Source organism: Pinus tabuliformis, chromosome 1_2 (genome assembly GCF_031772625.1).
Source record: "Pinus tabuliformis cultivar Carrire ecotype Pingquan chromosome 1_2, CPIR1, whole genome shotgun sequence".
In the NCBI taxonomy this organism is placed as follows: Eukaryota; Viridiplantae; Streptophyta; class Pinopsida; order Pinales; family Pinaceae; genus Pinus; species Pinus tabuliformis.
Genome location: NC_142298.1, coordinates 1048637737 through 1048709825, shown reverse-complemented (window position 1 = coordinate 1048709825; position 72089 = coordinate 1048637737). Strand labels below are relative to the sequence as shown.

General features: G+C 37.6%; 1 pseudogene; it reads right to left on the bottom strand.

Annotated features, from left to right (window-relative positions):
- Positions 1-46883: 46883 nt before the first annotated feature.
- On the bottom strand, positions 46884-47663 carry LOC149209723 (sorting nexin 2A pseudogene; annotated as a pseudogene).
- Positions 47664-72089: the final 24426 nt, after the last annotated feature.

The following is a 72089-nucleotide window of genomic DNA, read 5'->3' as shown; positions in this document are numbered from 1 at the left end:
GGACCGAGTGGAGTTGAAAAGAAATCTCGAAGCAAGATAAAGCGAGATAAGTTGGACTTTAACAACATGTCTATATTTTTAGATATTTTTTATTCTGATGATGATGATTTTCTCATGTGGGCATTTGGAAGCATTAGCATGGGCAATAGGTTCGAGTCAGAAGAAATTTCAAAAAAATAATGAGGCTCTGTTGATGACCACGAGAATCAAGAGGCACAATCTGTTATGCAAGAGCCTGAGATGGAAGACACATGAGCTGATCTTTAGGAAGAGTGTAAAGAGGAACAAAGTGTTGAAGATCAATAGTATGAGCCACATGAAGCTGATTGCAAAGACGTGGCAGAAGAAGACAAAGCTGGAGAAAATTTAAATTATGATGATCCAATTAATATTTCTGTGTGTGTAGACGTTACATCAATGAATGATGAAGACATCATAGCTAACTTTCAGATGGTTGACACTAGAAATAGTGAGGGGGGAAATTCTCCTATCCGCCCTATCATAATCTTGAGAAGGGCGAGAATAGGAATTCAAGCTTTCCATCACTGGGGAAGAAATGAGGTGAAGATACAACACTACCTCATGGCAAAGAAAGTGAAGATGAAGCCTCATCCACAAATGAACAAGTATGGGCTCTGCTACAAGAAGACAAAAATGAAAGCTCTGTCTTTTACCATTGTAAGCCTAGCTGAGACTGAGACCAACAGGCGTCGTATGTCATTTGAGTTTTTTAGTGAACTCTTTCTCCATTAAGGGGGAGTGTTAGCATTAATGGAGAAAGTTAAGCTTTCCTATGTTTAGGTGTTTGTTGTTTTAGAATAAGATTGAGATCCTATTTGATAGGGAGTGGTTCAAACCACCCGTTAGTATGAAAGCCTATATATTAGAGGCTCATCTCACTCATTGTAATAGAGTGTGTGTGTATTGTGTGAAGTGCTTGGGCACTCTCCAGGTATCTCACCTAGAGAGCCATTTAATGAATAGAACATCAGTTTTTATCAGAAATCGTGTATAATGGGATACTTGCAGGAGCACATGGTAGAGGCAAAATTCCCTGATACTATGTAAGCCATGTTTCGTCATATGCGAAAGAAGTAGCTATTGATGATGGTGGTGGTGGTGAACCTTGTTGATGGCTTCGAAAACTACCTATGTGTTATTCTTGTTGTTGAGCCAACACATGAGCTCTTCAACATTGATGCGAGGTGATGGTAAATTCCTCATCTCCTTTTGTAGGTTGGACATTCGGAAGGCAGTTCAAAAAGTATTTTTGGAAAACAGATATGAGTTCGTAGAGCTTGTAAGCAAACATGGGGAAAATTGTCACAACCTACAATTGCAACATGTGGTAATAGGTGATGCTCATGGAAAATTCATTATGATTGCATCTAGCAATGTATATCAGCAAGCGAATTTGGTCTTAGATTCCATTACCTGAATGGAAAATCATTTATGTTGACTATTTTAAGCTTCTATGTGACCAAACTTCTATGCAACAAAACGATCGTGCGGAACATGGTAGTGTCCAACGATGTAACATTTATTACGAGTAGATATAGAAATTTGGTTGTTTGTACATGAAATTTTCTATGATGAAAAGTAGTTTGTAATTAAGATTATCGTACATATTGAGATTAGCCACCTCAATATGAAGTTATTTTGTTAGAATTTTGGCTACTCTAACAAATGATAGTGAAGTATGGAAATTTAAGATTAAAATCAATAATGAGGAGATGAGATTCATGATACAGTGAAGAGGTTTTTGGAATTTTATTTAAGGATGGCAACTAATAAAGGTTGCAGCAGAGATAAGGTTTTTGGAAGCATTATGTAAGTAAAGTTTATTGGGGGAGATGTTGAATAAGGATAAACAACAAAACTAAAATTGTGCGTAGAATAATAATCGACTGATTAACATATTATTATGTGAGTCACACTTATTGTACCAAGTCTATGTGTTATGTGTTAAATTGATCTATTGATCTTAGATAGTGTGTCTTATATCTAGGTCACTTGTGAGCCTAATGAGGCACACACCCCATATAGTTTGTGGCTATCTTAAAATCACTTTGTAGTGTAGGTTTGTTGTAAGCTAGAAACCACTTGTGAGAGTGAAGTGGATAGGGATTCATGTAGCATGGTTGTGTTGGGTTGTGTTATATTCTTTCCACGACTAGTCCATATAGTTACTCGGGGGGTTAGCGACGATTGTGTAGCGTGTGGGGGGATCACAGGGGGTTTGAGGCATACTCGTAACCCCACTTTATGGGGTTCGGGGCAGCGCCCCAGAAAATTTTGGTTTTGGACCTTATGTTAGGTTGGGCGGACCCACTTATGGTTTTGTGCATGATTTTCATACATGTTTTGGTTTTCGGTCCACGGTATTGGATGCTTCGACACGTACAAATATGTATTATAACATTGAAAGGAGCAAAATTAAAAAATCAAGCTGGTAGTTTCGGTTTTGGGATCCAGGGGAAAATCTCTATGTATATGTGTTTTATGTGTTATGCTCTCGCATTTTTTATTTTATGTGTTTTAGAATTCGTATGCAGGTAATTTCTGTATGGGCTTAAAACCTACATTTGGTATCAGAGCTGTTTTGGCTTCAAGGGGACACCTTTGTTGCTGAGGGGTTTCGCTCGGGCCTGTAGTAGACCCTGTTTAGTGGGAGATCTGCGAGATTGATTTTGGTGGTGAAAGAAGATGGTGAGCAGTGGAAAGATAGAGATCGAGAAATTTAATGGTCAAAGTTTTGAGTTGTGGAAACTCAAGATGGAGGATCTTGTTAGGATATTTCGACACATAGGAAATAGTTAAGTTCAACTTGGTCTAGTATAGAGTTAGGTATAGAGTTAGGTAAAGTGTGTTTCTTTACCGTTGTACATTTTGTAACTTACAATCCGACGGTTCATTCTCTCCTCGGTATTACCGACACTTGATCCGTGGCTTGACACCCGATTGGTCCATGAGTTCTATTTAAAGCGCATGGAGGGTCATTGTTCGGGTAATCCGTGCATGAGAGAAGCTTATGTAAATTTTCATTCTTTGATTAATAAATTGCCTGTAGTACCCACGTTGGGACAGGCCGTGGACTGTTTCCCTCTTTGAGGGTTTTAACCACGTCAAAAATACTGGTGTATTGATCTGTGATCTGGTTGTGAGCGGTGTCCTTTTGGTATTCTTTCTGAGGAACTTACCCTGTAAATTCCTACATGGTATCAGAGCTATTTGAGGGCCGCGTCCGTTGGTGATCCAAATCTGAAGCCGGTAGAACTGCATGCGGTTGTCGTTTCCTAGATCTGCTGTTTCTGACTGCTTTCGGGCCGAGAGGACTGCTCTGTTGCGTTCGGAGCATCTGTTCCAGTGAGGAACCCCTTTCGTTTCACGCGAAAAGGTTTCCGGTAGCCCTAGCTGCGTCATTTTTCAGATCGGGAGGTATACAGTGTTTTTTGCAGTTTACTGTTATTTTCTCTCTGCTTATTTCGGTTTCGGTTTATTTAGCCTTTTTTTTTTCCGGATCTATACCTTTCATTTCTGCGTATGCTCTTTGCCCTGCGACTCTGTGCGATCTGGGCAAATCAGAAACAGAAAGGAAGGATTTTTCTCATGCGTATGCTCTTTTCCCTGCACCTTAGTGTGATCTCGGAAAATCAGAAACATTGAGAAAAATATTTAGTTTTTCGGCTAAAGCTAACTTTGAGATTTTTTTTTTTTAAATTTCTAGTTTTTTGGCTAAAGCTAACTTCGAGCCGCAAGGTTCGTTTTTCTTTGCATATTCGTGTTGGGTTTTGTGTTTTGTGTTTTGTAGGGAAAAAGAGCTTTCTCAAGGCAAGCACGCAAACCAAGGCCCCCCCCCCCCCTCTCTCTCTCTCTCTCAAATTTTTTGTATAGATCAATTGGTTCAAAGCTATTTTAAGAGAGTAGAGGTCTTGGGTTCAAGTCTCCATTTTGTGGGGGCGGATTTTTTCATTCCCGCACATTCGCGCACTTTGCCGGCAACGTCAACAATTTTTTTTAAAAAGCCATAACTTCTTCATCCGGAAGCCTTTTTCAGAGCCGTTTTTTTTTAAACCGCCTATTTTTTCGAGATCTATCCATTGGAACACTTACTTTCAGCATCTTCAGCTTCAGTTTTTAAAAAAATGGAAAGTCCATGCCAAGTCATTCTTGACAGCACTAACTACTTCCAATGGGTAGCCTACATGGAAGATTTACTTAGAAGTAAAGGTCTCTTCAGAATAGCCACAGACCAAGAGAAGAAACCAAAAGATGAAGACAAGGCTGCAAAATGGGAAAATAGACAAGATCAAGCACGTGGTTTGATAGGGATGTCTATTTCTCCTGATCTTAGATTCCACATTGCAGAACTTGAGACTCCTCATGAAGCATTAGAAAAACTCGCTAAAGTTTTTGGGATTAAAAATGAAATTAGAGCCCATCAACTTGAAAATGAGTTGCTTACTTTGGATCCTAATAATTTTTCTTGCATTGAAGATTTCTTGTCCAAATTCAAGACCCTTAGATATCTCTTGGAAGGTGTTAAAGTTAAGAAAGAAGATGGTAACCTTATTTATTCCATCCTTACTAAGTTGGGACCAGCCTACTCTGTATTTGTTTCCACTTTCCATTCTACAAGGGAAGCTTTCATTTGTCAAGGAAAAGACTACAAGGCCCCTTCCTTTGACTCCTTTTGTGATTCCTTAATAAGAGAACAAGAAAAACTCTTACACCTTGGTCTTCTTAATCTTGGAAACTCTTCCACGAAAGCGTTAGCCGCCCAGCAGCAACCAAATTCAAAGAATCCTAAGAAGTCATATCCTCAAAAGAATGGTCCTAAACCAACTCAGCCTCAAAATGAAAGATCATTTCAGCAAAATGATAAGACCAATAAAAACAAATGGAAGAAGACTGATAGACATTGTAACTTTTGTAATCGAGATGGCCACTTAGAATCTAAATGCTTTAAGAAGATGGAAGCCTTGGAAGCCGCAATGAAGAAACATAACATCCATGTGGAGCCTACTTCAACTTCAACTTCCGGAATGGCACTTTCTGCATGTCGTTGTCAATCATCTCAGTCTGGTTATGCATTAAATGTATCTTCTTCTTCTTCTCATTCTCATGAGTGGCTCATTGATTCTGGAGCCTCTTATCACATGGCCAAAAACCAAGCCATGTTTTCTTCTTTAAATGATTGTAACACCAAAAATATATATGTTGGTGATGATAGATCTCTTAATGTTGTAGGGACTGGAACTGTTCATCTAGACAATGGTCAGTTTAATGATGTATTATGTGTTCCAACCTTATCCTGCAACCTTCTATCTGTCTATCAGATAACTCATTCAGGTGAAGGTAAAATTGTTGAATTTTCACCTCATGATGTTGTAATCAAGGATCTAAAAGATCCTAAACAGATTCTAGCTACTGGTCTTGCTGATGATTCCACAAGGTTGTATAAGTTTCACAACTTTGGGTCATCAAATCTTCCCTCAGTATTTGTTGCTCATAATGATGAAGTGAGCAAACTTTGGCATGAGCGATTTGGTCACTTAAACTATCGCTCCCTTCAGCATCTATGTAAAGAAAATATGGTGACAGGTCTTCCTATGGTATCTTGCAGAGATGGTGTTTGTTCCGGATGTGTACTCGGAAAACATCATCGGGACAGTTTTGACAAACGTGCCTCTTGGCACGCCTCAGCCCCTTTACAGCTTGTGCACAGTGATTTATGTGGTCCTCTTCCTGTTGCTTCATTCTCTGGCTGCAAGTACTTCTTAACTTTCATTGATGATTTCTCCAGACGCACTTGGGTATACTTCTTAAAACTCAAGAGCGAAGTATTTAACACATTTTTGGCCTTCAAAGCCTTTGTTGAAAAACAATCTGGACATCAAATTCTTAAGCTAAGAACTGATAATGGTGGAGAATATGTTAAAAACACATTCATCAACTTTTGCACCGAAAATGGAATTCAAATGCAACATACTGTTCCATACACTCCACAACAAAATGGTGTAGCTGAAAGGAAAAATCGCACCTTAAAGGAAATGGCTAATTGTATGCTGCAATCTAAAGGACTCAGTCTTAGTTTTTGGGCCGAAGCAATTAATTGTGCAAATTATATAATCAATCGCACTCCTACTAAGGTTCTAGAGAATATCACTCCAGAAGAAGCTTGGAGTTCCATTAAACCAGATGTAAGTCACTTTCGTGTGTTTGGAAGTGAAGCATGGGCCCATATTCCAGATGAAAAGCATAAAGCTTTAGAACCTAAGAGTGAGAAATGTACTTTTGTTGGATATTCTGAAGATGTAAAAGGTTATAGACTTATTCCATTTAAGTCCAAAAATGTTATCATTAGAAGAGATGTAAAATTTGATGAAAATAAATCGGCCTGCGAGCCTAGTCCGGCGGATGTGCCACCTCTTCCTATCTCTTCTACTTTTGAAAACATTTCTTCTTCAGATGATGAAAGCGAGGATGATAATCCTCCCCCACCTTCTCAGGATCCTCAACTTCCAAGATGGGTCCGTGCTACTCGGGATGCAGCAGGTGATCTTGCCGGTGATCCTACAGATCAGCGACGTACACGTTCTCAGTTTGAAAGAGCCTCTTCTTTACTGGCTCAAGCTCCAGTAAATCATGATCCTGACACTTTTGCAGAAGCTTCAGGCCATCCACATTGGGAAGCAGCTATGAATGAAGAATATCATTCATTGATGACAAATGATACATGGGATCTTGTTCCTCTACCAAAGGGACGCAAACTTGTTAGATGTAAATGGGTTTACAGAACCAAGTATGGACCAGATGGGAAAGTTGATAAACATAAAGCTCGTCTTGTTGCTAAGGGCTTTTCACAGGTTGAAGGCATTGACTACACTGAAACCTTCTCCCCTGTTGCCAAAATGAACTCTATCCGCCTTGTTCTTTCCCTTGCTGCCTCTTTAAAATGGGAAGTCCATCAGATGGATGTTAAATCTGCCTTCTTGCATGGGGACTTGCAGGAAGAAATCTATATGGAACAACCCATTGGCTTCATACAAACAGACTCCAGCCTTGTTTGTCGACTTAAGAAATCCCTTTATGGCCTCAAGCAAGCTCCTCGGGCTTGGTATGCCAAAATGGATAGCTTTCTTTTAGAATCTGGCTTTTCTAGGTGTCATTCTGACAATACTGTCTACACCAAGAAAGTGGGCAACTCTCTTATCATCCTTGTTCTTTATGTTGATGATCTTATTCTTACTGGTAGTGATCCCAACCTTATAAACCATGTGAAGTCCAGCCTTAAAAAGAAATTTGAAATGACAGACTTAGGACACTTACACTATTTTCTCGGTCTTCAAGTCTTGCAATCCAAGGAGGGTATTTTCCTTTCCCAGTCCAAGTATGCTTGTGATATTCTTCGTCATTTTCACATGGAAGACTGTAAGCCAGCCCCTTCTCCCTTTCAGTCTGGAGTCAAACTTTCAGTCTCTTGTACTTCTCCTGAAGTTGATGCTACCTTATACCGTCAACTTGTAGGAAAACTCTTGTATTTAACCCATACTCGTCCTGATCTTTCCTTTGCTGTTGGCCTTGTTGCTCGTTTTATGCAAAACCCCCGTGAAAGTCATTGGAAAGCAGCTAAAAGAATACTTCGTTATGTTCGAGGTACAGTACAGTTTGGGATTCATTACAGTGCCAAAGCAGCTCCTCTGTTAGTTGGTTTCACTGATTCTGATTGGGCTGGTGACCCTGATGATCGGAAGTCTACTGCCGGTTATGTCTTCACTCTTGGTTCAGGACCTATTACATGGGCTTGTAAGAAACAGGCTGCCATTTCTCTTTCGTCAGCAGAAGCAGAGTATCGTGGTGCCGTGGAAGCTAGTAAGGAAGCCTTGTGGCTTCGTCAGATCCTATCAGAGTTTGGCTTTGAGCAGCAGCATCCAACCACACTTTGGTGTGATAATCAAAGTGCCATTCAGCTATGCAAAGATCCAGTCCAGCATCAGCGCAGCAAACACATTGAACTACACATGCACTTCATCAGAAAGCTCATTCATGACCATGTTCTTGAAGTGCAATATTGTTCAACAGATGATCAGGTTGCAGACATCTTCACAAAGGCTCTCACAGAGGCGAAGTTCACTAAACTTCGATATATGCTTGGAGTTCAGGAAGTTGTCACTAAGGGGGGATAGGCTCTAGTGCCTCCTTCCTTCTCCTATTGTGTCATATTTGTAAATCCTTCAATCCTATCCCAAGTTGTTCTTAAGGGGGGATGTTAGGATATTCCGACACATAGGAAATAGTTAAGTTCAACTTGGTCTAGTATAGAGTTAGGTAAAGTGTGTTTCTTTACCGTTGTACATTTTGTAACTTACAATCCGACGGTCACGATATGTAGTGATCCGACGGTTCATTCTCTCCTCGGTATTACCGACACTTGATCCGTGGCTTGACACCCGATTGGTCCATGAGTTCTATTTAAAGCGCATGGAGGGTCATTGTTTGGGTAATCCGTGCATGAGAGAAGCTTATGTAAATTTTCATTCTTTGATTAATAAATTGCCTGTAGTACCCACGTTGGGACAGGCCGTGGACTGTTTCCCTCTTTGAGGGTTTTAACCACGTCAAAAATACTGGTGTATTGATCTGTGATCTGGTTGTGAGCGGTGTCCTTTTGGTATTCTTTCTGAGGAACTTACCTTGTAAATTCCTACAGATCTGTTGGTGGATAAAGATCAGTGGATCGCAGTAGATCCAGGTACTAAACCAACTGGAGTGTCCGATGAAGAATGGAAGAAGTTGGATCGGAAGGCAAAGAGCACAATATGATTATGTGTCTCAGATTCATTCTTGCTGAATGTATCAGGGGAAGCTACGACGAAGGCTTTGTGGGACAAGTTAGGGACTTTGTACCAATCTAAGTCTCTAGTGAGTAAACTGTTCCTGCGAAAAAAGCTGTATAACCTGAGGATGAAAGATGGAGACTCGGTGACAGAGCATCTGAACGCATTTAATACTGTGGTAAGTCAGTTAACATCTCATGATATTAAAATTTCAGATGAAGATAAGTGCATTAGTTTGTTGTGTTCTCTACCAGATTCATGGGATAGTCTGGTTATTGCAATAGGTAGCAATGCAACTGCCTTGCAGTTTGATGAAATAGTCTCATCCTTGCTGACGGAGGAGATGAGACGAAGACATATGGAGAGTCAGGATGGTGATGCCTTATCTGTACGAGAACGGTCCCAGAACAGAAACAAAAATAAGTCATCGAGTGGGAGATCTAAATCTAGAGGGAGATCTAAATCTCCAGGAAAACCTGTAAAAAAGGTGTTGCTGGTAAAGGTGGAAACTTTGAAGAATACTGTAGATGCATTGACAAAATATGTGAGCTCTGAGAAGTTCTCTTAGTGTAGAGAGACAATGGGTGTTTTAGGGCTGGAAAAATGACTAAGCTCTCTTGTGGCCTGTTGTGGAAAGAAAACAATAAGTGGGAGAATGTTGGGTTGTGTTATATTCTTTCCACGACTAACCCATGTAGTTAACCGGGGATTAAAGGTGGGGTGGAGCCCCCCCTTCGTTGCGCCAATTGTGTAGCGGGGGGGGTGGGTCACAGGGGGTTTGAGGCATACCCGTAGCCCCCCTTTATGGGGTCTGGGGCAGCGCCCCAAATTTTTTTGGTTTTGGACCCTATGTTAGGTTGGGCGGACCCACCTATGGTTTTGTGCATGATTTTCGCACGTGTTTTGGTTTTTGGTCCATGATATTGGACACGATGGTTTTCGGTCCATGGTATTGGATGCTTCGGCATGTATAAATATGTATTATAACATTGAAAGGAACATAATGAAAGATCAAGCTGGTAATTGCAGTTTTGGGATCCAAGGGAAAATCTATGTGTATATGTGTTATGCTCTCGCATTTTTTATTTTATCTGTTTTAGAATTCGTATGCAGGTAATTTCTGTACAGGGTTAAAAGCTACAGGTTGAGGGTCAGGTGACAAAACCCTAAGCATGGTTTAGGGTAAGCCTATAAAACCTAGAGCATGGTTATAGGTAATTCGAGAATACTCAGGTTGATGATGATGGTGGGGGGCTTGCAGGTATAGGTACATGTATGAAAATATAATGGATGATTAAACCATGTACACAAAGGCCATCCTTGTAGAATGGAAGTTGCATTGATTGGGTACCCATGCACTCTGGTGGATGGTTGTTCCTTTATATGGACGTCGACATATTTTTTCATCATGCTTGTAAACACTTGGTTGGACCACTGTTAAACTTTGTTGATTGAGATGGAGACAAGTATTCATTAAGGGGGAGACTTAGAAAATAAAATTCCTACTTAGCTTAGTGTGATGCTTTTTAAGTAAAGGAGTTTGTTCATCTTCTTTAGGAGTTGTTTAGATCTAGATGCTTCTTAGATTGGTGTGTGATTGGTATATTCTCTCAACCAAGTGATTGTGTGTCCAAGATAACCTATTTATCTTGAAGCAACACTTCATGTATATATGTAACATTATTTGATCAATGAAAGTGTGTGCTCATGTAATTTTCTTTGTTTGACTATCTACATCATCTCACAATAGCTTAACTTTTTTTCCTTTTCAAAGTTTCTCTTTTAAAAATGTCAAACATGTAAAAGCATAACATCATTGTGCACAATAGTTGGATCGTAAAAAAAACTATACTAAAGTTATTTTTTGTTAGAACTGAGTGAAATTTGAGTGTCATTTTTCTATATAATAAGTTTACCCTCCATTTTGATTGCTTTGTTTTAATTTTAGTCTCTTTTAATTATTATTTTTGTTATAAGATCTTGACTTTGAGTGTCATTTTTCTATATAATAAGTTTAATCTTAATAATTATAGTATTCTTAAACTAATTGTTATAAAAATATTATTTGATTTTAATAATCATTATTAAAATATTAGTTTTCATAAACTAATCATTGTATGATCTTTTGGTCTCTACATCGTCCTCTATTTAAGCTTGTGCCATGATCTGCATCTTCACCACACTAACTGCTTCGAAACACATCAACAAATTTTATTATTTTTCGAAATTAAATTTAACCGACCACTAATAAACTCAATCACTAACTAAAACTAAAAATAACTATTTTCTAATAAAAAAAATTCTATCTTAATAAATTATTAAGTTATTTTAATTCCAATAATTTTGGATCATAATCCATTAAAAAAATTAAATAATTAAAGTGCGCATAATCCAACTTTAAAGAAATCGTAAGAATGCAAAACACAAACAATCCAACTTCAAAGAAATCCTATAAATATTTTTGGAGAAATTCCAACCGAAAAAAAGTTTATCACTTTATTACCAACTCCCTCACCGACATAAATTTCAACATTAAGTCACCTCAAAAAAAAAAAACAAAGTTTATCACTTTATTAGCCACTCCCAGAAGGACATTTCAACATCAAGTCACCTCGGTGTGGAGATATCGAAGATACTAATTTTACACCATGCAAACATTAAATTCCATGCATATCACCTTATTCACACAGGTGTTGGCAGGATTTCTTTCCACGTAGCGCATTTGGATTACGCTTAGACATATGGCCGGATTCTATCTCCAGGGTAAGAAAGGGTGACTGCTATTTAAGAACTGGATTTGGATGTGGGATATTCTATTTTGTTGGCTTCACCCTTGTGGGAGGGTTTCACAGTTACGCTGTTGCCGCTAGTCATTTTTCTCTGGTTTCATTTTTTTCTCTGGTTATGGCTATGACTGGACGTGGTAATAGCGGGCAAAGCTATCATGGGATGTGTCGCCTAAGTGAGTATAATGTCTTTTCATGTAATGGAGTCTCGGGCTCTCAAACCCACCAGGCCGTGTACTCACTCTCTGTGTTTTCCGGGCGATTATGAGAGAATTTCAGGAGGCGTGATCAAGGACGTTCCCGATGACGTTGGCCGGGTTCGAATTGCGACTACATTCCATGTTTTGAGAATGCCAAATCCCAAGACAATTTGCTTCTTGGCATTTCATAGCTGGAAGCAGTGAAAGGCATCATAAAATTTGATCAGGATGGGAGGCTTGTCGTGAATATATGTTACCAACTCTTTAAATGACATTACTACAATAACTTGTATAATCATTTTCATTTCTTTTGCTTCATTTTAAATCTCCTTTGTTCCTTTACTGGAGTTTAAACTTTAATGTTTCTAACACTTTGAATGACATTACGACAATAATGTTGCTCCTCTATCATTTTCTTTTGGATTCACTTTTAAATTTTATGGACATTTTTTAAAAATCCACTTAGACTTCTCCCGTTTTGTAACCCTTCCGTCGATTGCAGACCCGGTTACGCCAACCCTTCTCTCCATTTCAGACATCCGCTCAGTACCATCTCTCGGTCTCCGGACATATATCGGTTGCAGATTCTCTGGTGGGTCGGGGCCCACCTGTCCATCTCTGTTAGCATCCTCTCCATCTCTGTTAGCGTACCTCCCTGGGTCCGCTTCTCCCTCCGCTTGGGCCCAGCTCTCCATCTCTGTTAACATACCTCCCTTCACATACTTCCCTGGGTCCACTTCTCCCTCCGCTCGGGCCCATCTCTCCGTCTCCGCACAGATCATTGCAGATTCTCGGGTGTGCCCACCTCTCCATCTCTGTTAGATATCTCCCTGGGTCCACTTCTCCTTCCGCCCGGACCCATCTCTCGGTCTCCGTACATATCTCGATTGCAGATTCTAGGGCGGGCCCACCTCTCCATCTCCGTTGCCTCACATCTCTCTGGCTCCACTTTTCCTTATCTGTTTACATTGACGGACGTTCTCTCCGTCTCAGTAAACCGTCCGACGATTGAAGATTTGAAGATTTTTCTGTTTCCGTTTTACATAATCGATTCCCCGAACCCGATTATGTGGACTCACCTCTCCATATCCGTTTACATAGATGGACGTTCTCTCCCGATTACGTGGACCCACCTCTCCGTATCCATTTACATATACGGACGTTCTCTTCGCCTCCTTTCACATAGACGGACGATCGCAGATTTTCGGAACCCACTCTGCGTGGTCCGCTCCGGCCTAACTCTCCGTCTCCGTTTGTGGAAATTGTCTCCATTTATGAACGTTTTCTCCGTTTCCGTTTACATAGATGGATGTTGGCAGCGTTCAAAATTGAACACGTCATTTTGAACACGTCAGAGCCCTTCAAAGGGCCTCTGGCACGTCACAAAAGTAAGGAGAATTTTTTACATGTCAAAAGAAATTTAAAATATGATTTTTGTCATTTAAAAAAAAATTTGGAATAATATCTTAAAATTTTGTAAAAAAGGCTGTTAAATTTTCAACATTTTTTTAAATTTCATTTTTTTTGAAATTAAAATTTTAAAAATGTTGAATTTGTGAATTTCCTTTATTGTTAAAACTTAAATTCCATTTGAGAAACTCCCATTTCAAAAACAACAATTTCTTTTTGGGTTGTTTTTTCTATTTGTGCATATGATGCAAGTTCTTATTACTTATTATGTCAAAATTACCTTTTTATACCATTACATTTGGCAGTTTTTAAGTTGCTCTCATTTAAAAAACAACATTTTCTTTTTGAGTTGTTTTTTCTAATTGTGCATATGATCCAAGTTTCTATTAATTATTATTTCACAATTACCCTTTGATACCATTTCATTTGGTAGTTTCAATTGAGAGCCACTAGATGTCAATATGGGTCATTTATTGGGTCTGTAATTTTATTGGGTTGTGCCTGAAGGCTGCCCAAAGCGCGTTTTGACAACGATTTAAGCTTGAGAGAAGCATAGATTCATGATTCAGCAAACACCTATCAAGCAAGGTTTAAGCACAATTTATGCTTGGAGAGGAGCGCATTCCACAGGCTTCCTAACGTACTGGATTTTATTTGTTTGCGGATTCCCAATTCCTGGTATGTTTTCATATTCCCAATTTCTGAATGAGTTACTTGTATCAGTGTTAATAAATGTGCTAGTGACTTGGAGGCAAGATACTAGTAATCAGAGAACAAATTTATCTTTGTTCATAATAATTCTAGATGCCACCCCAAATCTGGAAAGTATGTTACAGAATGCTTGTAGTTTGCTTAACTTATTTTTCTAGAAAACAACAAGTCATCCACAAACATGAGATGTGAAATACCAGTGGTTTTTATTACCCCGCATCTAGCAATTAGTCCATTTTCTCTAGGCAACATCATATAGTCATCAAAATTAGCCTTAGATCTCAACAACATTATACACAACACCTTGTTAGATTAAGCTAATGATCTGAACCCTCAAATACCCATAAGAAATATTTGAGTGTGGTGTTATGGCCTATAGCCTAACACATAGTTTTCCTATAGCAGCATAAACATTACTCTTGATCTTCCAATGATATCCCAACAGGTTGATCCACTGCTTCTTTTAACTCGGCATCCTTACAAGAAGGAACCATCCTCACACAGTTGCAAGAGGGAGGCTCAAACTGTCCCTTAACTTATTCCAGTTTCATTCTGTATGATGGCTACTTTGCTGCGGCTAGATGACAACAAATAGAAGCCCTTCTAAACTGCATATTTAGGGTCCTTATTACAGTGTATGGGTTCACTACTGATCAACTCTCCTTCGTTGCGAATAGGGCTTCATCATAACTGCGGATTAGGGCATCATCAAACAATAGATTAGTAGGCTTCGTTAGGGCTCCTTTGATAGCGTGTAAGTGTCACCCTTAATTGCGGATTACATCAACCTTGAGGACTGCGGCTAGGGCAGCTTATATAGACTCCTCTTTGACTGTGTCTAGGGCTGGTTAAGGCCTCCTCTTCCCAGCGTATAATGATCCTCTTCTTGCTACGTAGACAGGTCTCCTTTTGCTGCATGTAGAAGGGAGAATAATGAGGAGTATCAATTTTGCAGCCAAGTATAGGGACTGTAGTTCCAATAATTTGAGATGTGCAAATATTGGAAGTCTCAGCTTTCCAAAAGAGTTTTAATAGACAATAGAATAGTGAGTTGGTCAAATTTGAAGTTTATAAGCTAGAATTACACTGATACTTCCTCTATAAGCTAGAATTTATTTTTAATTTTATAAATGAGACCTTCCATATACTTTTAATATAAGTATTTTTGTTTCCCGGATGCGGGTGCATAAGGGACGCAAGCAGGGCACGAGCCATCACGTGGCCGGGTATCACGATCATAATGTCTGGCGGTACCACGCGTTAGGCGGATTTAATATGGTTGAAGGCGATGAAGGGAAGGCATTAATGCCTGTCTTCTCGGCTCGAGGGAGGCAGTTGGGAAACAGGGTGATGAGGGAGGTTAAACTGTGGAGGATGGCATGTCCGCGGGAGTATGGTGAGCCTGGTAAGGAGACCCTCCTTCGCGTTTGCAGCAATGCGAATGCAGCGCTGAGGGGTGTAAGCTCCAGGAGTTGGGTATGCGAGAAAGCTGCTTGTGAAACTGATGCTTGTGAGAATGCTGTTTGTGAGCACGCTGTTTGTGAGATTGCTGTTCATCGCTGGAGTGTGAGCCGGTGCTTTATGCTGGACTTCTTGTTGCTGATTCTTGTTGCTCGAGAAGTGAATTTGCTGAGTCTTTTGGCTCGAGGGGCGGATTCTGGTTGTAGGAGCTGGTTCTTGGAGTTGGTCCGTGTTGTAAGGATTGGTTCTTGGAGCTGGTTCGCATTGCGGCAGTGGATTCTTGAGGCCGGAGTCAGAGCCTGGTGGTGGAGTTCGTTCTTGACATTGGGGGTTGCTTTTGCCCTGGTTGAAGCACAGAGTATTGGAATTGGAGGGAGATTAAGGATGCCGAGGGATAGGCCAAGAATGGGCAGCCAGAGGGGTGGTATTCAGGGCCGAGCGCCGCCGAGAGATGACCATTACTCCCCTACTTCCTCCATAGAGGTTACCTCACAGCCTCGATGGTTTCAGGACAGCAACGATGAAGTTGGAGGGCAAAAGGAAAGCAGCCCAATTGATGAAGATAGCCAGAGGGAGCTTCCCATGCTCAGGTATCGTCTCCCCTGTCCGCATGTCAATTCTTCTTTGATTGTATCCATTACTGTTGAACCTGGTATCGAGCCTCAGTCGGATAGGCAATGTTCCAGTAGAGAAGACTCCCCTGTCGCTTGCCTTCCGGTTGGAGCAGAAATTGGTTGGGCTCAGCCTGAGAGTATTCCGGGGCCGGGTTGGTCGGAACCTCGTCATGCGTGTGGGCTGCGACTGGAGCGCCCTGCCCCTAATTTGGATCCTGATGTCGGCCCCTCGGTGCGTGCGGCTACTACTCTGCCTGGTCCGAGCAAGCCCGCCCAAAAAGACAGTCCTCATAAGATCATTCAGCTCTCGGATTCGGAGAAAACGCTCCACTTCGGATGCCAAATTGCAGAGGCGCTCCAGTCTACTGATGAAGAATGAAATTGTCCTGGTAACTTTTGTTTTGGTTGGGATTTTCAGGTGCAATTCGGCTATATTGTCAATGTGTCGGCTTTATTGTTCAAGTGTCACATGTAATTGTCCAAGTGTCAAGTGTCTTTGTCCAGTTGTCTGTGTCTTTGTCCGGGTCATCATACGGCCCTGGTGTGTTTGTGTTCATCAAATGTTCAGTCCAGCTATGTTCAGTCTATCAATGTTATGTAACAGTGTCAGCAGTGATACAGCAACATACCCAATTTTGAATCTCTTCAATTTGGGTGCTGGAAAATGGGCAAGGCCAGGGCGCATAAGAAAATCTTCTTAAGCCTTGCCCTTTGTACACTTTTTTGTATATTTGCTTTGTAAGATAATAGAATTAGTCAAATTCAGAAAAAAAATATAAGTATTTTTGTTTCTTCGTATTTTTATTTTTATTTCGATTTCATTAAGATATAATTATCCCTATATGTTTCTTTTTTGTATTCATATGCAGTTTCCCAACTATGATTTTGTCCCTATAGTTGGTTCAATTGTCGCTGAGTTCAAAGCCTGCGCAATATGATCTTATGTGGTTACATTTCTCAATCACATGTGTAAGAGTAATTCATTTACTCATGCAACCTTTGACGTAGTGGTGTCTTTTTGTTTGTGAAAAAATAAAAAGAAATTTGAAAATAATTTACTATTGTCAATTGAATTGCTTTTTTTTTTTTTATACTTTTCATTATAGAAGTGCGACCTAGATGTGTGACATTCTAAATGAAATTAAAACCTGCCTTTCAAATTTGATCACTAGTTGACATTCATTATTATAATTCTTTGTGGTCCCGAAATTCGCAGCCGGAAACTGATCTCGTAGACGGACATTGGCGGCAATTATCGAAATTGTTTGTGGCCGGAAAATTTTCTCCCAGCCCGATTACATGGGCCCACCTCACCATATCCGTTTACATAGACGGACGTTCTCTCCGTCTCCGTTCACATAGACGGACGATTGCTACCTCGTTCTTTGTCTCCGTTACTTTATGCACGTTTTCTCCGTTTCCGTTTACATAGACGGACATTGTCGTTCATTATTATGATTCTTTGTGGTCCGGAAATTCTCAGCGGAAAACTAATTCTTTGTGGTCCGGAAATTCTGGGCCGAAAACTGTTCTCATAGACACGTTGGCGTTAATTATCAGAATTGTTTGTGGCCGGAAAAAAAAAATCAGCGAAAATTCTCGGCCGAACACTAATTCTTTGTGGTCCGGAAATTCGCAGCAGGAAACTGATCTCGTAGACACATTGGCGTTAATTATCAGAATTGTTTGTGGCCGAAAAGTTTTGTCAGCGGAAATTCTCAGCGGAAAACAAATTTTTTGTGGTCCGGAAATTATCACCCGAAAACTGATCTCGTAGACACATTGGCGTTATTTATCAGAATTATTTGTGGCCGGAAATTTTTTTCGGCAGCTGGCCTCATAGACGGACGTTGGCGTTCAATATGAGAACTGTTTGTGTTCGGAAAAATCCATCTCGTAAACTGTAAAATTGACATTCGAGGACTTCGAGCCAATGGAGACTATGAGAGCGTTGGTGGGATATGATGGAGGGAAGTGTGGTTTTATGGCATAGTCGCCTCTGGAGAAGGAAATGTTTTGCAGTAAGTGGAAGATGGATGTTCTATTTCTCCGGAAGCATGGGGCGTTCAGGCGCCGCCTCTAGAGAAGGAAACTGCTAAGCATGCATTCAGTTTCACAGTCTTATCTCCAGAAACAGTTGAGGCATTCAGGGATGCATTTAGAGATATTATTAGGATGGATTTTATTGAAATGGGATCAAATCACTCGAGTACTTCAAATTGTTGTATTTTTGAAATTTTTATTTTATTTTTGAAATTCCAGGATATGCGGAAATTTTTCAACTCTTGGACTGCTTGACTTGAAATAAATTCAAATATTTCTGTATTAATTTTTATTATTTAAAGCCGTCTGCTTGGCTAAGAGCTCGGCTTCCTCGGACGTAAGGACACAGGTTAACGGCCCAAGACCCAGAGGCATCTGGCAGGAGTGAGAGCCTGCTCCCGATTACGGACCACCAGCAGGGTTATGTCAGGTGGCGTGGTTTTCCTATTTAACAGTGATGAGTCAAACCCAGCATTCGCGGATAGCAGCCAGAGATGGCTGTCCTCACTGTTGGTTTGACACCTGAGTTGATAGGTTTTACCACCTTCGGAAAAAAAAGAAAAAAAAAACATTAGAATGATTGTCGTATATATTTTTGTATTAATTTTTCACCCTTTAATAACATTAGAATGATTCTAGTATATAACAAATTTTATTAATTTTATATATTTCTGTATTATTTCTCACCTTTTAATTGTGAAAGATCACACTATTAAAGATCACACTACACATTACACTACACATTACATTACACATTAAGAAGAAGAGACTCAATTTTTGTCAATGTTTTTCGAACAAGTTAGTCTGGTTCATCATTTCACTAGATGAAGATGTAGATGAGCTTAAATAGAGGGCTATGTAGAGACCAAAAGAGCCAATGCTTTTCGAACAAGCTAGTGTGGGTTCAAATAGAGGGCAATGACCAAAAGAGCCAACGCAAACCAACTAGTGTGGTTCATCATTAGGACTAAATGAAAATGCAGATTATGGCACATGCACATGTTTAAATAGAAGGCGGCATAGAGACCAAAAGAGGCAATGTGTTTTGAACTAGCTAGTTTGGTTCATCATTTGGACCAGTAACTAGTTTGGTTCATCATTCGGACCAGATGAAGATGGAGAGTATGTAGCTTAAATAGAAAATGGTGTAAAAACCAAAAAAATCATATAATAATGACTTATAAAAAATAATATTTAAATAATAATAATATTCTTATAACTACTATTATAACAATTAAATAATAATATTAAAATTTATAATAATATTTTATAATAATTATTAAGAGCAATATGACTACCTTTAATTTGTAGCAAGATCTGCAAATCCTTTACTCCAATCATTTATAACCTAGGTGTTCTTAAAAATAGTCATTTTATTAAGGGAATGATTGCCTACCAACCTCTTCCATTTTATAATCATCATGAAACTCAAATATGTTTTAGTAATGTACAATATAGCATAAGACATAGCAAGTGATTCGTGCTACTATATCCTTGCTAATGGTTGAGGGTAATGTCCTTTATAATTACTACTACGAAAAGAGCACATTCTATTACTCTCTTCACTTATTCTTTTGTGTTTTTAGAATTTCGAGGGAAACTTGATCATCAAAATGTTATCGTAATAAATATAAATTTAGTAATTTATCTTTAGTTGTTCTTTTAAATGGTTTACAAAATTACTTCTTATTTTATTTTATTTTATTTATTTATTTATTTTTTTCATATTTTAATGATTCAAATCTATAAATATTTTTTATTTACACTAATAATAAAATAAAATAATTAACAACCAACCTACATAATAATATTAATAAATTAAAATTTCAATATTTTTAAATAAAAAAATATTTATATTATAAAACCACTTAATGCATTAATACTTTTCCCTTTGCTAATTCTTTTTAACAAAACAAAACTTCCTTCCAATGCCTTTCTAACACATCCTTCTTATTATGTGATCAATCCAAGGAGTAACATTGAAAAGAGAAAGGAAATATAAAGAAGACCATGTTGCTCTAAACAAATTTGAGAATCCTCTAAACGAGGCTTTTGGTCTCTTATTTTTCATTTCTAAATATACCTTTATTAAAATGAAAAACAATTGAAATGATAGTTGGTTTTACAATTACTTCTAAACCTAAAATGCTCCAATTGGAAAGTGGCACTTCCCTGACATGGATGATGTCCAGATTAGAAAATGGCTTGGAGCTCGATGGCGCCCTCTCATTGGATACACTCCTACCATTGTCCGTCTGATGAGAGACTGGTACAACTTCCATTTCTTGAAAGTTAAAGACCTTAATATCATTTGGGGCCTCCCGTGGGTGCACGAGCGGAGTTTCTTGGCTCTCCATAAATGGTATATAGGTTTCGACCCTCTTAGGAACACCCCTCAGAACAATTTTATATGGGTCAAATTACCTGCTCTGCCTATTGAACTGTGGACGAAGGAATCTCTTTCCTTCATTGGAAATGCTATCGGAAAATTTGTTTACGTCGACCCTAGATGTCTAGGTGCTAAAGACAAAAGGGTTGCCTGGATATTGATTGAGAAAGATTATAGAGGTGGTTTTCCTGACCACATTGATCTGCTCTTGGGTGATTTATTTGCATGTCAAAGGCTTGACTACTGGGGCGTCCCTTTTAGGTGCTCCATTTGTCACAAAATGGGACACCTAAAAGACAAATGTCCTCGAATTCCGCAAGGAAAGGCATGGAAAAAAGTATATAAGGTGAATTAGAATTCTCAGGTCATGGCTTCGCCACCCCATAGCGAGGACAACGAAAATTGCAACTTCAATTATGTATCTCCTTCAACGAAAATTTTCTCTTTGACCTATTATCACAATGTTCCCTATACCCGAAAGCAATCGGGGGATCTGGTCCACTGGCCTTTCCTCTCGCCCAGGCATAAAAAATCTTCCTCCTTAACTTTAATGAGGTCGAATTCCATGGACGATCTAAACGTTGTGAGAGATCGTGTCTTTTCTCCCCAACCTCCTCCTCCCGAACCATCTCAAGGTATACCTGTCATTTCACCTTCTCCGGTGCCCAAAGCATGCTGCCCATCCCTACAGGAAAATGACATTCATATTATCCCCTCATCCTCCTCGTCGCCTGTTAGATATGGACACTCCCCTATAAAAGTTTCTCCAACATCCTCCATTCATTATACGCCAAATCGCTCTGCTTCCAAGGGTAAAGCCCCCATGACCACCGCTTCCCCCCTGCCCCACCTTTCCCATCTCCCTCTAACTCTATTGGCAGTGATCTCGACATGCTTCTATAGAGGGATTCTCTTTGTTTGCTTCCCCTGACTATCCATAAACCCAGAGAATCTTCTTCTCTTGTCACCAGTCCTAATTCGGTGAAGAATATCACTGTTCGCCGAAAACAAAACAGGGGCAGTAGACACTTTAGGGGGCGAAAAGGCATTCATAGTCTGAATTATCAGGAATCCTCCCTTGTTGATATTCCCATTTCTAATTATACTGAATCCGGGCCTCTTAGAGCAGATTTGCCTGAGAAGAGTCTCAAATGATGAACATACTTTCTATCAACATAAGGGGTCTTGGAGCTGACCCTAAGTTTCTAGCTCTAAAAGATTTATTTTTTTCTTCTCCATACAGGATGATTTTAATACAGGAAACCATGCATGACAGACAGGACACTATCTCGTTCTTCAGGGATATGCTTCCATCCTAGTATATTGCGGCAACGAAGGCGGTTGGTCTCTCCGGAGGATTAGCAGTGCTCTGGGATCCGAGATGGATCTCTGCAAAAACATTCCGATGCCTTGGGGGAATCTTGATTATTGCTAAATACAGAGGATGTGCTAACCGATTCCACATACTAAATGTTTATGCTCCCTACAAAGACAAAGCTTCCTATTGGAACCTTTTTCTTGCCTCCAGTATTATGGAGATTGAAACGCTTCTCATCGCTGGAGATCTAAATTGCACTTTGGGACCGGACGAAGTTTGGGGGAAAGGGAAAAAAGCTGACTCAATCGGGGAGAAAATCAGAGAAGCATTGCTACAATACCACTTTGTAGACATTTGCCCAAAGTCTTTGTCACCCACGTGGGACAATGGAAGGTCGGGGGAGGCCTATATTGCTAAAAGACTGGACAGGTTCATCATGCATGAAAATTTATTGGAGAAATTTGGCATCCCGAGCTCTCATACCCTCCCTGTTTTCATTTCTGACCATCGACCGATAACACTGCAATGGGTGGATCATAATTCGCTGAAAAGCTATCCTTTTAAGTTCAACAAGATTTGGCTAGAAGATGAGTCATTCAACAACATTATCTGTGATGCTTGGCTAGCTAGCAATCCTACAACTGGAGCTTCTCCATCGGAAAATTTGATTGGCAAAATGAGGAATCTTCGATCAAAAGTAAAAGAATGGCAGATCCTGAAAAAACAATCAAACTGTATAGAACTTCAAAAGATTAAAAAAGAATTAAAAATCATAGCCAGTGGTATGACTACCCAATCCATTCCATGGAGTATTCGATCTCGGATTTTGGAACTTGAAAAAAAGAAACAGAAGTTACTATCAATTGAAGAAATAACATGACGGCTTAAAAGCTTTGCCACTTGGCTAAAGGAGGGAGATAAAAACACTAAGTTCTTTCATTGTTTTGCAAGCAAAAGACGAGCTTCCAATTCTATATGGAAAATCAAGAATGAAGAGGGAGATATTCTGCACTCTCAAGAAGATATCTCCAAAGAAGCTGTCAATCATTTTCAGAAGGCATATAAATGGGACGCAAACAGAGAGATAAATGATATTATGTGGGGCATCGAACCTTTCCCATGTATGTTCGATGAAGAGGAAAATGACAGACTTTTTGCTGCTGTATCGGAGGAAGAACTACTTGCTGTAATGAAATCTTTTAAAAAAGACAAATGCCCTGGCCCTGATGGCTGGACCATCGACATTTTCATCCATTTCTTTGACATTATGAAAAGCGATATTTTGGGGATGGTGGAAGAAACCAGAATGCAAGGTAAAATTGATCACAACATTTCTTCTACCTATATTGCATTGATCCCAAAAAAAGGGACTCCCTAACTTTTACAGACTACAAGCCTATCTCTTTATGCAATAACATCTATAAAATCATCTCAAAAATTATAGCTGAAAGAATCCGTGGCAATCTCTCAACTCATATCTAGAAAGAACAGCATGGTTTTCTATGTGGCAGAAACATATTAGAAGCAGTGGCTATTGCTCAGGAAGCTTTACATTCAATGCAAATAAAAAATATAGGAGCTGCCATTCTTAAAATTGATCTAAAAAAAGCCTACGACTGTCTAGACTAGAGCTATCTGAGATGTCTACTTATTAAGATCGGGCTAAATGATCAGTGTACTAAGTGGATCATGGCATGTGTGGAAGGAGTCAACTTTGCCATACTCATAAATGGGCATTCCACTTCATTCTTCTCGGCTGAAAGAGGTCTTCGTCAAGGCTGCTCCCTGTCTCCCCTATTATTCATACTTGTTATGGATACCCTCAGTCTTCATCTGAAAAGAGCTGTAGCTGCGGGGAATATCTATCCACTTTCCATATCCAGAGGTAACTCTTTTACGCATAACCTTTTCGTGGACGATGTTCTACTGTTTGCTATGCTTTATAGACAAACTTGGCATATAATGCATGAGATATTAATATCATTTCAAAGGGCAACAGGCTTATATATAAACGAAGGAAAATCAACTTTTCACTTTGGAAAGGTTAATATGGATGATATGGAATATATCTCTCAACTATATAAGATTCAGGCAGTAACTATCAAAGAAGGTATGAAATACTTGGGTTACCAACTAAAACCCATGGGCTACACCATATCTGACTGGTCATGGATCATCAATAGATTTTACAAAAGAATATCAGGATGGGAATTTAAATGCTTATCTTTAGCTGGCAAAATGATTCTTTCACAATCGGTACTTGCACAAATTTCTGTTTATTGGGCTCATCTGTACTACATTCCTTCAGCTATCATTAAAAAATTAAACAGCTTAATGCCCATCTTTATCTGGGGAGGGTGCAAGGAAAAGAGGAAATTCCATCTTACTAAACTGATTAACATCTCCTTCCCAAAAAAATTGGGAGGATGGGGCATCATGAATCTTCGTCTCTTTGGCTTGGCACTATTATGCAAATCTCTATGGCGAGCGGTTTTTGGAAACAATTTATGGAGCCAAGCTATTAGAATGAAATATCTTGGGAATGAAGATGTCTATTATTGGTACAGGAACAGATTTATGGGTCCCTCTCAAGGATCGGCTATTTGGAGGAGCTTTCAAAAGGTTCTTCCTTTCTTCTACAGGAATCTAATATGGAAATTTCAAACAGGAAACAACATTCTTATTGGCATTGATGCAATCATGGGTGTTGAGGTGGAATCCCCAATCGCCCCACAACTTCTTACGCTCCTACATCAAAAAGGTCTATTCTACTGGGCACAAGTAATTCAAGGATGGCAGGGTGCTATTCCTCGATGGAAATCGGCTAGAGAGCTGGGCCTTGATGGAACATTGGCTACCCAATGGAACAAGATTATTTGGGCAATGAAAAATGCTGGGATTTTCAAAACAGAGGACAGAGATAGCATTGTATGGCAGGTGAAGAAAGGCAGGTCAAATGTTTTAGTGAGAGATATATATCTCTTCTTGATAGAAGAGCGAATGGAGGCCTCTCGGAAATTATTTCCCAACACTCTATGGAAAGCTGGCTGTCCTCTAAAAATTATTCTTTTTTCGTGGCTAGTCTTTCATAATAAAAATCTTACATGGACAAATCTACAGAAAAGGAACTGGCACGGACCAGCCATATGCATAATCTGCCTAACCAATACAGAAGATAACATGCACATTTTTCTAAAATGTCACCTAACTCAGAATCTATGGAAGCAGCTGGCTTCTCATTTTGGTTTTCCTGTAATATCACATTCCTCCATTACAGATGCATATGAATGGTGGGGTTCACAGAAAATAACTTGGCGACCCATTCCACTTATTGTCTTCTGGTTCATATGGAAGTGGAGGAACAAAAGGATATTTCAAAACTGCAAGGAGGAATTTGGGCATATTTTTGACAAGGTTATTCCCTTTTAGTTATCGATCCTCCCATACATTCCACAACAATTGAAGCATCAAACTAGAGTTTCAGCCCCACTACAGCATATCATCCCACGGGCACATTTTGACGGTGCAACAAAAGATGGCAAATGTGCATGTGGCGTTTACATTTGTATTTCAAATGACCTTCAATACTCCATTTTTTGGAATGGTGGCATTGGAACCAATAACAAAGCTGAGGCCATGGCTCTACATGGTCTGCTCTTATTCTGCACATTTATGGATATCGGCCCAATCAATATCTATGGTGACTCCAAAATCATCATAGAGCACGTGAATGGAAAACAATCTATAAAAAACGACAGCCTTTCTGGATGGCTGGGCAGGATTTCAACTCTATGGAAGCCTACACTATTCCCTATCACACATATAAAACATTTGCAAAATGAGCTTGTGGATGAACTATCAAAGAAAGGTCTGCAGTCTCCATGTGGTAAGTGGCATCTGAGCATCTCTGTAGAATCCTGCACATACTTCATTCAGCCCTTCTCCATGCTGGGTATATAGTGTCGACTTTAATCTGGTATGTTTCATGATCCTGTTCATATATACAATGTCTTATGGCCAGGTAGTACTTTATTTTTGGCGCTCTTTATTATGATATGATCTTTGCGACAGTCCTCATACTTGATCTAACAAAGAAAGACGTATATTCTAAAAAAATACCTACAGTTTTTGGATGCCATGACGGGAAAAAATTCCTCTCCATAATGTATATACTTGTTTTTATTATAATATAAATACTATACAACTTTTTCTTCGAAAAAAACAATGAATTGTTAATTATTTTAACTCATTTTTAAAAATGTACATATTTTTTTTTTCCGAAGGTGGCAAAACCTATCAAACTCAGGTGTCAAACCAACAGTGAGGACAACCATCTCTGGCTGCTATCCGCGAATGTCGATTTGACTCATCACCGTTATCAAGGAAAACCACGCCACCTGTAATAACCCGCTGGTGGTCCGTAAGGGAGCAGGCTTTCACTCCTGCCAGATGCCTCTGGGTCTTGGGCCGTTAACCTGTTTCCTTACGTCCGAGGAAGACGAGCTCTTAGCCAAGCAGAAACAGTTTTACGGCATACTCCAGGCCGTTTAAAAATGTACATATTACTATCAATAACTAAAATAAATAACTGAATTTTTATCTTTAAAATTAATTTAAACAAAGGTAAATATTAATAAATTCTAATATTTCTTTAAAAATACCCATTCGCATTCACATAAAACAAACAATAATTTCGAGGACTTCTAATGGTTATGTCATGTAAAAAACGAACACATTGGAGTAAAACGAATTAGTCTCTTAAAAAATTAAGTGTATTATAGGCCACATTAAAGTACCGCAAGAGTGGAGAGCTTGGGTGCAACATTTCTCAAAGCCCCTTGATTAGTTTTTGAGTGACATATAAGTGCTTGGTTTTGCTTTTTCGATGGTTGGCATGTAATATGAATTTGTGGTTTGCATGTAAGTGATTGGTTTGGTTTTGTAATTTGCGGTAAATTTTAAAAATTAATTTTGTATAGATTTTTTTAATGCATACTTTTTATGGAAATTATTATAAATTAATTTAATAAAAAATTAAATATATAAATTATATTATAATGAAAAAATATTATGAATTATTTAAGTATTGAGGGGTTTTCACACTGTATTATATTAGATATCATTTTTTGAGATTCAAGTGCGTTAAAGTAAGTCATTTATTGATGATCATTTCCATGAGAGGTAGTCATAATTGAGTAATTTCTCAGGATTTTTGAATAGTCTATTTAGCACTCATTATTTTTGTAAGCTTAGTAGTACTTTTTCTATTCATATTATCCAACCATAATCAAGTTTTTCCAATAGTATCAGGTGGCCTCAAACTGCTCGTAGGAAACCAGGTTTGCCATCTGTCAGCGTTAAAAGATGTCCAAAATTTAAATAAGTCTTTTTCTACCATCCATGCAACATTTGCTATTCTATCTACAATAAACATCAACTTAGGAAAGTAAAGGCTATTCGTCATAAAAAACAAAATTTTGTCTTGCACCCCGTTTTACTCTTCATCTGAGGACTCCACTGGGGCTGGGGCTTTAGCGCTGGACCCCGACATCTCGCTTCTCCTCATATCTTGCAGACTTTGCTCTATCCTACTCAGAGCTAGGTTGTTTCGGTAGACTTGAATCTGAACAGCTGCTATCTCCCTGTGGAGATCTGCCCTGCTAGGCTCCTTCGTTTTGGTTTCCTCATGTCCCTTGTTTAGTTCCTGTTCCTTGTTGAGAGTCATGGCTTGGGCCACTATGTTCTTCATAATCCAGTATTGTTGGATTGTTTGTCGGAATAGAGTATGGTGGCTGCGGGTGTTCCCTGGATCTTGCACCATGGATTCCCACTCTTCTGTCTCGATATCCTGGTTGGTGATGTTGTCATTGAGTTCCCTCTCCCATCCAGCTATTTGTGCTCTTACCTCTGGTGTATTTCCAGCCATGTACGCATTGATAAGAGTCTGCATGTGCTCCTTTCCAGTCTTCCTGCCTCGCTTGCCTTGGCCTCTGCTGGAGGTTGCATCCCCCCAGTGGTCTGTTTCCCTACCTTACCTGTTCCTCTGCTGCCTCGTTTAGCCACCTCTTTTCCATCTCTAGCCATACTTTCTCTGTCCCGACTGCGATTTTCTTCACCCATTTCTTTCTCCTCTGTAGGAATGCTCGCTACAGCGCGTTGCATGATCCGGGTCTCCAAACTGTGCTGCACTCAGATTATTATTAAACCTATAACAGTAACATAAAAATTATCAGTAATCTGTGTGAATACTCCCCAAATTGTCATATTTTTATATGCTCTGGGTTTGTCTTCTCGCCCAAGTCCTGGCAGCTTGGGTTTGCCCCCCTTTTCCCTCTGATTCCCCCCTGACTGCTCTTGGGTTAACATTCCTCGGCCTCTCAAATTTTCTCCTCTCTGATTCATCTCTCCCCAGCTACCCGCAACTTGATGGTCAACCTTTAGAGTCCTACAGGAGTCTCTACAATGGGTAACCTTATCCCTGTTCTGAGTTTCAAAAGGGTTTCCCTTCCCAGCCTTTCTCCCCTCGGGTATCTCCACTCGAATTGCGACCCTGGAAAGCCCCTGGGTCTTATTCTGGACAATCTGGTTTGGTTTCACAGTAAGCCAGGCTATCCATAGCCTTGCTTCATAGGCCTCCGGGAAACCCTCACCTCTGTCTCGACTACTTGTTTTATCTCTTCCGTGCCTCAGGTACCACCTGGTCGGGGCTATTATCTTTCTGGGCTCTCCCTTAACGGGAGTCTCATTGCCTCCCCGACCGCCCTCATTCCCTCTCTGTTCCTCTTCCCAAGTCAACCCTTTAACTTTACTGTTTCTCTCCACTTCAGTATCATTCCAGACCAGGTAAGAGTTCCAGGAACCTCTGGTCTCAACTCGTTTTGAGTCCTGGTTTTCCCGAGCCCCCTTCCCCAATGCTTCTGAATTAAACATTACTATAATTCTAATGTTTGGGGCATTGAGGATTACATACCATTAGTTTGTGTTGACCCATCTACATCCACCGACCTGTGTCCGCTTCCTGCGTCCACCACCTTTCTCTTCTCGTTCCCTCACCTTCATTCTCTGCATGCAATTTTCCTCTTTCTCTATTGCCTTCGCCTCTTTTTGTTTTTTCTTGTTGTCACTACTATCTTCCGTCCCACCTCCCACATGTCTTCCTAATTCTCCCACTGCCCATTCTTTCATTCCTTCTCCTCAGAATGATGAACCTCTGACGCTTCCATCTCTGTCCTTCATTAACTCCCTCGTGCCTCCGGCTGCTCCTGCCGTGGGTACCTCTCTATACTCTTGCCACTTGCTATCTCAGTTCTTCCCACCCTCTCGCTTGCCCCTAAGCCTTCCTCTCTCCCTACCCTTCTCACCCACATATGTCCTCATTCTGAACCTTCCTCCTCCCTGCCCTGTCCTTCTTGCTGCCCTCCCTGCTGTCGCAGTCTCCCACTTCTCGATGTCCCCTCTGTCCTTGGGCCCAAGTGGGTGGTACCTGTCACCTCCACCTCCCATCCCTTCTGGCCCACCTCACCTTCATGATACACCTCGAGGGGGTAGTCCACTTAGCACTCATTACATCGGGTGTAACTGACTAATTTTTCATGATTTTTGAACATTCCACTGAGCACTCATTACATTGGGTGATGCTCACAGGGGTGAAGAAGTGGGATTGAAACTAGTGAAATGAATCACATAACATCAATCCGCCCCAGAAGTGATGATTGATTCTATGTGATTCATTTCACTAGTTTCAATCCCACTTCTTCACCCCTGTGAGCATCACCTGATGTACTGAGTGCTAAGTAGGCTATTAAAAAATTATGAGAAATTAGTCAATTACGGCTACCTCTCATGGAAATAGTTATCCATGAATGATCTAATTTAATGTAGTTGAATCCAAAAAAAATAAAATCTAATTATTAATTATTTTAAATAAAATTTGATTAAAAATAATTTTGAATAATAAAAAAAAATTAATTTAAAAATTATTAATAAGAAAAATATTTATCAATTCATTTAATTATTAAAAAAAAATTCAAATCCCAACATTATACTTCAACATATCTTTGGTAAGCTCATCAAGAAACATCAAAGATATGCTAATGTAATTGTCCACTTCCAAATCTATTGTTGTTACCTTTTCTTAATAACATAGATATTCAGAAAGATAGAAACTAGTATGTTATAAGTTTTATAAAAGTAAGTTTGTTTGTTTGTTTGTTTGTTTTTCTTTTTTGTCTTTTTTTAAAGCAATAATATAAAGAAATTTGTAGAATTATTAACAATTATTTTAATTATCAAAGTTTTGGTTAAGTGGGTGTAGTTTGGGTGGTAGTGAGGATTTGTTATTATTTTCCTCATCTGGATTTTCGATTCTCGTCCTATTGATATTGACATGCTCGTTCTTTGGGAGCCATTTCTACATAAATGATAACAGACTTACCTAGCTACGGGTGAATTTTTCATGGATGTAGCTAGTATCGATCTTTGGTATATATCTATATATATATATATATATATCTATATATATATATATATATATATATATATATATATATATATATATATATACACACACTATAGCCTTAACCCAATTCTCTTAGTTCTCATCATTATATCACTTTTGATATTCAGAGGTCATTGGTTCAATTCTCTTAGTTCTCATCATTAAATCACCTTTGCTATTAAGAGGTCATAGGTTCAATTCTCTCAACACTCTCAGAATCAGACTTCATAGTTGAACCTGTAAAAAATGATTCTTTTAAATAGATCTGACATAACAATCACTGATCTCCAAAAATTATGAACCACATAAAAAACATATTAATATTAATTATTTATTACCTATAAAAAAAAAACCAGAAATTGTGAACCACGTAAAAAAACATATCAATATTAATTAATTATTACCTATAAAGAAAGAGGATGGTAATACTTCTTCCAAATCTTATTAATGGTTACCTATTAAAAAAAGATGATGGTAATATTTCTTTCCAATCTTATTATTCATATAAAAGTTATGGAAATTATCTACATCACACTAGTCTCCAGAATAACTTAATTTAATTTTCATATATATTTTTTTTAAGAAATCTTAACTATTTAAGAGTGCTATTGTGCACAATGTATGGATCATAAAGAAAACATGAAGGAGTAATTTTTGGTAAAACTAAATGGAATTTGGGTGTGATTTAAGGATGATTTTTTTAGTGAATATTATTTTCTAAAATTAAGCTTAATTTAATTGTAGATTTAGGTCATTTGTAAACTTAGTGACAAAGACTGTTATTGAATTTTGTCATTAATTGTTTTTATAACTATCTATATTACCTAATAATAATTTTTTTTTTTTTTTTTTAATTTCTCTTTTAAAATATTGAATATTTAAAAGTAAAGTACCATTATGCACAATATCAAATCATATAACTATCTACATCACCCTATAATAATCTAATTTTTTTTTTTTCAATTTCTTTTTTAAAATGTTGAATACCTAAAAGTAGAGCACCATAACTATCTACATTACCTAATAATAATCTAATTTTTTTTCTTTTAGTTTCTCTTTTAAAATGTTTAATATCTAAAAGTAGAGCACCATTATGCACAATTCTCAGATCATATAACTATCTACATCACCCCATAATAATCTAAATTTTTTTCTTTTAATTTCTTTTTTAAAATGTTGAATACCTAAAAGTGGAGCACCATTATGCACAATCATCAGATCATATAAGAACTATGCTGAAATTATTTTTTAGTATAACTAAATGCAGTTTGAGTGTCATTTATCTATTTAATGCGTTAATAAGTGGAAAAACTCAATCTTTTTAGTTAAGATATATTTTTCCAAAATCAAGTTTAACACAATTTAAATTCAGGTTACTTGTAAGCTTAATGACAAATTAAGTCATTAAATTTTGTCATTAAACGTTTTTAGGACTTAGAAAATATAACTCCTACTTGTCTTAGGTTTAATGCTTTCTAAGTAAAGGAGTATGTTCATGTTCTTTAGGAGTTGTTTAGATCTAGATGCTTACTAGATTGGTGTGTGGTTGAAATATTCTCTCAACCAAGTGATTGTGTGTCCAAGATAGTTTATCTATCTTGATACAACACTTCATATATATAGGTAACGTTATTTGATTAATGAAAGTGTTGGAAATTAAATAATAGATCAATTTAACACATAAAATATTGTGGAAATAGAAACATAGAAAAGCATAAAACAAAAGAGACACATATATACGTGGTTCACCGAATTTGCTCTACATCCACAGAGAAATAGCCAGTACTTCATTCTATATTATCCAACAAACTTAAGGGATACAACCAACAACACATCCATTGTAATTTCATCTTCGCTCTTACATAGCCTTCTATGTTTTTATCTCATAGAATAATACATAGTCGCAATACAATTCCCTCATATAAACTGAGAGTTACCTTCTTAATCAGAAGACCCTAAATTAACATAAATTGTACTATTAGATCTCCTGCCTAATGAATGATCCATATTCACTACAAAATTACAATACTTTACAAGAAAATTTTTCTCTTTTATTTTTCTTTTGGGGGTGCTTCCCTTGAACCCCCACCAAAGGGGCCTAAAAACATGTTTTCGCCCCCCTGGATCCCCTGGTAGAAATACTAATGTGGCAAGCCCCCCCACACCTCCCCCCCACTAGGGACTGTGCTCTAAACGTAACTGAAGCAAGACCTCTAAATTAGGAAAATAATCAAGCTCCCTACCCACTAGAAATTGTGCGCGTATGTGATTTTATTTATTGGTATCTAAGCTATCCCTGGGCTTAAATCTCTAGTGGGAGCTTCTAGGGTCACAAGGATCTTGACGAGAATAATTTAGTGTGTTTTAATTTGAATTTTTCTTTCCACAAGATAAACCTATGATGTGGACAACTCGAGTTGCTGACAATTATAAGGACAATTGTGATTAGCTGTAAGGGCTACATTTTGAGGTGAACCAGATGTGAAGAGTTGGCCTTGAGACTCCAAGTTGGATTAGTCTTCGCTTTCTTGTGGGTTTCTTGATTTTTGAAATTTGCGAATCTTGTGGGATTTGAATGAGTTAATAAGTTTGTCGCACAAATCCTCCTCATTCACATATGTGGGAAGAATGACTTATAGCTTCCCACCTTTACCAATAACACGAACCCGTGGGAACCTACGACGAGGGTAATGGAATGTCCTCACACGACTTGTGAAGCGGTCATAGCCACTACCAAGCCGTGTATGTAAAGAAAAAAAAGAAAACCATTCAAGATATATTGGGATTTATCTCTTCATAATCCTCTGCAATTAATGACACAAGGAGCGATTTCCCTCTGCTTCACACACTTGATCGGGCTCTTCCTGCCCATGCTTCACAATAGATTCTTGTCTCTGAAGATCAACATGGAACTCAACCAAGACCTAAGAAAGTTGCCTTGGTTTCTTCTATTGTTGTGCATTTTGAAAACATCATTCCAGAGGGAATTTGGCCATAATTTGATGTCAGAATCATGTATAGTGGGATACTTGCATGAGCCCATGGTAGAGGTAGAATTCCTTGTTGTTATGCAAGCCAAGTTTTGTAATCTGCATAAGCAGCAACTGTAGATGATGGCAATGGAATTAGAGAAATTTTGACGTTTAAAATGGGCCTCCTAAGGAATATTATAAAATAATAGTGGAAGTAATAAAATAATATTAGATTACATCATCAAATTTTAGAGGGAAAAAAACTACCTTTCTAACTCGCATTATCAACTTATCTCCCTACAGTTTTACTCAAATTTCGAGTGAGAGCACTCATTGGATGTGTAGTTTAATTCATCATCTAAGGAGTACCCATGTTGAATACTTTCGATGGACCTTGCTTCATGAAAAATGAGAAATATATTAAAAAAAATGTGATTGCATGTTTTTTATGTATTTCTCATTTTTTGTGTAGTAGGATCCATAAAATGTGTGCAACATGGGTACTTATTGGATGAGGAATTATATTCCACATCCAACGAGTGCTTCTTGCTCAAAATTTGAGTAAAATCATAGGAAGATAAGTTGAAAATAAAAGTTGAAAAAGTAGTTATTTTAGTTTTTTTTTTTTTTTTTGTTTTTTTTTTAACTTTTTACCTTTTTACTCCAAAAATCGTTAATCATCCCAAATGGTTGAAATTATCATCTTGAATCCTATTGGTTCTTATAAAGTTGATTTTGGTTGTACATTTTTGTTTTGAGGCCCATTTTAGAACTCAAAATTCTCTAATGTGGTGAACCTTTTTGAAGCCTTAAACCTACCCGTGTGCTACTATTATTGTTGTACTAGAATATGAGGGAAAATGAATATGTACTAGAATAATTCAAGAAGTCCAAACCTCTTACATTTGATGGTGAGGCAAAGAGAGCAGAAGACATTAATTCATGTTTGCTTGGGATGAAGAAGTTCTTCAGAGTCCACAACTACTATGAGAACATGAAGCCAAAGGTCGCTACCTTCAGTTTGAAAGGAAGGACTAATAGTTGTTGGGAATATTTAAAGACAGTGAAGAAAATAAAGGAGGAGGAGCTCTCTTGGAGGGAGTTTAAAAATTAATTTATTGGAAAGTATCTATTTGAAAGGTATTTTGACAACAAATCTATGGCGTTCTATGAGCTAAATATGGGGAAAATGTCATATGAAGAATATACCACTAAATTTTTAGAGTTGTTGAGATATGTTATCTATCTCAAGGATGAAAAGGAAAATAATCAAATGTATATTAGTGGGTTGCCACAGGTGTTTTAGGATAAAATTGAGTTTAAATGAACCATAAACTCTTGAAGATGCAATTAGGAAATTGAAGCACTGTAATGAGCATTCTAGACATAGAACCAAGTATAGAGAATATTGGAAATCAAAGGAAACAACAAATTTAAAGGAACATGGAAGAGAGAATTTGAGGGAATAAGCTTGGTATTTGTCAACTAAGAAAATCAAAATAGCTTCAACACTGCCAACAAGAAGGCTAATAGGGACAACAAAAGAAGAGGTCAAAGGCCATGGGGAGGACCCTATAAATGTTGGACATGTGGGTTGAGGCACATGAGGAAAGATTTCCCATAGCGAAAAAATGTTGGGCCGAGACTATATAACACACAAGGGGCAGAAACAGTTAGGGATGTGGCCCAAAATATGCCAAGAATTTATGTATCCATGGACAATTGCCAAGCGTACCATCATGCACCAATTATCAAAATGGAAGGTATGTTTTATGATAAAAACATTTCGCTTTTAATTGAACCTAGTTTAAATTATAGTTATATCAGTGCGATTATAGAGGGAAAATGCAATTTCAGTAAAGAAGCACACTAGGAGTCATGGCTAGTTTAGCTAGCCACTAGGACCAAAAGAAGAGTGGAGTATATTATCATATCATGTCCTTTTATGCTGAAGGATGTGGCTACAAAATTGATTTTAACTTGTTTCCATTGGGTGCATATGATGCACTATTGGGGATGGATTGGTTGTCCCTGCATCACACTAAAGTGGATTTTTATGAAAAGGTGGTCGAGTGCATTGATGAGAATGGAGAATGAAGGGAATTGCAAAGAAAAATGAAGCCCATATCAATAAGGAAAATCACAATGATGCAAGCCAAACGAAGTTTTCGAATAAGATGTAACTTATTTGTTGTGCAAATAACTAACAATTATGAGAATGATAGTAGTAGTAACTGGCTAGAACACCCAATTCTAAACAATATGTTGATGTATTTCCATAAGAGATCCCTAGATTATCTCCACATAGGGCAATGGATTTATCCATAGAATTGTTTCTAGGAATGGTGTCAACATCTAAACTTTCATACCAGATGAGTACCCCAAAACTCATGGAACTGAAGCTACAAATAAAAGAAACGTTAGACAAGGGATACATCAGATTAAGCATGTGACCATGGGTCACACTAGTCTTATTTGTGAAAAAGAAAGATGGAACACTTACATTGTGTATAGATTATAGACAATTGAATAAAGCTATCATAAAGAAAATATACCCATTACCGTGAATTGATGACTTATTTAATCAATTGCGGGAAGTAGTAGTGTTCTCAAAAATCAATTTGAGATCCACTTATCACCAAGTTTGTATCAAGAATTAAGACATCCATAAGACAATATTCCAGATGAGGTATGGTCATTACAAATTTGTGGTATTACCATTTGGAATGACCAATCCACCTGCTTTCTTTATATGCCTGATTATGAATGTATTGTGTCCCTAATTGGATAAGTTTGGGTAGTATTTGTTGACAATATATTAGTATACTCAAATACCAAGGATGAGCACGAGAATCACCTAGCTAGAATGTTACAATTGCTGAGATAGCATAAGATATATGAAAAGATCATCAAATGTGAGTTCTTCTAATAACAAATCCATTATTTGGGACATGTTGTCTCAAAGTGTGAAATTTCCTTGAAATGCAGCAACTGGAAATTATTCTTATAACTAGTTAATTATTAAGTAGTTTATTTGCTATGACAAACAAAAAATAATGCACACCGCAATTCTTCACAAGCAAAAATTACGCCGAGGAAATAAAATATGTGGAACTGAGAAATTTCGAGAAATCACGCACCCAAATAAATGCTATTATTTTTGGATGATTGTCCCCGAAAAAACCCAATGTGGTAAAACCAATGCAGCAGATGAGGGTTTTATCATTATGCAACAATAAAAATTTTGAGTAGAATAAAATGGATGTCAAACTATAGAAATTAATCGATATTTTCTACTACTAATGTATTCAAACTGAAAATAAGAGATTACAAATTTCCTCTACTATTATGCAAAAAGGAAAACACACGATATAAGCACATCCAATATCATGCAACCATCAAAACATAAGGAACACAACGATTTTATGGGGGAACCCAACTAGGAAAAACTCCTTTGCTGCTTTGAATCATATGAGAAAGAGAAACAATTATAATGTCTTGCTTCAAATCTGAAGGACACTCTGCACTATAAAATTGTTCTCCTACTTCCTGACCTGATCTGACCAAAACTTATCCAATTAAAGCCTCAGCCAACCTCCTCCTAATTCATTGTGCAATCCTGTAGGAATTAAGCTCCTAAATAATGAGGAAATTCTTTATTTCCTTGTGCAAATCCAAAGTGAATTGATCACTTGCTCAGTGAAAAATCACTATACACTTAACGATATGCAAATATAAATACAAGCATGCATTTTCCTCCACCTCAACTAGGCAATTCAAATTCCATGCATGCCTGTGTCTATTTTTAGTTGATTGACTAGTTCAGCTGAGAGATCACTCAGCTAGCAACAATTCTACTACCTAACTGACCTTAATCACTTGAGTTTAATTAACTGAGTTCAATTGAAAATAATTCAACTAGATTGCTAAATTTTAGCAATCACTACATGCACAACTCTTCTCCAAGCCTATAACTTGAATTTACTGAGTTAACTAGTAGACAAGGCCATGTCATACAAGTTAGCTGCAATCCAAGCCATCCTGCTGATGTGGAAAACCGAATTACTCAATTTGAATAAGGCATAAGTCAAAATTGAGCCTTTTCTTGGTACAATTTCTTTTTGTGCAAAATTGTTTAGGGATTTGTATTTTCTCATTATGAATTTTATGAACACAAGAACTCTACCAATTGTTTAGAAATTGTTTAGGGGTTTGTATTTTCTCATTGCATCTTATCAATTCACTATTGATTTCTCTTTTGCCTCTGGTATGTGCATTTGCTTTGCCTTAATAACTTAAATTTCATGCGAAGAAAGAACCAATTTAATTTTTACATGTCATGGTTGGCAAGAAATTATGTTTACATAGCACATTGTTTATTAAATTTGATGGAAATAAAGTATCAAATATCGATAATGGACATCGAAAGAGTATTTGAGGCAAAACATAAACAAAAATCGCTAGATTTTGCACAACAATCTTCATCTTCAACACATATTATTGATCCAACATCATCCATGACTCAAACAAAAAGAAAAAATCCTGGTTCTGGAAAATTGAATATTGGTTAGTCAGAAAGTCATCGACATGAGCATACAGTTCAAACGATCAAGTCCAAAAGTGTCATCAATAGAGAAAGCATTGAACAGGCTATAGACGTAGAAAGTGATAATAGTGAACAACCTAACTAGGTTGTATTTGTTTAGCAGAAAATAAAAATAAAAATAATGGAGAAAATTGCAAAAGAGGACATTATTTTCGATGAACGTCCTATCATATTACAAAATGAAAAGTATGACAAGACCAACAAAAAATTGAGAGTTGAAAAGGTAAAGCTTGAAAATGAAAATATTACTGATCAAGAACTTGTGGATATTGATATGTTTGGTGTTGTTACGATGGGGCTCATGGTATTTCAATAATGTGCCAATGATGCAATTACTCAAAATGTTACCAATGTGCTTGCAAAAAATTATATGTTGAAAAGGAAATTAAAATAACTACAAGACATTGCAAATCCAACTCCTCTGTTAATGACTCCACTAGGAGCATGATCATCTTTATTGTTAACTCTTTTTGTTGCAACACTGCAAACATTCAACAAGGTTGTGAATCTGCTTAATGTAGTGAAGACATATATCCTTGAGAACATATGCGAAAGATTAGAAATTATTGAAGATGTCTGGCAAGCAATTCTCGATTTAATACATTTGCAAGAGAAAATAACGAAATTTATAGACTTGGTTAATAGTAATCTTACAGAAGATAAGCAATTTATTGAAAATGAATTAAATACTTTTAAGTGTAGGCTAGAAATACTCTATGATTTTGAAAATCAAAACCAACAATTACCAAATGCTAAATGAGTGAAGCAATTGGAAGCTGGATGGGCGGAAAGGGTCATTACACTTGAGAAAATCGTCTGGTTGTAGTGAACTATCCAAAAGGAGAGATGATACCTATTTTAGGGAAATGGACTTTGTAAAAGGCTTAGATGGTCTGGGCATGTTGTAGGATTCTAAGTTAATTTCGAAGGACATGTTACAAATTCAATTGCGGGAGAAAAAACGAGGAAGTGACAGCAAAGCTTGATAGCATAATTGATTTGTTAGGCCCCTATACTACTAGTGTAACCCCTTATTGTTATTAGTACAACCCCCTTATTATATTGTTGTACCCATGTAGTCCCTATATTGTTACTATTGTGCCCCATAGAAGCCCACTATTGTTATTATTATGCCCTTACATTATTATTGTTATGTTGGCTCTGATTATATTATGACCCCTTAGACTCCGATATATAGAAAGAAGGTATTTTCATTTGTATCATCCAAGAATTGTTCATTTTTGTAATGTAAATGAGGTTGCCCCCTCGAAGAGGCCGAATTCTAAGGTGTTGATCTATATTTTCTATATTTTTGTGAGCTGGTTTCATAACATTTGGTATCAGAGCTTTGGATTCTAGGGTTTCGCTGCTCCTAATAGGTCATCATGGAATTTTTGCTATAATTTTTTTCTGCGACATTTCAAAAGAAAAAAAAAAACCCATTTGAGACGAAATCGCACTAAACTTCGGGTTCGAATTTCAGAGCTTTTCGCACAATATTTGTGGAGATATGATTTGAGGAAGTAGGTCTTTTTGCAGACTCCTGAATTACATTCAAACAGGTGACCTAGGGAAATCATCATAACTTTCTCTCTGAGCATCAGATTGAAATTTTGTAAGAAGGTACAAAAAGAGGACGGAATTTAGTTTCTTGTATATATTTTTTAGATCCAAAGGTCGAAATAGTGACACGTGGCACGTCGTACAAGTTCGCTTTACTGAACTAGTCTATAATCAGGTCACTGTGGGAGATTTGGCATAACTCTTCCTTGGAGAATCCAATTTGGATCAGACTGGTGGCATTAGAAAGAGAACGCAGAGGGCTACTGCAGGTCGCAATTTCAGAACTTAAAGATTCGAAAGTACAGAGTTATAGTCATTTCAAGATCGAGCTCCTAAAATCAAGAAAAAGCAAGATGAGGAAGTTTGCTGGCAAGGATCCAGTAAATTGGATACTTCAAATGGAGCAATATTTTGATCTACATGGTGTACCACTATTACAAGAGGTATGTATTGCATCTTCATATTTAGAACCGGATCAATTTTTATGGTATAAAGGGCTTTGTTCTCGTAAACAACTTGTTATGTGGTCAATTTTCACGGAGGAAATGATAGCACATTATGAGGATACAAAGAGCAACACCTTCTTTAGAGCAACAATTGGAAAGAGTAAAAGAGCTTTGTTACATAGTGGAAAGTAAAATTATGGCAACAAGGAAGTCTACCCCTCACAACTATAATAATGGAAGTGTTGTTTCTCCTAGCCTTCCCCAACCAACAAGGGTTACACCACAACAATTGGAAGGGAAAAGAGAAAAAGGGCGTTGTTACAATTGTGATAGCAAATGCACTAAAGGTCATAAGTGTGCTGAGAAGAAATTATTTTACATAGATTATGAAGAGGAGGAAGAAAAGGATCAAGAAACATCAAAAGAAGAGTATATACACCAGGAACCAACCCCGGAGAAAGAAGAAATGAATCCGACCATATCTTGTAAAGCATTGGCAAGAATTACTACTCCTCAAATTCTCAAGATAGAAGGACATATCAAGAAGAAGAAGGTTCAAGAAGTGAAAGATCACATCGAGAAAGAATAAATGAATCCAACCATATCTTGTAATGCATTGGCCGGAATTACCACTCCTCAAATTATCAAGATAGAAGGACATATCAAGAAGAAAAATGTTCAAGAAGTGAAAGATCACGTCGAGCATCAAGAAGTGAATTCGACCATATCTTGTAAAGCATTGGAAGAAATTACCACTCCTCAAACTCTCAAGATAGAAGGACATATCAAGAAGAAAAAGGTTCAAGCAGTGAAAGATCACATCAAGCATCAACAAGAAGTTCTCCAACTAGGATAACACCACTTTGGTGCAAAATCGAATGAAACAACAGGTAGATCAACATTGCAGTGAAAAATGTTTTTATGTAGGTGATTGGGTATTTTTACTGCTACATCTCAAGCAAGCTATTTACGAGAAGGAAATGTTGGAAATACTACCTGCACTTAAGAAATGGCGACCTTACCGAATGGGAAGGCACTTCAAGGTAAAAATGGATCATGATAGTCTTAAATACTTTTTAGAACAAATATTATCTATAGAAGAACAGAAAAAATGGGTCACAAATATATTGGGTTATGAGTTTGACATCATCTATAGAAAAGGGAAGCAAGATTTTGTTGCAGATGCACTCTCAAGAAAGGATGAGGATGTGGAAGCATTGTTTTGTGTTATTTCTATTATCCAACCAGATTGGATAAACGAAGCAAGGGATGAATAGAAGAAGGATGAAGAAGTGTGGCCACTCATTCAAAAGTTGCAGAATATCCCAATTCAAACAATATTGCTAGAACTTAAAGAGGAAGGAAAAATCATATTGGAACCTAGAGCAGTCACAGAAACAAGAATCCGACAACTAGGAAATCGATCAATTTCAGAGTATCTCATTAAGTGGAAGAACTTACTCGCTGAAGATTCCACATGGGAGGACAAAATTTTTATACAAAAGCATAAAAAATTACTTAAGCATTGAGGACAACACTTTTTGAAGGAGAGGGGCATGTTAGGCCCCTATACTACTAGTGTAACCCCTTATTGTTATTAGTACAACCCCCTTATTATATTGTTGTACCCATGTAGTCCCCATATTGTTACCATTGTGCCCCATAGAAGCCCACTGTTGTTCTTATTATGCCCTTACATTATTATTGTTATGTCAGCTTTGATTATATTATGACCCCTTAGACTCCTAAATATAGAAAGGAGGTATTTTCATTTGTATCATCCAAGAATTGTTCATTTTTGTAATGTAAAGGAGGTTTCCCCCTCGGAGAGGCTGAATTCTAAGGCGTTGATCTATCTTTTCTATCTTTTTGTGAGTTGGTTTCATAACATGATTTTACTGCAGAACTTATTGACAAATGGATAATTACTTTTTCCAAGATCAATAAGCAAAATGCTAGGTTGGTTGTAGATGTGCAGGAAGAAACCAAAGAAATTGAAAACAAGATTTTCACCAAAAATGTGAAATGGAAGTCATCGTTTTCCCCAACGAGGACTACATTAAAACAGTGATTAATGTCTTTCTTCAACGAGTCATGAACTCGTAATACATCTTACATATTGTTGATTTCTAGATGCAAATATCATTCAAGTAAACGAAACACCACTTTCTTCTTCAACAAATCCGTTTACTTTACAATTTTCTTTGGACAATTGTGATTCTACTTAGCAATTTTGTCTTTGAAGACCATGTTTTGAATATGCTCTCATATAAATCTAATTTATAGCTATGCTCATAGACATTTTATTCTAACATAGTGTTTTCTATAAATTTCCAAAAATAGGCTTCCAAATTTTCTATTACATTTAGTGTTGTGTTGTTGCTTTAAACGAAATTAGGCATTTGACAATGTTTTAGCATTCTAGACATATATCTCTTAATAATAGAATACTGCAAAGCAAATTTCCGCTGAGCACAAGTACTTTCTTCCGCATAGTCAAAGATTTGAACAAAGAATATCGTATTATAAAAACTATTAATCCAAAAATCTTAGATATAAATTAAATTAAATTAGTTATGATATTTTTGGCAAATTTGTTTTTAATGCCTATGTCTAAAATCTAAACATGTTGTGAACTAGTTGTTATTTACAAATTGAACTGCAGGAAATATTTTGCATTCAAAACCACTTGAATATATCGATTTTGTGATTAAAAAAAAAAAAATATATATTTGTTTTCGACCATATGCTTTGAAACTTTTTTATTATATCTCATATTGTGTTATCGATTAAAATAAAAATTATCATTATTGCTAACTGCAATTCATCTGAGTTAATATTTGATTAAATCATTTAAGCGTGAATTGCCAATGTGTCCAATAATGCAAAAATTGAATTTGTCAATCTAAAATTTTACAAATAATATTAGCAATAAAAGCTTTTAGTGTGAAATGCAGAGTTCCGCACAAAAAACTTTGTGCATCCATTGACCTTCATTCGTACAATCAAAGCTTTTGTTCAATGAAATGTACTTACCTAACTTTCTGTGCATTCCACATAACTTTTAACTAATTGACTACTGATATGCATTATCTATAGCTATTTTTTTAACAATAATACTAGCAATGCAAGTTTTTTTTACAAAGTTTGTGTGGACAAAGCTATATGAAGGTGTCTTTTTTGTTCTGAAATTACTAGATGACCTATGTTTTATTGAATTGAGTGCTGATAGGCATTATTTTAACTGGAATATCAGTTATAATATTTGCAGTTAGTGAAAAATGTGGAAATACACACAAAGACCATTTCCACAAGAGCCTAAACAAACAAATATTTGAAACATTTGAAAACAAGCATTATTTACACTTAAAAGTATTAGAAATAACTTTGTATATGTCTCAAGATATAGCATATTCAGAGGAGGCTATGCAAAAATAATTGAGCAGATCAACTAGTGTGTAACAAGCATGGGCTAAGACAATTATGCACCTCTGCACAATGTAAACCTCCCCATAGTGAAACTCGAACGATATGAAGCACTTACATGTTAATTGACAAAGACACATTAATTGACACAATAATCGTTAAAATCTCTTTGCCGAGGTGTGGTATCTATATAAATTATATTTTTGTCAAATGCAAAACTAAATTTAACTTCCTAAAAAAAACCACCTCGATGCCAAAATAGAATTGTGCATTATTCCATGCTTTGTTCTAACAAACTGCCACATGCCAATTGGATGCTTCTCCTTTTTGGTGTTATTTTCCAAGTTTATTTTACATGCAAGATTCCAAAGCTAGCTTCCGTTATGCGAAATAAGTGTGTGCGGAGGAAGCTATGCAAAGGAAGTGTGTGCAGAGAACAAATGCTCACTCTGTGGAAAGCTTTATGCGGGAAGAATCGATTAATAGGCGGTAGCAGAAGGGACTATGTTGTATTGTATCTGCTCAATATATTTATTATCTTAGTAAAATACTTATCAGTATTGTGTGTAAACTCAAATGTCAATGACTAATCAAAGGGCGTTATCAAGTGTAGTTGTCATTGTTGTTTTGATAGTGTGAAGTGTGATGAAATGCGGACTCGATTTAATTAGATGTAGAAACAGGGGGATATGCATTATTTATTGCTAAAATATTAGCAACAATATCATATAAGTCCAGAAGTTGCCTCAGTCTTATTGCGAGCATCAAATGTGCATTGTTTAATACCAAAATATTAGTAATAAAAGCCTTTAGTGTGAAGTGTGACATTCTGCACATTGAAAGCTGCCTCAGCACAATAGACTTCTTATGCACTTTCGGATAAACGCCTTATTTGAAACATATTTAAAGATCCCAACATAAGCATAAAGATATATCATGTGCAGACGAAGCTTTGGAGACATCATTATGTGGAGCAAGCAGAGAAAAATAGACATAGTCTAACATAGAAATGGAGGCGAAATATACATTCACAATCACACCCACATTCAATATTAATTCTATTTTTGTACATAATCATAAATAGCAGTGGTTATAACTAAAATATGAGCAATAATATTAGCAATTAGTAAAAAGTGCATATATCACTCCACACAAGAGATTGAAGAAACAAATATTTGAAATATTTACAATTAAAATATTAGTAATAACTTCGTATACGTCAGCGGTTTACTAAATTAACTACTTTCTTTGGTACAATATTCACATGGGATGAGGCATAAATGTGGACGAAATGTGGACCCAACTTAATTAGTTGTAGAGACAAACAAATATGCATTATTTATCATACATTGAAAGCTTCCTCCACACAATGAAATTTCTTCGCACTTCCGCCCAAATTAAAATATTATTAATGAGATAAGGTGGGCGGGGGAGGGGACGATTACATGTTACACAAGTCGTTGTGCAGAGATACTTTTACAAATTTCTAGATCATATATTGTATGAATGCTTACGGTGGACGGGATATGTGTGGGAGAACATGGAATATTATCATGTTTCGTTATGTGGAACTTTTACCTTGCAAATTACAAAGTTTGCATGGATGAGAAGTTGCGTAGGAATATGAAAGTGCATACGATGGAAGCTTAACAGCTTAAACGACAAAACGAATAGTTGCGTGGACAAAGTTTTGCAGATCCGAAATAAGATGCTACAAGGATGTTTCGTTATGCATCACTAAGCAACTCATATACTATTATGATTGTTGTCGATGTAGAGCACACAAATGAGATTAAGGGGCCAATAACTATGTGAATAATAATGATATAAAAATATGTACAAGAAAATAATTAGTTGTGCAGAGAAGCCTATCCAAAAACACATTGAAAGCTCCCTTTGCAGAATACATCTCATCCACACTTCCACACATATGCCTAATTATTTACAATTGAAATATTATCAATAATTGTGTGGAGCTATTTATATTAGTTTATTATTTGAAAATGAATACATCATTACTGAGAAAACACTATGCAATAAAAATCAATTGTTTTTATTTTATTTTATTATTGGAAAATGAATACATCATTACTGAGAAAACAACTAATAACTTTTGTGCGAGAAACTTAGCCTATTGTACAGAAGGGAAACTTAGCCTATTATACACAAGCAAGAAACTTTGCCTATTGTGTGGAACTTTGGAACTTAGCTCATTATGATATCTTTATTTTATTTTATTATTGAAAAACAAATACGTAACTATCTTTATTATTGGAAAATGAATACATCATTACCAAGAAAACAAAAAATAACTTTTGTGCGAGAAATTTAGCTTATTGTGTGGAAGAAAAAAACTTAACCGATTGTGCCTAAATTAGCTCATTGCGTGACACTTAGCTCATTGTGCAGATATTATAGCCTATTGCGTAGAAATTAGTTCATTATTGTGCCTAAATTAGCTCATTGCGTGACACTTAGCTCATTGTGCAGATATTATAGCCTATTGCGCAGAAATTAGTTCATTATTGTGCGAAACTTAGCTCATTGTACGGAGCTTATAGCCTATTGTGCAGAACTTAGCTCATTATGTGAAGCTTATAGCCTATTGTGTGGAACTTAGTTCATTGTCCAAAGCTTATAGCCTATTGTGCAGAACTTAGCTCATTGTCTGAAGCTTATAGCCTATTGTGCGGAACTTAGTTCATTGTCCAAATCTTATAGCCTATTGTGCAGAACTTAGCTTATTATGCGTAACTATTTATTTTATTTTAATATTGGAACCATTGTGTGGAACTTAGCTCATTCTGCGGAACTTAGCTTATTGTGCGAAGCTTATTGCCTATTGTGCGAAACTTAGCTCATTGTGTGGAGCTTATAGCCTATTATGTGGAACTTAGCTCATTGTGTAGAGCTTACAAGCTATTGTAAGAAACTTAGCTCATTGTGTTAAGCTATCTGTTGGACACCTAATCCTAATGGGTTAGTGTGGAAGCTGAATAGACTAAGTAGTCCAAGAGACCTTGGGATGTGAAACCCAACGGTCACAACAATGTACTATAAATGTATATCAGTTGTTAATAAAAAAATGCACTGCATGATTTATCTTTTATATTTCTCTCGCTCCCCATGTGTGTTTAACATGGTATCAGAGCAGGCGTATTCCTGCCCTGCATAATTAATGTGAGCCATTTGTTTTATGGCCTATCTGTGCAGTTTATTTCTGCCATATTCCTTTATACAGACCTGTGCCCTGTCTGACATATTCACTTAAACGATTCCTCTGCCTGACACTACCAGCGTTGTCCAAGCTGTTCTGACATGTCTGTCTGTCATATACGTTTTTGATATTGTCTGCACCTTCTGTCAAGCCTGCACCCTCTGTCAAGAGACCAGCTGCAAATGCTGTCTCACTGCGTCAGTGTCATAGACGTTTTATACCTGCGCTCTCTGTTTCCTCTGACATTCGCCTAACATTGAAACGCTTGAGCTTGTCTGTTTAACGCTCGCCATATTTTCTGTGTTGTAGCATACTCGTGCGTGGAAACTCTTGCTCTGCCCCATAACTCAATGATTCATTCTCGAATTCCTTTCATTTGTAACTCTATGGACTGCCCTCTCCAAATAGTTGCTTAGGTAGTTTCACAACACCATCAAGCATTCGTGAAGCCATGTCTGTCGTGCTTGGTAAGGGTAGCTTTCCTTGAGCCTGAAGAAATAATCTCAATTCAAGGCTCTTCCTAATCACTGGATGACCAGCCAATCTGCAAAGATATTTCTCCAGTGCTATTCTTTGCTGCTCAATGAACTCCTGTTTATGCATAACCTGGCTTTCAACAACACTTTTGTCCGGGCGGGGAGGAATAAAGAATCCCCGATAAGATTCTGCAAGCCTATCAGCCAAAGTTACCACATCTCGAAATCTTCGCCTCACACCGAACTCTGAACCGCCAAACTCAGGCATGTTTGTATGAGTAACAATAAGATATGTCACATATGAGTTTCCCCCTGGAACAAGAGAGTTTGCAATTTCTTGCTCCTTCTGAGGTTGGACTACTGCAATATTCAAATATTCTGAACTTGATGAGGCCGATTGCGACGAAAATGAGTTCCCCGTCTCCCTTGCCGTGCCGTTACCATTTCCAACAATGGATTCTTCCCCAAAGGGAGTAAACACAACATCTGCATATGAAGGAGGCTCCACAAAAGAATCATCTGGGAAGTCATCTTTGAAGCTCTTATGGTGTGAATCTTTAAAGGACGACTGCAAGGGGTCTTCTGAAGGAGGCAATGAATGCGTTTCAGCATAAGATGACATTACGCTCCTGTAATCGCTATTCGATATATATGTCTGCGGGGGTTGATCTAAGACCAGGCTTTCCATTGCTTCTGTGGAGGTGAAGAGCAATTTTCAAGTACCGTTGATCATAGAACACAGAAATACGAGGCCTTACTGCATGATATCCAAACGCTTTCTCTTTTCCAAAGACCATATGCGACCGCTTCTTTCCAGAAATTCGGTATTATTTCGGACGGATAATCGATTCCCGAGCCAGAGTGATAAAAAAAACACTAAAATTGTCCAAATTGGGACGAATCACAGTTATATTTGGCTATTCTGACAAATAAAGTCTTGTTCCGGGGTTAATCTGCAGAAGAATTCGAATTTTGCGCTAGAATCGAACAACGAACGTGGCCGCAGCGGAAATTTTGATGTGAAAAACTAAGATTGGACGGTAAACCCCCCCTGGTTCGATCTTGCCGCAGAAGAAGCCAGTTTGCCCTTACCTTTGTCTCCTCTGCCCTTCAATTCTTGGAAGGTGTGTGAATCTTCAGCAGTTCGTTTGTCTCCTGACTTGGATATATCTGAAGAAATGTTGGTCAATTTGGCATTATTTAGGAGTTCAGTGGAAATTGTTTCAAGCCAAGACTATCCTTTGTAGATCGAATTGGTGTATTTTCTCAAAGGTTGTTCATATCAGAGATTGTTATTGAACTAGATTGAAGTTGTTGCCAGGACAAGTTCCCTTGCATTCAGGGCTGGTACAGGGAAATATCTTTTTGAGGCCTAAATTGCTTGTAGCTTTGTTGGAAGTTAAATTCTCAGGTGAATTGAAGAAAATTCATTTTTGAATAAGGAGTCTGTTTTCTGGATATCACCATTCTTTGTGTGTTGAATCTATTGCAAGCTGATTGATTTGAAGTTGTTGCCATAAGTTTATATAAAAGAAGCAATTGGTGTCCATCTTTTCCTCATTGTTTTACTATTTTTTGAGGTTAAAAATGGCTCCAATTGGTGCAATATTAGAGTTAGTGGAAAATCTAATACTCTCTACTATGGATAATACAGTGAAAATCAACAAGGATTTTCTCTTAGAAATTCAGACATGTCTACAAAATGCACAGGAAAAGATCGATTTTTTGCAGCTTGAATCACAACTACAGCAAGAAGAGCTACATCAAAATAGACATCATTATGAACCTGTTTTTGTTCAGAACATTGAGACAACCACCCATCAGCAACAAGTTGATAATGTTACAGTTCATTCAAATAAAGCAGCAGTTGTACATTCAGATACAGAAACTCAGTCTGCACTTCCCAAGCCCATCATCAGACCTTGGGAACAGCTTGTCCACAACAAGCACAGAACTGGTCTTGGATATGACAAGGACTTGTCCTTTCATATTCCAAACTACTCAAAGCCCATTCAGTTTCAGAGTGTTGGATTCATTCAAGATAGTTCACCTGCTCCTCATGACAGTTCACCTCCAGCTGTTCCAGATTCTACTCCTCTTCCACAACAACAACAACAACCACAGATTGTAAAATGCCAACACTATGACCGAGTTGGCCATCTGAAAGATCACTGTTTTGATCTTCATCCATGTAAGCACTGTCATAAAACCAGTCATTCTTCACACAGATGCTTCAGAAATAGACGTCCTGCAAGAACAAAGATTCATCTTGGATGGACCGCTTCTCGGCAATCGGCATCAACAGCCAAGAGGATATTCCAAACACATGTCAGAACTTGTTCCAGAATATTGAACAGTCTTGCAGTTGAGTTTCCTCCATCATCTCACCTTGTATCTGACAGGGGGGGAAATGATGGTCATCTACAAGCTTCAAAGTCACATCAAGCGAGCCTGAGCCACAACCTGCCACACCAGTTTCAGAATTGTAGCCAGAGACAAAGATGCTTGAACATGCCTTCAGTTGGCAATCTGGGACACTTCCTCTAGCAGAAGACTTCAACTTCTTGTCAGTTTCGGAAGCATTCTAGGAACACAATTGAGAACACTTCCTCTAGCAGAAGACTCCAACTTCTTGCCAGTTTTGGAAGAGTTCCAGGAATTGCATTAAGCATTCCAGAGTTGTTGGTCATCCTTAAACCATCACAGGTTGAGACTTCCCTTTTCAGGTTGAAGTTCTCCCTTTTATGCGGGGTGAGACCTCCCTTTCATGGTTGAAGGTTTCCCTCTTTAAAACAATAGGATGAGTTCCTCTAACAGAAAACTTAAGTTTCTTACCAGTTTTGGAAGAGTTCCGGGAACTGCACTAAGCGTTCTAGTGTTGGTGGTCATCCTTAAACCACCGCCCTTTATACCAACATTTCATAGAGCACATTCAGCCTAGTGCTGCCATGCATTTTTTGCACATTTTGTATTACAGCTCTCTTCTTGGACTCATACATAACCCTTCAGATTAAGGGGGGAATGTTGGACACCTAATCCTAATGGGTTAGTGTGGAAGCTAAATAGACTAAGTAGTCCAAGAGACCTTGGGATGTGAAACCCAATGGTCACAACAATGTACTATAAATGTATATCAGTTGTTAATAAAAAAATGTAGTGCATGATTTATCTTTTATATTTCTCTCACTCCCCATGTGTGTTTAACACTATCTAATTTATTTTATTGCTGGAAAACGAATACATCATTACCGAAAAACACTATGCAAAAAAATCAATTAAATAACGATAAAGATAGAGACTATAGTGCATTACAACTATTATTCTTATTTAAAATAAAATTTAATTAAAAAATATTCAAAATATTCAAAATAAAAAAATAAAATAAAATAAAATAATAACTTTTTATTAACCAATTTTTATCAATTTACTTAAGTTATAAAGAAAAAAACCTTCAAATATTAATATCATAATGACTTCAACATATCTTTGCTACCTTCATCAATGAAAAAAGCTCATATCTTTGCTACCTTCATCAATGGAAAAAGCTCAACGTATCTTATAGGTTAGGTTCATTGTTCTCAAAAGCATAGATATTCACAAATATGGTGTGAGTTTAATAAAATTCATTTTAAGTAAATTATTAATAATTATTTAATAAAATATATTTTATATAAATTATTATAATTATTTTGAGTAATTCTTATTCATGAAAGAAGATGATCATAATATTTTTCTAAATTTGAAAATTTTTCAAACAATATGATTTATCTCTCTTTTTAATTATTTTTTTAAGAAATACTAAATACCTTAAAGGAATGTGTCACTATGTACAATGGTTGCATCGTAAAGAAACTATGCCTAAGTTAATTTTTGGTAGAACTAAATGGAATTAGAGTGACACAATGACTTCAACATATCCAACATATCTGGGCTACCTTCATCATTGAAAAAAGCTCAACATATCTTATCTGTTATGTTCATTGTTCTTAAGAGCATAGATATTCACAAATATGGACCACTAATACCACTAATATGGTATGAGGTTAATAAAATTAATTTTAAATAAATTATCAATAATTATTTAATAAAATTTATTTTATATAAATTATTGATAATTATTTTTGATTGATTGTTACCTATGAAAAATGATGATCATAATATTTTTAAAATTTTAGAAATTTTCCAACCATATAACTTTAATCGAGATTATCTACATCACCTCGCATTGGTTTATCTCTTTTTTAAATTTTGTTTTAAAAAATACTAAATACATTAAAGGAGAGTGTCTCTATGTACAATCATTGGATCATAAAAAAAACTATTGGTTTATCTCTTTTTTAAATTTTGTTTTAAGAAATACTAAATACATTAAAGGAGAGTGTCACTATGTACATTCATTGGATCATTAAAAGAACTAAATGGAATTTGAGTGTCGTTAATTTATGTAATGAGTTGGTAAGTAAATAAACTCAATCCTGAATTTATTGTTTTCCAAAATTAAGTTGAGCCCGGTTGTAAATTCAAGTTATTTGTGACAAAGTCCATCATGATTTTTATCACTAAACTTTGTTATGCTTATTTACCTCATTTTAAAATAATTTATTTATTTTTTCAAAAATTTTCATTTAAAATATTGGATAGCTAAATGACTAAACTTTTTCATGATTATCTACATCATTGTGCGATAATTTAACTTTTTTTCAAAATTTATGGCTTAAAATGTTGCATATCTAAAAGTAGAGAACCATTGTGCACAATAATTGTATCATAAAGAAACTACGATTAAGTTAATTTGTGGTAGAATTAGAAGGAAATTAAGTGTCATGTATCTATATAATGAATTAATAAGTAGACAAAGTTATTTTTTTGGTGTATTCATTGTTTTCCAAAATTAAATTTAATGGCAAAATAGGTTATTAACTTTGGTCATTAAACATTTTCATAACTATCTACATTAAGCTTAATAGGAAAGTAAACCATTAACTTTTGTCATTAAACATTTCATGATTATCTATATTATCAATTTTATTTTTATTTATTTATTTTTGAGGAAATAATTAATAACTATAGTAAAACATCACTATGCACAAAATGGATGCTCAAAAATATGATAAAATTAATTTTTGATAAAAAACTAAAAAAAATGATAAAATTAATCTCGAGTAAAAAAATTAATAAAATTTGAAAGTGTCATTTATTTACATAAAAAATTAAACTAATTATAAATTATTTTCCAAAATTAAACTTAAATCAATCATAAATTCAAATAACTTATAGGTACAGTGACAATATAAGTTATTGATCTTGTCGACAGTCTTTTTCTATAAAAAAAAAAAAAACTAAAATTAATATGAAAAAATTATAATATATAATCACTATGTTAGTGAAAAATTCACATCCTAGAAACACTACCAATCCACCTTTCAAGAAATCCCACAAATATAAAACTAGTCCAACTTCACATAAATCCTATAAATATTTTAAAAGAAACTAAAGTTACTTCATTATGTACTCACAGAACGACATAAATTTATATTACGTTATTAATTTTATGGTGACAACAGGTTTGGTTTGGAAATATCGACAATCCTAGTTTCACACCATGGAGTCATTGAAGTCCATGCATATCACTTCCTTCACACACGTGTCCTCAAGATTTCCATCCACGTAGCGCCTTTAACATTCCGTTTGGACATATGGCGGGATTCCATCTCCAGGGTAAGGGTGCTATTTAAGAACTGGATTTGGATGTGGGATATTTATTTTGTTGGCTTCAGCCTTGCGGGAGGGTTTCAGGGTTCAGGGTTGCGGCCGGTCATTTTCTCTGGTTTTGATTTGTCTCTGGAGATGGCTATGACTGTGGACGTGGTAATAGCGGGCAATGTAGTATGCGACGCTATTATGGGGTGTGCCGCCCAAGTGAGTATAATGCCTTTTCATGTAATGGAGTCTCTGGCTCTCAAACCCACCAGGCGGAGTACTCATGCTCTGCGTTTTCCTGGCCATTATGAGAGAATTCCAGAAGGCGTGATCGAGGACATTCCCGTTGATGTTGGCCGGGTTCGAATTGTGACTACATTCCATGTTCTGAGCATGCCAGATCCCAAGGATTCCTACAATTTGCTGCTTGGCATTCCATGGCTGGAAGCGGCGAAGGCTATGATCAAATTTGATAAACATGGGAGGCTTGTCGTGAACATACGTGACGGTGACGAAACCGTCAGTATTCCTGAACGGAAGAAGTCTGCCGGCGAACAGCCGACGGCATTTTGCTCCATCGTTGAGATAGGGAGAAACATTAATCAATGAATAAGTTGTTACTATTCATTTGGCGGGTTAATACAAATTCTGAAGTCTGCAATTTCTCCTCCCAGTTTTGTGCATTTCAGTTACTTCATGTGGCTCACTAATTATGAACCGCCGCTCAGTTCGTTCTCTGTAATACATACTTGTTTCTCTGAACTTGTACATAATGTATCGCAAGTAAATTAGATGAAAACTGGAGTTTAATATTGCTAGTACCCTGAATGATATTATAACATTCGCTTGTATATTTTCATTTCTTTTGGTTCATTTTCAATGTTCTAAGCTCCTTTTTATCGTTTTTCTTTGCATTGATATTTAAATCCACTTGAAGACATAATAGAAGTATATCCAGTGCTGCCCTTGTTTCGACTTTGGAATATGTGTGTCTTTTCAACTGGATTTTTAAATCCACTTAAAGACTTCTCCCATTTTGCAATCCTTATCCCAATTGCAAAAAGTGCAAAAATAATCATGAGGTGACGTGTTATTGCCGTGAACGAGTTAGGTGCAGTGAGAAAAGAGAGATTGGGGTTTTAGCGATCCGTGGAACTCTATGCAGTGAGAAAAGAGAGATTGGGGTTTGAAGATCCATGGAACTCTTTGTGAGGGGTAATGGTGCATTGAGTGCAAACGATGTATTGGTGCATTTAGTATGAAAATTATTCAAAAGCCTGGGATAATATGGGTGTTTGATTTTCACCCTCAGAGTGTAAAGTTCATTAGTAATTTATAATGCGTATGCACCTCAAAATTGGAGAATATATGCACACTCTGAATGTGATTATTAATGCACGTAAAAATTAGAGAATATATGCGCGGATACCATATTCGATATGCTATTTATAAAGAAAAATAGTGAAATTCGTACCACAAGAGGAAGCGTGTATTTATACACGATTTTAAGTTTCTTCCAGACACGCCAGATTTTATTGTCGATTTTAAATTGGACAATTTCAATTGCTTTAAATTGTATTTTTGAAATTTATGGACAATTTGCGTTGATTTTTTTTAAATTGTTATATATTTTAAATTTAAATCACTCAAGTGCTTTAAATTGTATTTTTGAAATTTATGGGACAATTTGCGTTGATTTTTTTGTTCTTTTTTTTTTTAAATTGTTATATTTTTTAAATTTATGAACAACTTTTGGTTGCATGTCCACTTTTGAATGATACAAGAAGTCGCTAGAGAAATATTTTTTTTGGCGATAACAACTTGAAAGGTCAAATAAGCTCAAAAAGTTTTGAATGATACAAGAATGATACAAGAAGTCGCTAGAGAAATATTTTTTTTGGCGATAACAACTTGAAAGGTCAAATAAGCTCAAAAAGTTTTGAATGATACAAGAAGTCCTTAGAGAAATTTTTGGCGATAACAACTTGAAAGGTCAAATAAGTTCAAATATTTGTGTGTATTTCTATTTTTGAACATTGGAACGATGGATCCATGAGGGGAGCTTAACTTTAATTTAAATGTAGATAGATTTGAATACGAATATCAAAGACAATGATAATGAATATCAATGATAACCATTAAATATTTTATTTTTTATAATATTAATTAATTTTATTTTTATTAATATTAAATATAAAAAAATTATATTTAAAATAAAAATGGAAATCAAATAATTTCACTTAAAAGATTAAATAATTATAAATTATTTTTTAATAATCAGTGAAAACTAATATTTATCTATCTAGGTGTGTGGAAATAAAGGAATGGTCTTATTTTTGCCTTAAGATATCGGGTGGCAAAAGAGCGGGGATGACGAATTGACCAATAGAATTGGTGGTTTTTCCTTGGGTATGGATTCAGTCACTAATCTAGGGGATATCGGGTGGCAAAAGAGCGGGGATGACGAATTTACCAATAGAATTGGTGGGTTTTCCTTGGGTATGGGTTCATTAGTCACTAATCTAGGGCTCCTTACACACTAATTGAAGTGTATAAATTATTTCAAGGTTTAAAAGGATATGAATATTTTTTCTTAATTGTATTGGAAATTCAAAGTTAATTATTTAATATATTGGTAAGAATTAAAGCTTATCATTTAATATATTACAGATAACCTTTCCCATAACAATATCTTTTGAATAAGAGCTAAGGTATTATCCCATGTTTTATATATATATATATTATCCCACGTTTTATATATATATATATAAAATGTTATTCCATGTAATGTATCCCATGTTATATATACATATAAAATGTTATCCCATGTTATGTTATGTTTTGTTTATATATATATATATTCTAACAATTAAAAGTAAAATTCTATATATATAAAATAATAATTAATAATTAAAAGTAGATGTTATGGCATATCATAATTTATTTGAATTTTGATGAAATGGTTTATATATATATATATATATATATATATAAATTAATAATTAATAATTAAAAATAGACGTTATGACATATCATAATTTATTTGAATTTTGATGAAATGGTTAATTAGAGTTTATTTGAAACTTATTTTTTAATAAGAAATGTTTATTTGGTTTATTGGATATGGCAATGTGATATATTTATTTTGCAAATTCCCTCCTATAAACATTGTAAATATTTCTTATAATTATTTAGCCACAATTAATTGACGGAGAGAAGGACAAATTTCAAATTTTACAGCTTGGAAAAAGAGATTGTTTGAGAAATCTGGTTATTTTAAATGCTTGTCAATGAAACTAGCTATTGTTTTTAATGGAGTTAGTTAACTAAAAACAAGGATGTATCCATGTTTGTTTATTTTAAATGCTCGTCAAGGAAACTAACAAGGATGTATCCATGTTTGGTTATTTTAAATGCTCGTCAAGGAAACTAACTGTCATTTTTAATGGGGTTAGTTGTGTTATTAATTTAACTAAAAACAAGGATGTGTCCATGTTTTCGTTGGGAAAAAAACTACAAGCAAAGAAAAGGAAAAAATTAAATGAGAGGATGGGCTATGTTCTCTAAGAAAAGGGGGTCTGCATAGACCACAAAGGAAGAGATGGTTTTCTCTATTGAAATGACGAGGAGAAAATATCCTCAGTTGGTTAGAACCATGACGTGAAGGCGAGACTAGAGAGGCTTGTGAAAAAAATAGAGGATTCATTCCCTCAAGAGGAGTTGAGCAATAAGAAATAGAGCATCATGGGATTAAGAGGATTGGCTATGAAAATATTATTCAAAGGAGAAAATTCTGTTGATAGCTAGTTGAGGAACCCAAGAGAGCTTGTTGGGTGAATATCATAGAGCAGTGGCTTGCCTAAGGCTAAGGAAACCACCAGGAACCTTGTGGATGTTGGCATTATGATGCATGTGTTGTCTTTGATGGCAAATCACTTGTAATAGAACAAGTATATGGTAACTAGATGAATCTATAGGTCAGATCAGAGGTGACATAGTGATAGAACAGAGATGAATCTACAGGTCAGATCAGAGGTGATAGAATGATGGAACAGAATAATGGGTCAAAGGTTTACGGATCAGAATCAGAAGCTTGAAATGGGAAATTGTTGAATTAGGTGTTGTCCATGATAGAAACCTACCTGGTGAGTTGTCCTTGATGACAACTTATTTTATGAATGGACTACTTGATAAAGGTATAAACATGATGTGACAAAATGCATGACAGTTGTGTTTACAAATGTGACAAAATGTAGGGCAGTTCATAGGAATCAGTTTAGAAATGATAAAGTGATGGCAACTCACATTGTAACAGGTCAATTCAGAGGTAACAGAATAATGGCACAGAAGAATAGGATGATGGGACAAAGGATTACAGATCAGAATCAAGAAATGGAGGAAAGAGAATGTTTTAAGTTGTATATGTTGTTTAACCTAGTCCAAGTCACGTATACACGCGGGTTCATAGAATAAAAGGCGCATATATGTATGCACGCAGTTTGATAGAAGGAAAGGCGGGTATAGGATGGAAAATTAAGGTTAAAGAATAACAGGGGTTCCTACCATGGTATTGGCCCATAGTAATGAGCGTGGCAAAGTATATTGATCCCGTAAAAAAATACCATCAGCATAATTATGGTTTTGACCCGAGGTATTGAAAAAGGCTAAAACTATATAAGGAGGTGAAGATCAAAGTGTGAGGGTTTGCAAGTGATGAAAATCATATGAAGAGTTAGATCAAAAGAAAATATGCATGTTATGGGTTATTAATGCTTTGCTTTATCTGAACTAAGTATGCACCTAAGTGCTTGATGATGGATGAGATCTAATAGATTTGAAATAATTATCTACTAATGATGGATCAGGATCATGAGACCTGAAATAACTTATCATTGTATGATTTGATAATGGATAAGGCATATCTGAGTGCTAACGCATGTTGAGGAAGAAGATTACTTAAAAAAGCTCATCACTATCGATTTAATGAGATTCACGAAAATTGAATTTCTGTCCTCACTGTCAAACTTTAACAAGGACAAGTGATCGAGAAGCTCATTAAGGATTGATAGTTGATTAAGGGATATGAGAGAAACACCCTATGAGAATGCACTGTGTATGATTCATTGGGTAAGAGATTCAACCCAGATGTACTGGCTCAGCTTGTCATTTGGCCCTCCTTCTAGCGCCAGAATGTTGACGGTGCTGGACCCGCCAACATCAGGGGATCACCCTGGTATGATGTCCCAACTAGACCTCACACCGTTTGGTGTGGGAGTCCCATCCGATACGATGGCCCAATTTCCAATATCTTAAATATTTTCCTCAACTCTTGCTTGTCAGCACAGGAGAGTGGTCTGCTTTGTCTGCGAGAAGTGAGGTTCATGTGCCTAGTGATTGTAAGTGTCTCTTGTGTCAATGGTTCTTTCACCGTAGAGGGAGCGGGTGGCAGTGAGTCCCAAGTTGGTTGGGAGAAGTCCCAACTCTGCTAGGAACACACAACACAACAGGACATGCAAAGATTCCGGTGGAACAATACACACAAATGTGGCAGTCATAACACACAAGGGAATATAACATGTATAACACTCAACGGATTAGTCTGTGTGAGTACAATGATTGATATAGAAAATTTTATGTGAAAGGTCTGTCTGATGTCTAGGAGAGTAGTCTACATGGGCGAGACAACATTAACATCATATACACCACATTTTCATTTACATATATGTATTACAACAGGTGAATGAGTTCAAGTGTTAAATACAGGTTAAAGCAACATGCATTACAAATGTTCAAGATTAGTCTTACAACAGTTACAATACATGTGTGAAAACGTTTTGGCCTGTTAGAAGGCTTCTGAATTAAGAGAAATTTCCAAGACACATTGTTACACCATACACCACTAACCCTGTGGGCGGGGCGTTGGAGCCACTACTTACTCCTCAAAGAAAATATACAGACTTTCAAGGCTATGTGGGAGGAGCTGTGGTCAAAAATTCCTTTGCATGTACAAATGAGGGGGTATTTATAGCCAAGGGTGAAAATGACCCTTGTGGCTGTTTGACTACCCTCATGATTCTTTGACTTCCATGACTTTTCAACTTTACATGACTCTTCATACAACAAGTGGGTCACTTGAACTTCCACATTACATTACATTGATTGACAATATGGCCCACAGTAGAGACGTGGATGACATGACTCGACGTGACAGTGCTGGTACATTTGTGCTACTACTGGTGTGCATGTCGAGTTATAGTGTTGATGAGTGATGGATGTCCTCATGGCGTGTCACAGCTTCACCTCCGCATGGCAACATGTGTGGAGTCTTCGATGGTTGTTGGCTTCACTTGATGTTGCATTCTCTCATTTCTCCTTGCATGTATGTTGGAAGGCTCGACAGGTTCATCCATTCGTGAAAGGTGCATGTTCTTTTGTCTGTCCATTCGTTAACACATCTTGCATGTTTTCTCGTGCATCTTTCCATAAACACATATTTGCATGATCATTTGTTCACGAGCACATCTCTTTGCATGCATCGTCTGTTCATCCGTTGGTAAACTTGTCCTTCTGCATGTGCTCCCTTTGTTCATCCCATCCATCGTCGTGCCATGTTTGTTTGTGTATCTGTGTATGCAGTCACTCATGACGAGACGACATCAAATCCATAAATCTCCTAGTCTACCATGATGCATGATCATTTCAAATGCAGGTGACTGGGAGAGGTGACAAGGTTGCGAGGTGGGATGGATGCTTTGAGCACTGCTGCTGAAAAATGTGCAAGAGTCACTCGGCGATGAAGATGGAAATCCGGATCGATAGTGACTGTCTGCAGGGTCTGGCTCAGCTGGAGGAATAGTCCAGGCTCCGGAAAGGCTGGGTAGGTAAAATCTGAGCAATTTCCAGAACGAGCAGACAGCAGGAGCTTGGCAGTAAAAATCACGCAATTCCTGAGGGGGACTGGGAGTCAGTTGTTGGGTCACTGGTAGCAAAAACTGCACAATTCCTAAGGGGAACTGGCAGTCAATTGTCGGGAGCTTGGAAGCAAAAATTGTGCAATTCCTGGAGGGAACTGCAGTGAGTTTCTAGAGCTTGGCAGCGAAAATTCCACAATTCTTGGAGGGAAATGTCAGTCAGCTGCCAGGAGCTGCTAGCGGGAAAAACTGCGCTGATGCTGGGAGGCTGGCCTGTTGGTCACCTTTGCGCGGTTTCTAAGTTGAGCATATTACTGGGAAACAAAGGAATTGCTCATGAAAACTGCACAATTTTCTGGGTGAGCAGCTAGTTAACTTTCTGTAGGTTTTAACCCTGTACAGAAATTACCTGCATACGAATTCTTAAACAAAGAAAATAAACAATGCGAGAGCATAACCCATAAAACACATATGCACAGAGATTTTTCCCTGGATCCCAAAACCGGGACTACCAGCTTGATTTTTCATTATGTTCCTTTCAATGTTACAATACATATTTATACATGTCGAAGCATCCAATACCATGGACTGAAAACCATCGCGTCCAAAAAACATGTGCGAAAATCATGCACAAAACCATAGGTGGGTCTGCCTAACCTAACATATGGTCCAAAACCAAAATTTTCCGGGGCGCTGCCCCAGACCCCATAAAGTGGGGTTACGGGTGCCCTTCAAACCCCCTATTAACTATGTGGAAAGAATATAACACAACCCAACAATCTCCCACTTGTTGTTTTCTTTCCACAGGGGGCCACAGGAGAGCTTAGTCATTTTTTCAGCCCTGAGATTCCCATTGCTTCTCTACACCAAGAGAACTTCTCAGAGCTCACATATTTTGTCAATGCATCTGCAGTATTCTTCAAAGTGTCCACCTTTACCAGCAACACCTTTCTGTCTTCTATCATATCCCTCACAAAGTGATACTAAACATCAATGTGATTTGTCTTTGAATGATAAGCAGGGTTCTTTGCCAAGAAAATTGCACTTTGGTTGTCACAGTCTATTCTTATAGCTCCCTGTACTAACCCCATACTTGAACACAATCTCTGCAACCAAACTGCTTCCTTGCTTGCATGAGTGGCTGCCATGTATTCTGCCTCTGTAGTTGATAGTGCCACTACAGATTGTTTCTTACTCATCCAACTGACTGCACCTCCAAATAGGTTAAACACATACCCACTTGTAGATCTTCTCTGATCCAGATCTCCAGCCCAGTCTGCATCAACAAAGCCATGACTATCCAACACTCTGTCCAATCCTGGTCTTCCTTGGTAGCACAAACCATAATCACTAGTGCCACACAAATACCTGAAAACCTGCTTCACTGCTGTCCAGTGCTCCTTCCCAGGTTTTGACATAAACCTGCTCAATACTCCCACTGCATGTGCAATGTCTGGTCTAGTACAGACCATTGCATACATCAGGCTACCCACTGCACTTGCATATGGAACACGGGACATGTCCTCTTCCTCTTCTTGTGTCTTGGGACACTGTTCAACAGATAACCTCACACCTACAGGAATAGGAACCTTCACCGGTTTACTATCCTGCATATTAAAACTCTGGAGTATTGTCTCGACATACTTCCTCTGGTTTAACCAGAGCTTCCTCTTTGACCGATCTCTTTTAATTTCCATGCCCAAAATATAGTTTGCAGCACCAAGATCTTTCATGTCGAATTTTGAGGACAATTGGGTCTTCAAATCCTGGATAATTTCTTTGTCATTTCCAACTAGCAACATATCATCCACATACAAGACCAGATAAATAATACGGTCACCAATTAATTTAAAATACACACAATGATCTGCTTTGCTTCTGGTGAAGCCAAGTCCCCGTATAAATGTATCAAATTTCTGATACCACATCCTTGGTGACTGTTTTAACCCATACAAAGACTTCTTTAACTTGCATACCAGTTCTTTCTTACCCTTCACCGCAAAGCCTTCAGGTTGCTTCATGTAGATTTCCTCTTCCAAATCCCCGTGAAGAAATGTTGTCTTCACATCCATTTGTTCTACCTCAAAATCAAAAGCAGCAACAACAGATAAAAGTAATCTAATAGAAGTTACCTTGGAAACAGGAGAAAAAATATCACCAAAATCAATTCCCGACACCTGGGAATAACCTTTTGCTATCAACCGAGCTTTGTATTTCTGCACCTTTCCTTCCGCATTTGTCTTCTTCTTGAACACCCATTTGCTGCCAATGGGTTTCCTTCCAGCCGGCAACTCCACCAGATCCCAAGCCTCATTTTTGTGCAAAGATGCCATTTCATCGACCATGGCCTCTTTCCAGAGTTTTCCATCCTCTGAATCCACTGCTTCCTTCACAGTTCTGGGATCATTATCAGTAACAGACAAAGCAAAATTTGAACTGAAAGCAGATGGACTATACCTTTCTGGCTGCCTTCTTTCTCGAACTGATCTTCTCACAGCCGGAGTTTGTGGCTCTTCATCTTCTAATTCCTCCTCTGCTGCAGAGTCTGATTCTTCCTCCTTTGGCTCAAACTCTATCTTCTCAGGTTCCTTTGGTTGGACTTCATGTTGAATAACATCTTTTACCTCTCTGAAAAACACATCTCGGCTGTACACAACCTTTCGTGTGACTGGGTTCCAAAGCTTATAACCCTTTAAACCATCCTTATACCCAATAAAGATGCACTTTTCAGATTTACTATCCAACTTGGTTTGTTTCTCCTTTGGAACATGTACATATGCATCACATCCAAATACCCTTAGATGTGAAAGAGAGGGTTTCTTACCAGTCCATACTTCTTGTGGAGTCTTATCCTCCAACGCTGATGAAGGTGATCTATTGATCAGGTAACATGCAGTATCCACCGCCTCTGCCCAGAATTCCTGTCCTAACCCGGCACCACTGAGCATGCTTCTTGCCCTTTCCATCAACGTCTTGTTCATTCTTTCTGCGACTCCATTTTGCTGAGGTGTATATGGAGTAGTCTTCTGCCGTGCTATACCACACTTCTTAAAAAATTCTTCAAATTCCTTGCTGCAAAATTCTCCACCATTATCTGTCCTCAACACCTTTATCTTCTTCTCTGTCTGATTTTCCACCAGAGCCTTAAATTCTTTAAACCTGTCAAAGACTTCAGATTTCTTCTTAAGAAAATATATCCATGTATTCCTTGAGAAGTCATCTATGAATGATACATAGTACACAGACTTACCCAGTGATGGAACCTTCACAGGTCCAAACACATCACTGTGCACAAGCTCTAATATCTGTTTCGTCCTCTTACCACCAGAGGGGAAACTCACCCGATTCTGCTTCCCATATACACAATTTTCACAGAAATCAAAATCCAGAGAGCTATTATTCATACCTTCTACCATACCTTTACCATGAAGTATTCGAAGGCCCTTCTCTCCAATATGTCCAAGCCTTTGATGCCACAACATGGTCTTCTCTCCAGAGACCACTAGATTCTCTACTCCATTTTCAGGAACCATAGAACTATTGCACCCATCAACAACAGTGCTACCTTGCAGCTTGTACAGAGTTCCAATCCAAACTCCCCGCATTAATATCAGTGCTCCTCGAACCATCTTGCAGGTATCTTTCTCGAACACCGTCTTTACACCTGCATCATCCAACTTGCTTACAGAAATCAGATTTCTGGCCAATGCAGGAATATGTAGAACACCCAGAAGTGTTCTAACCCTTCCACCTTGCAACTTCAACTTTACTTTTCCCCGACCAATGATTCTAGCCTTCCTATCATCTCCTAAGAAGACATCACCACCATCGTATTTCTCATACTCGCAGAACCACTCTCTATGGAGAGTGAAGTGAAAGGATGCACCTGAGTCAATCAACCATGCCTCATGATCTACATGTGTACTTGAAGAAGCCAAGTACACATCCCCACCTTCATCTGAGGTGGTTTTCGCCTCTGCAGAAGGAGCATCATCAGATCCCTTTCCTTTATCAGGAGCTTTAGATTTACAATCCCTTCTGATGTGCCCTTCCTTTCCGCATTTCCAGCACACCACCTTTGTAGGTTTTCTTGGAGATTTAGATCTCCCTCTAGATTTAGATCTCCCACTCGATGACTTATTTTTGTTTCTGTTCTGGGACCGTCCTCGTACAGACAAGGCATCACCATTCTGGTTGTCCATATTTTTCCGTCTCATCTCCTCCGTCAGCAAGGCTGAGACTATTTCATCAAACTGCAAAGCAGTTGCATTGCTACCTATTGCAATAACCAGACTATCCCACGAATCTGGTAGAGAACACAACAGACTGATGCACTTATCTTCATCTGAAATTTTTATATCAACAGATAATAACTGACTTACCACAGTATTAAACGCATTCAGATGCTCTGTCACCGAGTCTCCATCTTTCATCCTCAGGTTATACATCTTTTTTCGTAGGAACAGTTTATTCACCAGAGACTTAGATTGGTACAAAGTCCCTAACTTGACCCACAAAGCCTTTGTTGTAGCTTCCCCTGATACATTCAGCAATACTGAATCCGAGACACACAATCGTATTGTGCTCTTTGCCTTCCGATCCAACTTCTTCCATTCTTCATCGGTCACTCCCGATGGTTTAGTACTCGGATCTACCGCGATCCACTGATCTTTATCCACCAACAGATCCTCCATCTTGAGTTTCCACAACTCAAAATTCTGACCATTGAACTTCTCAATCTCTATCTTTCCACTGCTCGCCATCTTCTTTCACCACCAGAATCGATCTCGCAGATCTCCCACTGAACAGGGTCTACCACAGGCCCGAGTGAAACACCTCAGCAACAAAGGCGTCCCTTTGAAGCCAAAACAACTCTGATACCAAATGTAGGTTTTAACCCTGTACAGAAATTACCTGCATACGAATTCTTAAACAAAGAAAATAAACAATGCGAGAGCATAACCCATAAAACACATATGCACGGAGATTTTTCCCTGGATCCCAAAACCGGGACTACCAGCTTGATTTTTCATTATGTTCCTTTCAATGTTACAATACATATTTATACATGCCGAAGCATCCAATACCATGGACCAAAAACCATTGTGTCCAATACCATGGACCGACAACCATCGCGTCCAAAAAACATGTGCGAAAATCATGCACAAAACCATAGGTGGGTCCGCCCAACCTAACATATGGTCCAAAACCAAAATTTTCCGGGGCGCTGCCCCGGACCCCATAAAGTGGGGTTACGGGTGCCCTTCAAACCCATTATTAACTACGTGGAAAGAATATAACACAACCCAACACTTTCGGGAGGGATGGTTGGAAAAAATGTACATTTTTCTGAGGGAGATAGGGACGGGAATTGGGTGTTTGTTCATCCTATCCGCTCAATTTTCTCAGTCAGCGGAGCGAGAAAGGTCTACATCCTCTACAAAATTTTTGGGGGGAGTCAATCCCGGGGTGGCTACAGGGTCAAACTCTCTGGTTGACCAACATGAAGGTTGATTGATTTTCTTGCGGACATTGTAGCTTGAAATGGCTTGCTTGGTGCTTCTGCGCTATTCTGGATGACAGTCGATCGAGTCGATGGCAGGGTGATGGTCCGACTGTCAGAGGGGAATCCAGTCGTCAGAACTTCAACAAAGTGACCAAGTGTGTGAACGAGTGAAATATGCATACGTGATCTTGCAAACACACACTTACATGACTTGACGATGAGACGACTCAAACCATCTAGACAGACATGCTCAACAAGACTGATCGACTGTGTAAGCGACAAGCGCAACACTTGTAATTGATCATTAGTCGACCGTGACGACAATTGTGTGACAGTGAATGTGACTTCGCGTGTGAGTGCGACAGATGTTTTCATAGTGAACACAACAAGTACACACGAAGCGAAGACTTTAAGTATAATTAGAACATGGTCGCAATCATGATTTTGACATCAACATGCAAAAGCTTGGGTGTAATGATAAAGCAAGGTGGGTGTGAAGACCCACACGAGCTCATGGAGTGAACCTAAGTGTGTGTAGCCTTCAAGTGAAACTCTTAAGGGAGGCTCCAAAATTTGGTGCAAGCCAAAATTTTGGAGGGTGGTTACCACTACAACAAAGACATGGCTTAATTGGTCACATAATGGTGATGACTTCTTAGGTTATGATGATAGCTTTGATACTCACATATGTTGATTATCATGATTGATTCTTATTAGATGTGGGTTGTTAGAAAACTCCCAAATGATGATACATGGTTGATATATTGAGGGTTCTTGTGGAAAGATCATGCAGTTCTTGCTATGATGGTGATGTTATGGTCATGGATGATGACTATGGTGGTTTCACATACATATGATATGATATGAATGGTTTTTGTATCACTGCTTGGAGATATGGCATATGCTTAGTTGATTCATGGAAGGCTATAGATAAAGGTTTTTTTTTCTAACAAAGAAAAAGTGAAATTTGGTCTTGATAAAGTCAAGAGGATGAGTTGATATCTATATGTTGCATACTTAGTCATAGGTTGATGATATTAAAGTTACATTGTCTTATCTTGCGAATTGAAGATGGACTCTTGATGTTGCTGACAGATGTTTATGGTGTAGATCATATATGGTGTATGATAGTTGCTGATAACTATCATGATATTGTTTACGTCTTTGGTCTTTGTTATAACCATCTAGGTTGAGGAGGAGTAACAACCAGAGGTCCAGGAGTACCAGCGAGAGGAAGAGGTGGAGTTGAAAGAAGTTAGGGACCTACTATTTGTTATAACTGTGGAAAAAAAAATCACCTCACACAGGATTGTCCTAATTGCTACTACATGTGTACCTATTATAGGGCACTAGATCATGTGATGGAAATTTGTCCCTAGATAATTGTAAAGTGGTAAGAAAAGAAGGGTTCAAATGTACAAATGATAGTGGTTGAGCCTTGTAAAGCTCAACCACGAGTTGGAGCAGTGACATGAGGAGGCATAAATATGTGTTGTTGCTGCAAAGCAAGGGAATCATTAACCATGTTCGGTAAGGAAGGTTTCCAAACTTCTTCCAAAGTTCAATGTAGCCAAGGAGAAGGTGACTTACAAAGAAGAATGGAGGGACATGGTCACCGCGAAGTGGGATAAATAGGAGGGACTTCAAGAGTTTGCAATGAAATTTGTGTATGATTAAAATACTCATAAAGAGCCAAAAGTGGAGGTAAACATGATTTGGAATCTATTGCAAAGTTGCCTTAAATTAGTACAAAATGAGCAGGTCCTGTAAAAATCTAGAAGAATGGTTGTACAATGTGCAAAGGAGACTGAGGTTATTGTTGTGCAAACTTCACCATGTGTAGTAAAATAGTTGGCATGAAGAAAAATAATGATTAAGGAATTTAGATTCAGTGCACATGTAGGAGACCAATATCATATTGGATTTGAGCTCTGATGTGAATATCTCGCCAAAGAGTACGTGGGATATGATGGGGAGACTGAATTTGATGTAGTCTCATATCCAGTTGAGGCTAGAAAATCAGCACCACATATTTCCAATTGTAAGATTGACGAGTGTACCTAAAGACATTGATGGAGTTAGAAGCATTAATGATTTCAGGGTCATCGAAGTCATGGAAGACACTAACCCATACCTTGATTTATTGGGAATTGACTGGGCATTTGATAACCATGTAATTATTAAATTGAAGAAGAGACTGATGATCTTCAAGGTAGGGGAGATTCGAGTAGTAGCACCATTGAACCCAAGGGAAGGTGACTTGTACATTGAGCCGATTTGGGGGGAATTAAGAAAGAGTGAAAGCATGACACGATCGGAGGATTAAACAAGGGATGTTTTAACCTAGTGACTTAGTGTTTTTGTATGACAAAAAAAATTGAAGCACTTAGAAGAATTTTAGATGCATTGGTTGGGACTGTATGTGATCAAACAAGTGACCAATGTGGAGTTGTGAAGATGGAAAAATTAGATGGTAACCTAAGAGAAGGATTTGTCAATGGGAGAAGGTTGAATTCGTATAGATATAACCATGCTCTTGTGTGCCATGCATAAAAGGAAAGGAAGAATCTCACCTTGTACATAAATAAAGTATTTTATATGATTTTATTAATTTGAGTTCTAAGTGGTTGTTAGAATAATTTTGTAGGAGTTAACAGTTGGTTACTAGCAATAGAATTTTTTGTTTTGACATGGAATAAACATGCTCCATGAAGCAAAGGAATATTATGCCAAAAGGGGAGTTTTTTTTTAGTATGAGCACAAAGGTGTGGGCATTTCCAATAAATAATGGGTGATAGCTGCAAAAATGGTAACAAGGTCAAAAATCGATGAAGGGGAAATTTCTATGGGAAACTCATGAGAATAGATGCCATAGATAAGTGATAAGACCCATTTGTCATTATTAAGATGAGATGTAATCATTAAGGAAACTTCCTCCATCAAGGCATAATCACAATTGGGATTTGTGCCATTATAAATCACCCATGATGTGAGGATAATGAGGTAAATGGAAGATTGTCTGGGATCGTGCTGCTGCAACGAAATGATGGTCATAGATGGAGTAATTAAGAGGGAAAGGCTTAAGAGAAGGAAGCCATTTGCATGAAGCTCATCTACACACTTAATAAATTTTGTGAGCTAAGAACCAAGCTAAGGTTGTGAATTGGAAACAACAACCAAGTGAGCAGATAGGGTGAAAGGCTAAGGTTCAAAATTTTGAGTGTATTGGAGCTAGGAGAAGTCATTGTAGAATAATGGGGAAGGAGACAAGATCACTAGGAGAGAAAAATCCACAAACCATGTGAACTTTGTTCCCATGGAGGGTTGAGGTCAAAGAACCACAAGAGGAGGCCACATTGCTAATAGTGGAGGAGCCATAGATAGCCATGGAATATACCAATGTGGGTGATTTGGATTTAAACAGGAACACAACAAATTACAGAGATAACCATAAACACAAAGGTGCAGTGGAAATAATACTTCATTTCATTAATGTAAAATATTGAGATATGCTTACAAACAGAAAATGGAAATAAATAGCTAAGGCAATGGTAGCTTATCTCTGAGAAGAGATGTGGTGGCTACATGCCTTTGAACTGTGTTACAATGAGGCTTGAAGGCCTATTTATTGTTGAGAAACAATGGAAAACCCTAAACATCCAAAAACCTAACCCTAGAAGATGAAACGCCAAACTGTGGGCCCCGTTTGGGTAAATTGGTACATCAACTTCTCGGGGTCGTAACTTTGACATACGATCTTCGTTTGACGCATACAATATCTCGTTAGAAATATCTATCCTAGAACTACAACTTTGGGAAGAGCAACATTGATCCATGGACCAATGTTGCTCCCACTTTTCCCAAAAAACGTCGTTTAGGGCCTTAAAATGGCTCCAGAAGTTTAGGACCTGAAAAACTGCTAAAAATAGTAAATTGTGCTACAATTAAGGAAACTAAAAAGCTGAAAGAAACAATGGTGGGGGTCCAAGTGGACTTGGAGGGTGGCCACCAATATCCACCTGGATCATTCCTCCCCTTTTTGAAAATGCAACAAGATGATGGAGCTTAGTGGAAAGGAGTCGCCTTCACTAAGTGGGCCCACAGGGTATTTTTGGCGCAAAGTCTATTTTTAGACTATGTCTATTTTTAGACATATGGATCATGGTCTATGAGTTGCAGGATGATATTTGTGGATGATTGGTCATGTTGGTAAAAATAGATGGACTTCTATTTTTAGACATATGGGCAGAGTCTATTTTTAGACTGCTAGGCTAAAAATAGAACAGTCAAATATTATTAGCTCATAATAATATTTGGACTATAAACATTATCTTATCCTCTTGGAGCACCTCAGTTTGAGCTATAGATGTGACACATGCAGCTGTCAGAAGGAAATAGGCTTTTCTTATGAGTCAGTTGAGCTATTGCATGCAAGACTTCAGTTAGAACTCATGTGGTTGAGTTTGGTGGAGTTTATTGAGGAGTTGATGGAGTTGTGTTCAGTTTGACTTGGTTAAACTAGTTGTATTTAGTCTAACTGCAAATACACTAGTGATGAGTGATGTGAATTAATTGTTAATTAATTCACTAATTATTAACTCATAAAGCAACTAAAGAATACATCAGTTAACTCAGTGCATGGATAGTTCAGTGGAGACAGGTGTTAGAATTTGAGATTGCTATCAGTTGTGACTATAGTTGTGCATGAGATCTTGCACAATCAATTGGATTGAGTAATGCCAATGAGGATTGCGTGGTTCAGCCAAGGAAATACGAGTTTGCTTCAGCCATTCATCATTATTCTCATACAGGATTGCGCAGTGGAGGCAGGCAAACAGTGGAGGAGATTTGAGGCATCAAATCTGAGCTAGTTTGTGTGTAACAGGTGGAGATAGTACTGAGTACTTGTGAGGAGTATTGTACTATGTATTGTTATATGTTCTCAATCATTATAATATACAGATAGTGTGGGGTTTTCAGCTATATGCTTTCCCCGGGTTACATACTGTGTTAATGTGTGCATGCGATTGATGTTTCATTGTTTTTAATTCCGCAAAATTGATGATCAACGTAGAGGAGGTTATGTATTATGCATGCATTCCGCAATAGTGTATAATCGAGATAATCTCTGTGAATAAGTGTCATATTATTCAAAATTTCTACATGGTATCGGAGCTGTTGATCATCAGATCTATTATTCAGAAAGTGTTTACATTTTATTTCTTCAGGCAGAGTCTGTAATCGGGCCAGGTAGCCTCTAGATTCATCCTTCTTTTGGAAGGTGAGATATCCGGTAAAAGCCCATACAGTCAATCTCTGTACAAGAAATACTTTGTCTCATGAATTTTAGATCAAAAGCGGTTGAGTTTTGAGCTGGTGGAATTTGAATTTGCAGCAGTGTTTTCTTGGTGTCAAAGTAGAAATGTCTTTCAACAGATTGCGATTGGAGTATGCTCTTGAGGGCAGCTCAAATTATATTGCATGGAAAGATAGGATGAAGGTGGTGTTAGATGACAATGGGTTGAAGGAGTTCATAGAGGCTGAGGTCCCAAAGCCTACTGATGCTGCTCACATTGAGGTTTGGCAAAAGAAGACAACAAAGTGTCGAAGGATTCTGTTGGAGGGCATGAAGGATCACATTATATCTAGCCTGCATGGAAAGGCTTCTCCATACTTGAGGTGGAAAGCGTTGACAGATCTATTCCAAAGCAAGAGCGATCAGAGGAAGCTGGCGCTCAAGGATAAACTCAGAAACATTAAGTGTGAGAATGGAGACAGTATGCCCAGGTATCTCATGAATTTCACCCAATGCAGGGATGAGTTGGGAAGTGTGGGGGTGACTGTTGATGATGAGGACTTGGTAAGCTTGACTCTCCTTGATCTTCCGAAGAGTTGGCATTCCTATCAGGACTTTGTCAATGGTCGGGAGAAATTGCCAGGATGGGAGAGACTTTGGTCGGATCTTGTGCAAGAGGAGATCAGGCAGAATAACAGGGACGGATCTTCATCAAAGGTATCTGATGAAGAAAATTGCACTTTGGCTTCCAAAGCAAAGAAGGGGAAGGAGAAGGGTTCTCTTTTCGAATCCAGTTCTTCCAATGATGGGAAGAAGGGTGACAAATTGAAAGTGTGATGCTTTCGTTGTCATGAGTTGGGCCATTATGCTACTACTTTCCCAAAGAATAAATCCAAGAAGGGATCCAGTGAAGGATCTGAAGGTGAGGCACTTGCTTCACACTCTTCGCATGCATGGTTTCATCTATGGTGGGAAGTGGTTGGTTTCTTGACAGTGGAGCTTCTTTCCACATGACCGGTGACAAAAGTTTGTTCAGTACTTTGGAGGAGAAAGATCTCCAGATACTCATAGGGATGGGTAATGATGAGAAGTATAGTGTCTCAGGTGTAGGCACGGTTATTTTTCAGAGGGAGCATGGAGCTCGCCTTACCTTGACCGATGTCAATTATGTACCAGGACTGAAGAGAAACTTGGTGTCGATCGCGATGCTGGAAGACAGAGGCTATGATGTAGTCTTCAGTAAGGGAAAGGTTTTCCTTAGACACATCATCACTAGACAGGTGAAGCAAATTGGTTCACGGGTCAAGAACTTGTATGCTCTTGAGGTTCAAGATGCATGCAAAACCTTGAGCAGCGAGGCAACTGATGGAGACTTGGTGGTTGAGAGGGAGCGTATATTACCTCTCAACATGCAGAGCCAGAAGAAGTCTCAGATGATTGTGGAGAAGCCATGATTGGTACAGAAGCTTCAGGAGGTTGTGGAGCAGCCACAACAAGGGAAGCTGAGAGGAGATCGAGTAAAGACATCTACTCATGCAGAGACCTCCAATAGGGGGAAAGTTCAAGCCAGGTGGGCTGAGGGATCGCATGCAACCATACCTCCAGGTAGGAGGTGGGGTGATGTGGATTGATCGTCCCAAGGAGGAGGGGCAGGATCCTTGAGGTACCCAACCTCTTGGATGAGACCTTGCTACGGGAGCC